Source organism: Polyodon spathula, chromosome 8, assembly GCF_017654505.1.
Source record: "Polyodon spathula isolate WHYD16114869_AA chromosome 8, ASM1765450v1, whole genome shotgun sequence".
In the NCBI taxonomy this organism is placed as follows: Eukaryota; Metazoa; Chordata; class Actinopteri; order Acipenseriformes; family Polyodontidae; genus Polyodon; species Polyodon spathula.
The window spans coordinates 3,782,535-3,854,623 of record NC_054541.1 but is presented as its reverse complement, the minus strand read 5'-3'; the positions used below and the strand labels follow the sequence as shown (position 1 = coordinate 3,854,623).

The following is a 72,089-nucleotide window of genomic DNA, read 5'->3' as shown; positions in this document are numbered from 1 at the left end:
TAAAAACACCCCTGTGGCTTCAATAGAGCTCTAAAAATCAAATCTAACAAATTATGAAATTGAATAAATTCAGTGACAAAGGTCTTGAATGTCTTTGCTGAGCTTTTTGACTCCTTGCACAGGAGGTGCTGGAGCTCGCCTTTTCAATCCTTCATGATCCTGACGAGGCCCTGAATTTCGTGGCACCAAACAAATACGAGGTGAGAGAGCTGGCCAGAGCGGCTCGTGAACATGTATTGCAAATATCGTATGAGAATAAAATGTACTGCAAATATCAGACGAGAGTAAAATGTATTGCAAATATCAGAGGAGAGTAAAATGTTAAACCAGCTTACTGGAGGAGACTTGGCATAAGAGATAAAACATGTGCAGAAATGTATGTTATTAAATGTGATAAACAGTTAACCAGGGTAACCTTGTAAAGAGATTGGTTAGGGGTTGGTTGCACTTGACTGGAGTCAAGGGCTACATTCTATTGATAATTAGTATGATAATAAAAACAGACTGTAGTCACGTATGTCCTGAGCCCATATAGTATAAATACTGGGCATGCAGGCGACACAGACAGAGAAGCCTCTAATACCTCCAGGATCATCGTGGACCATCGGTGAATCAGTCTGAGAGATCTCTCCAGGGTTCAGGAAATCTGATCAATTGCCTCTCTATTAATATTAGTGGCACATATTCTAACTAAAAAGTAACATTCAGTGAAGAATGTTATGTTGGTATTTGGAACTAGTAAATGGTAATCATAATTCTTACAAGCTGGTCCCAGATACTGTCAAACCCAGCAGACTCACAGACCTGGGCTCATGTTGAAGCTGACAGGTCAGTGGAAAGCTACAGTAAAGCTTCCGTTTGATCTTCTGTACCTTCTTATGATTGTAATAATAGGAGATGATTCTTAATGCATTTACTCAAATACTCTTACTTTATGATCTGAGTTCCGCTGTTCTAATCGGCTGCCACAAACACATATACCGTAGGCTAGATCAGCCAATGTGTCTTTAAACAAGAGCTAGCGCCATCTAGTGCACAGCAGTGTATTGCCAGTAAAACAAGGAAACTGATCGATAGATGGCTATGGCTCTCACAGGAAGAAGCAGTCGGAATGATTGCAAACAGAAAAATGAGATGACAGTAAAGAGAAAAGGAGTTTATTTCAAAGACTGATTAGATTGTATTTTATTTTTCTTCTTTCATTTTTTTCTTTCTTTGTGCTGCCCCTTGTGGTGATTACATGGTTCTTGGTATATTTATTCTGGTGTCTCTGTCTGTGTTAAGATGGTTCAGGAGCTGCTCTTCAACTCCTGTTACCTCACTAGATATATATAACATTGGTAGATCAGCATTTGCCTTCCTATAAGTAGGATAAGTAGCAATACGGAATGTGGATAATAATGATTGATCCGTTTCCCTTTAATCATGCTTGCCCCCTGTCTCTGGCAGTACTGTGTCTGGACAGACGGCCTGAGCGCACTGATTGGACGGGAGATGGGCAGTGAGCTGACCCGCAGTGACCTAGACACTCTGCTCAGCATGGAGATGAAACTCCGCCTCCTCGACCTGGAGAACATCCAGATTCCAGAGGCCCCGCCCCCCATCCCCAAAGAGCCCAGCAGCTACAACTTTGTCTACCACTATGGCTGAGAGAGAGACAGCGCCCCCTAGGGCGGAGGGGACAGGCAGGGCTCAAGCTGGAAAGGGCACCCTCTTGTGGTGGGAACACCTTTTAACAGGCTCATTTTGAAAAAGGGAAACTCGCTATTAAGATCTCCTAATAAAAGGTGTTCTCAAAGTTAGACTACCAGGGTGTGAGGGGAGATTATGTGGACCCTTTTTAAAAGTGAAAAAGTTCTTGTATACATGTGTACACTTTGAGGGAATTTCAGCTCACTTGGCAGGGTCCCCTTTTTAAATTCAAATAGAAAGTAAAACCTTAATTTTTTTTCTTCCAAACTACAGTTTTTCGACTGGTCCTGTTGTGTGCAGATCTCTCTTGCCCTGTTGCCATGGAGACAGCAAGCTGGCCTCGCCCTGTGTGGGTACTATACGTTGTGTGTAATTAAATTGGGTTGTAATGTTTTTCAGGTGACATTCCATTTTTCATAACTTAAGTCAATCTTAGATTCTAAGGTAAAACTTCAAGACTAGCTGAAATATGAAGGCAGTAACCCAGTCAACTTGGCTCTTTATCTTGGGATAGCAGGTTGACATGTTTACAGTAATAATGGGATTTATCTGAAGAAATCGATTTTACAAACACCCTGATTACTTTAATAGAGACCTATAATTACTAGAAATATGATTCTGCTTTCAAATTAAATGACGTAAACCTTCATTCCTAATATAATCTTTTATTAATATGAACTGCCATTCATTACAAGTGCTTTTTAATGACATAATGAACTTCTTGAAAGATGCTGCTTATAACCTCCAACTGCTGCAGGTAGTAGCAGCAGTGTGCCTGTCTGGGGTGGACGTTTCTGTGCCTACACACAAAAAAAAAAACTTTGAGGAATGTAAACAAACTGGACTGTAAAGTGTAATAAAATCAGAAGGCTGAACGATGGATTAAAAAAAGTAGCCAGCACTGTTGCATTTTACTGTACGACTGGAAATGTGCAGTTTGAAGTGTGAGTAGCTTGGTTTAATGAAGGACCAACACAACTGACAGAGCAAGGAGATCACGTTGGCAGGACAGGATCAGTTGGTGCCCCTATTGCACAAGCGATGAACTTGCGTTGACAAATAAATACTTGGTGGATTTCTTGGAGCCAAATTGAAATGCAGTATTAATTTTCTTCAGTGTTTAGTTGCTGTTATAAGTGAGCTGATACAATGGCTCCAGATTAGGCCTCGGTGTTGCTTTAGTGTAGCTTGACTGCTATTGTACACAATAACCTGGAGCTGCTATGCACTACAATGATGCTATTTCAAAGGGGTATAAGAGATCTGGAAAGAAGAATACAAAACCGTGTTCCTATTTCTTATACCAGCCAGACAATTAATAATGCTAATTTTGTATGTTTATTGTTCAAATCTGAATTTTCTTACTACGTCTTAACATTGGCAGCATTACCCTATGCTGGTGCTGAAGATCTCTGGGCACTGCTTTGTTTTACTATAATGCTGGTTAAGTACAACACAACAGATTCAAAAGTTGCTTTGTACCTGGTAACCCAATGACTTCCTGTTCTGTAGGTCAGGTTTACTGTAACTGTCAGCACAGGATGTTATTAATTCAAATATCACAATGTATTTTAAAACATGCAATATCATATAAGGAGGATAAAGACTTCTATCCAATTGAACTGACCTGCAAGATCCCACTGTGCTTAACAATAACCATAGAATTCTTCCAAGTCCCATAAAAACAATACCTGATTCAAATGTCTATTTTCTCATTGACAATATGTGTCCTTAACCTGTAAACTATAGGTCCTGACCATATACAATACAAAAAATGCCTGCCATCTGTAGCACACACTTTAAATGGGCAGGGACAAGCAGATGCCACCCAAGAAGTATTCTATAATGCAAAGCTGGCGTCATGCGGTGGCTTATCTAGTTGATGTAGAGTGCGGGCACATAACAAGCCAGCGAGGTTCTGTGCAATAGCCTGGGGGTTCTCATTTTAAACTCCTTGTTGACTTTTAAAAAGAAAGAAAAGGAAACAATTAGCTCAATATTACAGACAGGTTTTGAATGACTGTCTTGGTCATGTGTGACACACCATACTGACCACCTTGGATAGAAACTAGAAGTCAAAACCCATTCCCTCCTCCGTGTCTTTAACATTGTTTCTGAAGTCCTCATGGCTGCATTCCTAAACTCACCGTTGAGAGCTAGTATGGCTGCATTCCTAAACTCACCGTTGAGAGCTTTAGGAATGCAACAAAGCGTTCTTAAATAACACAAATTGTTGTGACAATAGTGACGTTTTTGTTGAGTCAACGCTCAAGAGTACCATTGAATTTAGGTACGCACACCATGCCATGAAGTATTCATTGTGTTGTTGCTAATGAGAATATATTTTTGTAAAGGACTATACAGTTTGAATTTGGGGGCACAGGAGGTCTATCTGTGGTGCCAAGTCTTTAATGAACAATAATAAACATACAGGACAGGCTGGATAGCAATCAAATGGTTACTTAACAGCATCCTGCAGTTTTCACTTGTTTTTTTTTCCCTATTAATACAATCAGTAGGTTACACTAGTCTGCTGTAATTTGAGTTTAACCCCATATGGGTTCCATACATTACACCATTAAACTAACCTGCTATTAACAGTTTTTCCATAATATAACTGTCTCTAAGGGACAAGGGTTTATAAGATGGAAATTTTGATGACTAAAAATGACCTGCCAAGGGGTATAGTTACAGAAATGAACGTGTCCAGTTCCATTTTATTATTATTTGACCATGATTTGCAGAACAGGATACTAACGGGTTGTTTGTCTTTGAGATGGCAGTGGTACGGAGTGTGGATATTGTTTTATTGGTAACTTTGAGTTCTTATTTTAATTGTGTTACTGAGTAGACTCGAACATGTAACCCTAGTGATGATAGTGAGTGAACTGTTGTAATACAAATATATAAATATATAGAAATGATTCATATCTGTATAGTTTACGTTGCTTTACTGAGACTATTAAGAATTGTCTGAATAAATTCAGGGTTGATGAAGTGATGTAAAGTCTTGTGTCTTTCTTTGAAGTATAACTTGTTTTTAATAATATCTCTTCTGTCAATCGGTCAATCAATCTTTATTTTATATAGTGCCTTTCATAGTGGACCACCACCACAAAGCACTTTACAAGATGCAGTAAAAACAAGAAAATCCATAATACTTCAAATACAGAAAAATGCATAATACATGAACTAGTACATTAAATACAGCTGAAAGTGCATAATACATGATAGTAGCATAATACATGAAATAGTAGCAGCAGCTAATAGCAGATATCAGCATTAAAGAGCATGGAAAGCAAGAGAGAACAGGTGGGTCTTGAGAGTTTATTTAAAGCGAGCAACAGTGGGAGCATCACGGACCAAAGCTGGGAGAGAGTTCCAAAGAGTCGGAGCCATGAAGCTGAATGAGCGGTGTCCAAGTGTGTTTCATTTTTGATTGGGGATAACAAGCAGGCCAGAGTCAGAGGACCTCAGCTTGCGGGCAGGAACCTGTGTGATGAAGGGCATTGTAGGTGACCAGGAGAGTTTTGAACATAATCCTGAACTTTAGAGGTAGCCAGTGCAGCTGGGCAAGACGGGGGGTGATGTGATCACGTTTTTTACATCTGGTAAGGATCCTGGCAGCGGTATTCTGGACTAGCTGCAGTTGGTTTATGGTGCATGCCGGGAGACCACCATATAGAGAGTTGCAGCAGTCGAGTCGAGAGGAGACAAATGCATGACAAAGTATCTTCGCATCCGGGAGGGAAAGGTAGGAACGGACTTTGGAGATGTTTCGAAAATGGTAGAAGGAAGATTTGACCACGGAGGAGATAAGAACATAAGAACATAAGAAAGTTTACAAACGAGAGGAGGCCATTCGGCCCATCTTGCTCGTTTGGTTGTTAGTAGCTTATTGATCCCAAAATCTCATCAAGCAGCTTCTTGAAGGATCCCAGGGTGTCAGCTTCAACAACATTACTGGGGAGTTGATTCCAGACCCTCACAATTCTCTGTGTAAAAAAGTGTCTCCTATTTTCTGTTCTGAATGCCCCTTTTTCTAAACTCCATTTGTGACCCCTGGTCCTTGTTTCTTTTTTCAGGCTGAAAAAGTCCCTTGGGTCGACACTGTCAATACCTTTTAGAATTTTGAATGCTTGAATTAGGTCGCCACGTAGTCTTCTTTGTTCAAGACTGAACAGATTCAATTCTTTTAGCCTGTCTGCATATGACATGCCTTTTAAGCCCGGAATAATTCTGGTCGCTCTTCTTTGCACTCTTTCTAGAGCAGCAATATCTTTTTTATAGCGAGGTGACCAGAACTGCACACAATATTCAAGATGAGGTCTTACAAGTGCATTGTACAGTTTTAACATTACTTCCCTTGATTTAAATTCCACACTTTTCACAATGTATCCGAGCATCTTGTTAGCCTTTTTTATAGCTTCCCCACATTGCCTAGATGAAGACATTTCTGAGTCAACAAAAACTCCTAGGTCTTTTTCATAGATTCCTTCTCCAATTTCAATATCTCCCATATGATATTTATAATGTACATTTTTATTTCCTGCGTGCAGTACCTTACACTTTTCTCTATTAAATGTCATTTGCCATGTGTCTGCCCAGTTCTGAATCTTGTCTAGATCATTTTGAATGACCTTTGCTGCTGCAACAGTGTTTGCCACTCCTCCTACTTTTGTGTCGTCTGCAAATTTAACAAGTTTGCTTACTATACCAGAATCTAAATCATTAATGTAGATTAGGAATAGCAGAGGACCTAATACTGATCCCTGTGGTACACCGCTGGTTACCACACTCCATTCTGAGGTTTTTCCTCTAATCAGTACTTTCTGTTTTCTACATGTTAACCACTCCCTAATCCATGTACATGTGTTTCCTTGAATTCCAACTGCGTTCAGTTTGAGAATTAATCTTTTGTGCGGGACTTTGTCAAAAGCTTTCTGGAAATCTAAATAAACCATGTCATATGCTTTGCAATTATCCATTTTCGATGTTGCATCCTCAAAAAAATCAAGCAAGTTAGTTAGGCACGATCTCCCTTTCCTAAAACCATGTTGACTGTCTCCCAGTACCCTGTTACCATATAGGTAATTTTCCATTTTGGATCTTATTATAGTTTCCATAAGTTTGCATATAATAGAAGTCAGGCTTACTGGTCTGTAGTTACCTGGTTCAGTTTTGTTTCCCTTTTTGTGGATCGGTATTACGTTTGCAATTTTCCAGTCTGTCGGTACCACCCCTGTGTCAAGAGACTGCTGCATGATCTTGGTTAGCGGTTTGTAAATTACTTCTTTCATTTCTTTGAGTACTACTGGGAGGATCTCATCCGGCCCAGGGGATTTGTTTATTTTAATGTGGGCATGAAAGAAAAGGTTGCTGTCAAGAAGTACACCAAGGCATTGTACTGTGGGGGAAGGCAGCAGCAGACAGTTTCCGAGGTTCAGGGCAGCTATGTTGAGATTCTTAAGTTGAGTTTTAAATCCTACAAGAAGTTCAGATTTGTTAGTGTTCAGTTGAAGAAAATTGACAGACATCCAGGCCTCGATGTCTTGAATGCAAGCAGAGAGCTGGACCATGGCAAAGGGGCTACCTGGGTTGAGTTTTAAGTAGAGCTGGGTGCCATCAGCATAGGAGTGAAACATGAGGCTGTGTTGGCGGATAAGGTGACCCAAGGGAAGCATGTAGATATTGAAGAGAAGGGGCCCAAGAACAGATCCTTGGGAGACACCACAAGTGACTGGGTTTGCAACACCACTAAGTCCAGCATAAAAAACAGACTGAATGCGTCCGGACAGGTAAGAGGACATCCAGGAGAGACAGGTTCTAGAGATTCCAGCATACTTCTGAAGGCGGTCTATCTATGGTGTCAAAAGCAGCTGTTAGGTCAAGAAAGACAAGCACAGAGGGAGCACCAGCATCTCTATTGAGCAGGAGATCATTCACAATCGAAGCAGAGCAGTTTCGGTAGTGTGATGAGGCCAGAAACCAGGCTGTAGAGATTCAAGCAGATTGTTGTCAATGAGATGTTTCATCAGCTGACTGGCTACAGCCCTTTCAAGAGTTTTTGAGAGAAAAGGGAGATTGGAGATGGATGGAAATTAGACAAGTCAGCCAGGTCAAGGGAGGGTTTTTTGAGTGCTGGTGTAAATCTAGCAAGCTTGAGGGCAGCAGCAACTGAGCCAGAGTCCAAGGAGTGTGCATAATGGAGGGAGCAAGATCAGAAGCACAGAGACTGACAAGGTTAATCGGCCATGGGTCCAGGGGGCACGTGGCAGTAGTTGATTTCAACAGTAAGCTGGAAACTTCAGCAATGGAAAGAGGGGAGGAGGGATAACTGGAGGAGCGTCAAGGTGATCAAGTAGTAAACTGGGTTTGTGGTGGGAGAGTGGAAACATGTCATGCCATGATCAAATGAAATCTCTGAGGACCTCAGAAAAACAGTTAATGATGCGTATCAGTCTAGAAAGGGTTACAAAACCATTTTTAGTATTTGGGGCTCCACCAATCCACTGTTAGACAGATGGTCTACAAATGGAGAAAGTTCAAGACCACAGTCACCCAGGAGTGGTCATCCTACCAAAATCTTTCCAAGAACAAACTGGAAAATCATCATAGAAGTCACAAAAGAACCCCAGAGTAACATCCAAGGATCTGCAGGCCACTCTCGCCTTGGCTAATGTGAATGTTCATGACTCAACTATCAGAAAAAGATGAACAAGAATAGTGTTCATGGAAGGATAGCTAGGAAGAAACCACTGCTCTCTAAAAAGAACATTGCTGCCTGTCTGAGTTCGCCAAAGAGCTCATAGATAATCCATAAGACTTCTGAAACAATGTTCTCTGGACAGACGAGTCACAGGTAGAACTTTTTGGCCTCAATGAGAAATGTTATGTTTGGCAAAAACTAAACACTGCGTTCTAACAGAAGAAACCCAACCCAACCATCAAGCACGGTGGTGGGAGTGTGATGGTTTAGGGCTGCTTTGCTGCCTCAGGACCTTGCCATCATTGACACTGCCATGAATTCTGCATTTTAATGGAAGATTCTAGAGGAGAATGTCAGGCCACCCGTCCATGAGCTGAAGCTGAACCTCGAGTGGGTCATGCAGCAAGACAGTGATCCTAAACAAATAGCAGATCTACAAAAGAATGGCTGCAGAAGAAGAAATTCCGCATTTTAGAATGGCCTAGTCAAAGACCAGACCTAAACCCCATTGAAATGGTGTGGCAGGACCTGAAGCGAGCTGTCCATGCAAGGAAGCCCTCAAATGTCACTGAGTTAAAGCAGTTCTGTAAGGAGGAATGGGCCAAAATTCCTCAAAACTAATGCGAGAGACTGACCAGCAGTTACAGGAAACGCTTAGTTGAAGTCATTGCTGCTCAAGCGGGTGCCACCAGTTACTGAATCTAAAGGTTCACATACTTTTTCACACATGGATATTGAATGTTGAATCATTTGTGGATAAATAAATATAGAAAAAGTATCATGTTTTTCTGTCATTGGTTTAATCAGGTTATCTTTATCTATTATTAGGACTTAGATTAAGATCTAATAATATTTTAGGTTTGAAATATGTGAAATATGTGAAACTCCTAACGGGTTCACAAACTTTTTTTCTCGGCACTGTATGTAACTGGCTCGATCAAATTCAAAAATAAAAGCCAGCACTGTCAGTGATCAGCCACTTTGGATCAAGTTTCCTTTTGTGTTGCTGATACACTGCTGTGCACTAGAGTGCTGCCACTTACTAATCTAGAATGCATTATATAGGATTAATTTGAAAGACAAATGCTACAGCTTGAACTAATAAACTATGGATATTGAATATTTTGCTTCCTGTGTATAAATAGTGCTTTTGTTTTTTAACTAATGCAGAGATTGGTAAATTAATCCTAGGGGTTATAATGGCGTGTGCAGTAGAAGGTGTCGAATTCAAATGGACAATGAGCCTCAGGGTGAACCGCAACAAAGACAAATCGCCTTGGGCTCGGTCTGTGTGAGTGTGGAGAGTGGTTAATCACTGTCAGGGTGGGGGTGTTGACTCAGTATTTAGTGAATGCACCCTCAGGCCCAGAGTAATTTTGCTGAATTCTGCTTTAGGGCAATATTGACACGCAAACACATTATGTATGGCATGAGGTGATAAAGGCTAGTTGTTTTGAGCCAGCCTGGACACAGTATTTGAAAGTCCAGTCCTTCCAGAGCTCTGCTTCACTGTTAAGGGCAATGCAATGTGAATGGTGTTTTGAAGAGTGCTGCAGTATATGGTTGTGACTCGATTGCCTTGCGGTTTGAAGCATTCCAGCTTTATGGTGTGCTCAGTAACACCCCCCTTACCACAATTAGGAAATACGAAAAGAAACTCAGTAAATACTCCATTGACAAACACTTATAACTGAAATGTTTGTCACTGAATTTACTAAGTGTGTACCACTACCACTGTGTTTTGGGGGCCCACAGGATACCTGGAATGGCTCAAACTGCTACACAATGGAAATCTGAAAAGATTCCTTCTTTACAAATTAACAGCAACTGGTGTTTATATTGTACCTATTGGCCTGCAATAACGCCAGCAGTGCCCTCCGAGTGGGATTACATAGTTAAAATACCATACAAAATCGTCAACTATTTTTGCACTTTAAAAATTAAAGATATTTTAAATAGTCAATTCTTACATATGTTTTAAATAGAGAAATGTCCCTTTGATGTCCAATAGCAAGAAAAGACCACAAATGTAATATACCCCCTAGGTGCATGCACAGTAAAGCTTCAGACAATGCCATCTAATTATTGTTTTACTGGGATAACACTGACATCTAGTGGTCAAAGGCAAGTTTGCACAAGAACCTACATGTTTAAAACGAGAAACCTCCCAAATTTCATTTCATTCTTATTTTGACTGTACCGGCAGACACTTAGCTGCAGTGAGAACTTGGTAGCTAAGCCCGTTGAGCCTCTACACGTATCATATTTTATTTTACTATCGCACAGTGTAATGTTATATTCACCTAAAAACAAAAACTTGTATTTTATTCGAACTTTGTTTCAAACGTCATACAGACGACTCCCCGGCAAACAGCTTCCCGCTTCCCACTGCAACAGTCCCTCCGGAAACAAAGGACTTCCGTGCACTTTCCCCAAGTATAATAATAACAAATACAAATACAATATTGTTTTTATGGTATATACTGATGCTAACAGCTTTGATAGTATTTTTTAAATACGCCTGAGATGGTGATTTTGAAGTGTATTGAGGAGGGGGCGGTAGCGTGCGCGCTTTGTTTTGTGTCGACACTCTTTCTCAACACACCCTCTTCCGCTGACTCTCCCGCTATAAGAAGGTCCTGGCGGCGCGTTAGCTCCGCGGATCAATTTTTTTTGGTTGGCAGAATCCGTTTCGGATCGGCTACATCAGAACCGCAACCATGGTAAGAACCGCAGATATATATTTTTCTGAACGCCGGGCTCCCGGTTTCGATTGCTATTTGCGCTTCGGGGGGCGTAGATGAGCTCCGAGTCCCGTTTGCAGGACTGTGGAAACCGGCCCTGTATCGACCGGGGTCTGGAATGGCTAGAACAAGTCGGGGAATAAGACGATAGGAGGAATGGACAGTGGGGTACGAGGTCTGGGGGATTCCTACCCAGATATAAGAAAGCGTTTTGAGAGCGAAGCTTCCCTTTTTATCCGAGCCACAGTTCCCCCTGGGTGACAGCGGTTGCGTTGAGGCGGTTATTCATTCAAACCTGAGCACTGCTATTTCTGAAACATGTATGCAGGCCTGGCGCATGTGAAAATAATCTCCATGTCACAGTGCAGTTGCCATAACAACTTCACATTTTCCTGCAAAAACTGTTTTCTAGTTCAAAAGGGCGTTGTTTGGGATTGATCTGTGGAGCTGTTATAATTTTGTAGTTTAAGCTCGGGTACTTGATTTCACTACAAAGTGCATAGACCGCGTTTTTTAAATGCGCAGTGAATAATTCTCAAAGACCCGTATCACTGGAAGGTAACCTTTCCCTGTATTAGTTTTAGCTTTTTACATGCAGTTTGCAAAACACGCAATAACGTCCCACTTGTAAACACTTTGCGTACTGGTAGGTCGACTTTTGTCCTTTCCGCCGACTAAAATACCCAGATTTATTCTAGTACACATAGTGAAGTCTCGCCGCGTTGTTTAAACCGCCCCTGTGCACCATTGGACAATGAGACTCCAACACGCCGTCGTTAAATTATCATGCAGATCTTGTTACGCAGCGATTGTTTGCCTCTTAAAATGGCCACCTTTATGCAAAGTGTAATGCTAGCCCTAACCTTCCCTTCCGCTCTAAGAAAGGTGCTCCCTTGTTGGAGCACGTGCCCGTTTTTGCAAGGAATTTCGGAATACATGCATGTTTGACCAGCCGGTGTTTAATCATGGGTGTAGATGGCTTCTCTGAGGCCCACCTGGTGTACTAGTGACCTTTCAGTGATGGCTTTGCATTAATTAGGAACAACAATGGAGGTAAAGGGTATATCATTTGGAAAGTGAAGTACTTGGTGCACCATCACAACAAATAAGCTTTCTATATAATCCTCTAAGCATATCTGTAAACTTGCAATATACACCTGGTCATGTGATCCTGTACCATCACAATTGCAAGCCTGTAACATTTCTAACCATGGTATATGGTATTGTTACCTGCATACTGGATCAATGATGAAATCCAATAATGCTGATTCCTAATGCTGAACCTCATTATTAAGCAGGATTACTCTGAGATCCAGTCTCCTCTTGTTTGTGTAATCCATGGTCTTCCCAAGCAATTGAAGACTCTAGAACATGTTTTCAGTTACTTGGTGTGTCTTTCTTTTGCTGGACAGACTGTGGGGAAGAGCAGTAAGATGCTGCAGCACATCGACTTCCGGATGCGCTGCATTCTCCAGGATGGCAGAATCTTCATCGGCACCTTCAAAGCTTTCGACAAGCACATGAACCTCATCCTGTGTGACTGTGACGAGTTCAGGAAGATCAAGTAAGACCATAAACCCCACAACGCCACAGGCTACACTTGAAATGGTGATTTTAATGGTTAGCTCATCTCTTGTACAAATCTAGTTGCAAAAGAGTCTTGGATAACCCAGAGCTTATTCCTGTGCCAAAAAAAACAATTTAAATAGCATTCATTACAGTAAGCGTTCTGCTATTTAGTCTTGCGTTGGGCATTCCCTCCCAGTTAATTCAATGGATCTGAACCTGATGGTGAGTTCTGTTTGATGCAGGATTAATCTGAGATTCAGCTGCCCTCTAGCAGCATGGCTCCTCGCAGTTCCCCACAGTGGATCTGGGATTGTGAGACTGCTCCTGTTGCATTTGTGTTGACGCCGTTCCTTCACCCGCAGGCCCAAGAACTCGAAGCAGCCAGAGCGAGAGGAGAAGCGCGTGCTGGGCCTGGTGCTTCTGCGTGGAGAGAACCTGGTCTCCATGACTGTGGAGGGACCTCCCCCCAAAGATGTGAGTGCCTGGCTGCTTCATTCACTAGCAAACCTCTATCACTAAACATGGACACACCACATTCCCGTGTCTGAGTAAAACCCCTTTTTATGATCGGAGAACCTGGTTTTTCCCTTTCAAAGGGTGGCACCACTTTAATTCAAACAGCCCTAATTACAAAGTTTGGTCTGCTTTGATGGATTAAAGGTTCATGACCGTCTTGCTTTAACTACAGGCTGGGATTCATGACTAATACCGCCAATGGATTTTAAACATGAAATGAACTAGCTTTGTGCATAGGCCTTAGGCACAAAGGACTGTAATTTTTAAAATATGGGAAATCCTTAAACGTAGTATCAGTTTAAATATAATATATTGCTTTTGAAGTAGATAAGATTTAAACTTCAAGACAGAACATTCAGTTGCAAACTGAAATAGTTGACCCCAGAATCCCAATTACAAAGCTGCATTGCCCTTCATTGTGTGCAATCTGTGCAGAAGACACGGGAGTGGAGCTGGAGGGGCTTCTACCCTTCAGGTTGAAGTTATGTAAATATGTAAGCTGGTATACTTGGGTATTTAATTTATCTAGTAAACTGGTACATATTAGTTCAGTTCTATATTCTTTGTCAAAGCAACTTTTCTGGATATTGTGAAAGTCTTCTAACCCGTTCCTCTGTCCACAGACTGGCATTGCCCGAGTGCCCTTGGCTGGTGTTGCAGGAGGCCCTGGCATGGGCAGGGCTGCTGGCAGAGGAGTTCCGGCAGGAGCGCCCATGCCCCAGGCCCCAGCAGGACTGGCGGGTCCTGTGCGGGGAGTGGGTGGTCCTTCACAGCAGGTAAACTGGTCTGAACTTGAAACAATGTCTGATCTTGCTGAGAATACAGGTCATGGTGAGGTGCAGTGTCCTTTTTATCTGGCACTTGTGGGACTGGAACGAGTGGTGTCGGGGGTTGATGCAAGTAAGCAGGCCCCCTTTCTCATGGGTGTGTCTGCAACGATCACTGCCCGAGAGTAAAGCAGGAGGATTCTGTCCAACTTCAAAGAGAAAGGAGGCTGGTTCGTTCCCCTCCTTACAACTGATTAGGAATATCGTTTCTGAACTACTTTTACACTCTAGGGACAGTTTTTAGTTTATTGCAAGTTGAGTATCTGAATATGGAGCACTACAGAAGTGTCTGATATAGTTCTAGCAAACTGGGTATGTGGTTCATAAAAATTGGAAAGGACTTTCTTCAGCACAAGTTGAAAGTATCTGGAGGCACCTATCTGTTGCATGAAGTACTGTACTCTATTTCACTATCTCGACTTAGACAAAATTTACTAGCAACATGACCTAACTGGATTGCTCAAGTCTTAATTACTGAGTGTTGAAATATTGCGGTAGCACTGTACTACATAAATCTAGACAATTGCTTATCCAATTGTATTGGAACTTGCTAAGTGCATTGTGAAAGTAACACTGTTCGCTTCAACTTTAAATGTACAAATGGAGATATTTTAAGTTGAGGCTTCATGCTCTCGGTACCAGTGCTTGCACTCTGTCTTTAGTGTGTATACAATTGCAATCAAACAGTTGCCACAAAATGAAGAAATTGTCTGAAGACTAAGTTTCTCCTTTTACTGAATGCCTTGAAGCCTGTCTAAGGAGGGTTGGTGTAGGTGCTGTGTATCTGGGCTTGGTGTACTGACTCCTGGTTATCTTTCAGGTCATGACCCCACAGGGTCGGGGTGCAGCAGCGGCCGCAGCAGCAGGTGCCAGCATCGCTGGAGCCCCCACCCAGTACCCACCTGGAAGAGGGGGACCCCCACCCATGGGTAGAGGAGCGCCACCGCCAGGTACAATCTTGGATCACCCTTCATTGCAGTTAAACGGCTGATGTAGTTATGGCATGACTTTTGTTTGTTGATCACTAAAGACTCTGATCTGGGTAGTGCTACACTTGGATGTATTGGGATCTGTCTCCCCACAGGTAAGGGCATTGGTGTTGAGGAAAACAGCAGATTTGAATAGCTATTCCTGATGCAGGACTGTATTGTATCACTTGGCCAGTATGCTGTAAAGCTTCAGGGATTCCAGATTAGTCATGTTAAAATTAGGCTGTTAAGTACAATTTTTAAACTAGTACTGTGGCTACCAGCATTCCCTCTAAGCTTTGTAGATAGTGAGAGATTTGTTTTGACTGAAGGTAAATTATCTGTGAGAAACCATTGGCCACGCATTAACCCTTTTAATATTTGTTGCATAATACAATTTAGAAACCATGTTCCAACACAAGTCTCAATTTTACAATTCACTTTAAAATGACATTTATTGTGGCTGTGCCTCTAATTTTGAATCGTCCTCTGATCCTATGCACCCCTGTCCTATATCATAGATATAGACTGCATGCTTAACTGGTGGCCTGCATAAAATTGCTTTATACTACTGCATAAAACACTGGTATCTGCACTGCCTTCAATTGTAACCATCTTTTTAGGGCTACTAATTGTTCCATTCTGGGGAATACCAAATTCTGTTAAATGGGCAATTCCATTTCTTCCCACTTTTTATCAATGTATTAAATATGGCATTTAAGCATACATATAATGTTGGTAATTAAAGTAAATTGAATAAATTACCACAATTCTCTTTGTCAGCCTCTTGTTACTGTAACATAGTAAAGCAGCTGAAGACTCTTCAAACCTGTCATTTATAGCTATCACTTGACTCATTGCCGGTATTAATAAGCAGGAAAACCTAAATTGCAACAGTTCAGAAAACCAAATGTCCAGCACAGTTGTGAGAATCATTTATAGTCTTCAACGAACAGTAGCTCAGTCAACAAATAAAGGTGTTTTGAAAAGACCTATTTTAGCTTATTGCTGGCATTTACAACAATAAATATGAAAGTTTAGTAACAGTTCAGCAGTGTCATCTGAGAGTAATCCTATGTACCGTACTCAACAAATTAAATTAAGCGTTTTAATTGGCATTATAATAACCAGGATAAAATATGAAACGCTCGTTGCTCTAAAACTGGTTCACTGCTATGTATTCCCTGTCTCCAGATAGAATGTCTTTACGACTACATCCTTTCCACAGTGAAGTGAGCAATTTCCTTTAATGATTGTGTAGCTAGAAAAAGTTTGGAACGTGTTTCTTCAGAAAATAGAATTGCGTTAAACCGCCGTGGTTTAAAATTGCTAATTTATAGCAGCATTAAAGGCAGATAGCGTGGAAAGAAATAAACTAAATGATAGTAAAACATGCAGTTTAATTTTAGCTTGCTTTGGGAAAGCTCCTCCTTGAGCGCAGTACCTTAGGTCTTAGTTTTCAGCACAGAATGCAGTGCTTTGCTGTTTTTGCAGTCTTATTTGCTTTCTTTACATGTTTGAGTGAATTATGATATTTAACTTGTACATGATCGTGAATTCCAGCAAAACTTTTAAGAATACTATTGTACCATCCTCGTACATAATCAGATTTTTTTTTTAGCTCTGGCTTCTTGAAACATTGCTTTTTCTTCGTTGGTGCAGCCGCCATGTTTTAGCGGAGACCGAGAAGTCGCATGATGAATAAACTCGCCAAAAAAAAAAAAAAAAAAAAAAAAATTAGACATGGTACATCTTCAATTACTATACACTTAAGTGTGTATTTAACTAATGTACTGATTACATTTTTTTACCAGAGAATCAGCTGCAAGACACACATGCTTATTTTAATGCTTTGCAAGAATGTTCTCAGACTAGGATTACCCCGAGAGGCTGCAGTCTTGACTAAGGTTGATATTTATGAGAATAACTTGTGAAAGTTAGTAAACCTCAGTGTGAAGGTTTTTGCCAGATAACCGCACAGAACAGGTGCTGTATAAATCTGACCCGTGGTTGTGGCAGTGATGAATTCAATTGCGCCGATACTTAGTTCTGTTTGCAGGATTACTCTGCCTCTTGGTATAACGTGGTTGTACATCAAGGACCAGGTCCATTCCCTTGTTGTGCATGCTAGTTGTTAACCGCACTTTGCTGTCCCTCAGGAATGATGGGTCCACCCCCAGGAATGAGGCCGCCCATGGGCCCCCCGATGGGCATGCTTCCTGGCCGCGGTGCTCCCATGGGAATGCTCCCTCCTGGAATGAGACCCCCACCCCCTGGAATGAGAGGTAAGGAGCCATGGTGTGATTCTGCTGCAGCTGCATTTTACTCACTAGACTGCCCTTCAGATTGTGGAAAGTGGGTATAAGGCTGCCTTTGTGCAACTCTAGGGCTACTGATTTCTGTTCCGAGGAACAGCAAATTTTATTCCCCATTTCCCATGACTTGCATTTACTTAAACACGGCATTTGAACAAATGTTAGCTTATAAAGCCAAGATTTTCAATCAGACTTGTTGCTGCCATAGTAAAGCAGTTGTAGACACATTATGTTTATAAACATCACTTGGCTCATTTGCTGGCATTAAAATAAGCAGGGAAAACTGAATTTTATGTTTCCGTTCAGAAAACTGCTTTTTTCCAGCACTGTTGGGAGATTCATTGTCTTCCACCAACAATGTAGTTAAGTCTACAAATGAAGGAGTTTTGAAAGGATCTGTTTTAGCTTATTGCTGGCATTGCAATACAAATATGAGAAGGTGAAGTAACAGCAATGCCATGAAAGTAATCCTATGGTCAGTACTTGACGAGTTATGTTTAGCTGGCATTCCAATAACCAGGATAGAATATGAAACGCTGCAAGGCGTGTTAACTGACTCGTTGCTGAACAGGTTCACTGCTGTGTATTGCTTGCTTTTTTTTTTTTTTTTTTTTTGTAATTGTATTAGCGTCCCTTTTTTGTAAATGCATAATGAGTCCTCCCAATTTCTTTAATTCTGCCTTATTTGCAAAATTAAGCTGTCTCCAGACAATGTCTTTTTCTGAAACGGAGTAATGACCACATCCTTTACACTACGGGTGGCCAAAGTTAGCTTTTCCAGTCCTGGTTTTTGTTCCAACCTTGGTCTAGCTTATTTAATTGAACCTGTAAACCTGGAGTGGAATGAACCTCCAGGACTGGGATTGGAAACCCCGGCTTTACACAGTAAAGCGATCCATTTCCTTTTAAGGAATCGTATTGCTAGAAAATGGCTTTGAGCATTTCACAGTCGGATCATTTATATGGCTTTATTAAATGCAGATAGTGAAAAGAAATAAAACTAAACAATAATGAAATATGCAATTTAGCTTGCTTCAGGAAAGCCCTGTCGATTGCAGTGTCTTGAGTCTAAGTTTTGGCGTAGCTTTTGATTTTTTATTTATTTTTTTGACTGGTAATATGATCTTTTAAAGGCATTGACTTGTACATGATCTATTGAATGACGGCAACATTTACAGAATAGTAACCCACTACCCTCCTAGATAATCAGAATGTTTTAGCTCATTTTGCTGAAGGTGCAGTTGCCATGTTTCAGCAGACTCGAGTGAAGTCCTGTTATTAATTAACTTGGCTGGGTAACAAATTGAGTTGCGAGGAGAAAACCCAACACTGCAAAATTCCATTCCCAGAATGCCTAATGTCCTTTAGTCTGGCTTGTGTGGGATGGAATGAGCAGTGTTGGGGGTTGATGTGAGTAAGCAGACCCCCTTTCTCATGGGTGTGTCTTCAGCAATCATTGCCTGAGAGTAGAGGCTGGTTCGTTCCCCTCCTTAATTACAAGTGGGAAGTGTGTCTGCCATGTATAGCTCTAAAGTTTATCTGATTTCGATGGAACTTGGTAAGGACATTCTTAAGCGCAAGTTGAAAGTGTCTCTGTGGAGACATCTGTGTTTCACAAAGTATTTTGATCCATCTAATATTTTGCTATGTGACTTGTGTATCTCGCTGTCAATTGAAAACAATTTAATTATTGAAGGACAGTTAAGAATTTGCAAGCAACATGACCAAACTGAATTGCCCAGGTCTTAATTATTGTGTTGAAATAGAGGTAGCACTGTACTGCATATATCTAGGGAACTGCCTCTCCAATTGTATTGCAGATTAACAACTTAATAATGCATTTGGCAGACTGTGGTGGTCTATGCATGTCTAAAGTTTCACTTCATTTCCACATTTTGAGGTAGAACATGGTCAATATCTACCACATGCTGATGGTTATAATCTTGTATTCACGGTCCTTGCTGCAGATGCATGTTGCTAACACTCATACCTTTTTTATTCTTGTGTTTCTCAGGCCCCCCTCCCCCTGGTATGCGCCCCCCCAGACCCTGAACCCCAGGCGGCCTGTAGTGATGCACTGTTGAGCTGAACTGGGGGTAATGTCTCCCTTCACAAAGACTCTGGACTCAAACTCCTGCCTCTGCCTGGAGCTTGCTTCCCAGCCCCTGGGCTGCCCACATCCAGCTGTATAGTGACATTTTTACCTTGTACTTTTTTTGGTGTTTTTTTTTTAATTTCTTATTTTAAATAAAATTAACTTTTCAATTTGTGACTGGTTTGTAAATGTCCTGTATTGCACTATACTCTTGCCAGTTCTATTGCTTTTTCACTGGCTTGTGTGGTCCACTAATCACATTAAGCAGCAGGCTATATAGGGAAATGCATTTACCAAAGATTTCACTGCATTCGGACCACCTTCCTGCAGTAACCATGCCATGTAATACCTCATTTCACCAGGCACAATATAGTGTAGCACTAATCCTGGGCTACCTCATGTTAGTTTAGGTAACAGTTCTTGGTGCTAGTCTGAATTCAAGATGCCAAAAGAACATGCAATGCTGACCAAACAGGATATTATGAGTGCACTAATGAACACGCCACAGTATGCCTGCTTATTGATTCTGTTAGAGCCCCTTCTGTGTACTTTGCAGTGACAAGCAGGGTAAACTATCCCCCAAGGGGAGGCAGTGTAGACGTACTGCCAACATAAGGAAGCACTTTAGACGATAGCTTACTGATCAAGAATATTTAGCAGCTATCGGTAAGATCAAGTAGAAACTGGTTCTACTTTTATAACTTGGATCGAGTGCTTTTGGTTTGAATTGATACCAACATGTAGGGTTGATTTACATGCCACCTTATTTACAGTGAAGCCTTTAAGGCCAGTCAAGCTAAATTATTGAGATTTAGCAGGCTTTAGGACATTTATGGCTTTTTCTTTATGCTAGTCTTGTTTTCTTTCATGTAGATTATCAGTTTTAGTTTCTAATAGTCAACAGAAGGAAGTCCAGACGAGCAAGGTGTAGTGCTGCAGACACATGAACTCTGCTGTGAGGGTCTTGTAGACGATTGCGATGAAACTTGCAGAGGGTGTCAGAATCGAGTTGTATGGAGGCATATTGTCAGACAAACACTGCTCCATGTTACTGGTGGGGTGTGTCCCACCATGCATGTTTAATGCAGGGCTGTAATTGTAATAGACTCAGGTTTTTACTCTAACTAGGGACTATACATGCTGATAGTTGTTGGGAGAAGTTTAACATTTTGGCATGCAAGCCACTTATTTTTTATCCATACATCAATTAAACAAATCCATTTTAAACTCTACCTTTTTACTGTAGTTAATCTTTTTTTTTTTTTTTTTTAAATACAATTTATTTTACAATGTTTTAAGTCTGGAGAACAAATCCCAAGAACTGAGTGAAATGCCAAGAAATCGAGTTGTCCTTGCTGAACAATGAGCATCTCATACAGCTGGTAAATACTTATCTAAACAGTTGGTATAAAACACTAAACAGTCTGGTGTAGATCCGAGTTCAGAATTTTCTTTATCTGGTGTGGTTCAACATGTTAGTAGTCCATGTGTGTCTGTTGCTTTAAAATGTATTCTGTTGATTTATTTCCTCTTGAACCTTAAAACAAAAATGAGGGATTTAAATAGTCACAGAAGCATAAGCAGCATTTTATACAAAATTCTCTGAAATACAAACTAACTGAAGATCAGACAACATTGCATTTCAGTTACATTAAAGTGATGTTAAATAGTGAAATTCTACATCACGAGAAAGATATGGATTTAGAGAAGGGCAAATAAAACCAGTCTATCAAGAATGAAATGTTTTCTGCTTGGGTCACATTTTGTAAAGTATTTCCTTCAGTTGTTTTTGATGCATAAGCCAGGTGCGATTGAGAACGGCGCCAGGATATTTAGCTGATTTTCTTGGCTTGTTTAACATTGAATGCAGGCTTTTTTTTATTTAACTATTAAAATTTATAAAACACTACCGATTTAAAATTCCAATGACTACTTCCTACAGCTAGTCCTGTACTGTAACGCTGTGTCAGTAGTGAGTAATGAATATAGCTCTTCATGAAACATGTCAAATAGGACAGAATAAAAGCATCTTTTTAGTGACGATAAATTTTTAAAAAAGTACTATAATTTGGAATTCTCACTCTAATATATATATATATATTTGGGGGGGGATAGGTAGTATGCGTCCCCCTCTGCGGTCTCGACAGCAGGAGGAAACCGGAAGTCGGCCATCTTGGGGGAAGTGCGTTGGCTGCAAGGGCTAAATGAAGCTTTCTTTAAATTACCGTATATATGTCTATAAATAGGTCTTTCACATCAGCTTTTCTACTCTCCTTAAATGCAACTGAATAATCCTTTCGTGTATCCCAATCACAACTGAGAAACACGTTAGTAGTAAAATTAGTTTAAGCATGTTTTTTTTTTCTTCTGTGAAACCACTAAATGGCTTTTAAATCGTAAGTCAACAACTTCATTGAAATGCCGAAGCGATTCATCTTTATTAATTTAAATACAGTTACTCGTCATGATGATTGCAATGTGTCCATCTGAACAAGGTTTAGTTCTGTATTTTTTTTTTTTCTATATGATCTGTTCAACACTCACACTTAATGTAGTTTTCCAACAGTTGCTTGTTTTTGCAGTTTCTCTTGTTCCCTTATTTAATATATCAAACATACATTGCAACACAAACTGCATTTATGGTGAACAATCAATAAACATTATAATGGACCAGTAGAATGGGAGTGGGGGGGTGGTGGTGCAGGAGCAGAGTGGGAGCGGGGACCCTCACCATTACCCTCCGGGGAGGGGGGGTGCAGGAGCAGTAGAATGGGAGCGGAGCCGGTGCATTTTTCCATGCATTAGCCCTGGTGGCTAGTGGATGGAAAAGTTTGTTTCAAGGCCTGTAACAGTAACACAGCAATGCAATTATGAGCATTTCCTTGAAGCCCGCTGACTTACTTGGCTTGGGATTTGAAACGGCCTCCCTTTGTGCTGGCAGCCCCAGTCTCTTCTTATCTTCAAAAGAGGGGCTGTGGAGTATGGGGGGGGGGGGAACGAGGAACGACATTGAGAACAGAGTGTGGGTATGAACGGGCTTAGTGTACTGTAACTATTAAACACTCAATCGTAATTACACATGTGACTACAAAGTAATATTCACAGTTACTGTAAATGTCAAGTCATGATTCTATGCATTTATAGAAGTATCCAGTAAAGTTAATTAAGCTGCTTGAACAACTCCTTATAAAAATATTCAGACAGTCTCAGCTGAATGAATTGCCTATCTGCAAAGCAGATTGTTGGGCAAGTAAAACACACTATTAGATCTACACTCAGTGAGCTTTATTTTTAGAGAAATTGCCAGGTTTTATAAAAGAATTACAGGTATTTATTTTTTTCACCTAAAATCCGTTCCACTCAAGTAAATAATATTTACACAGAAAACTGGGAAATAAAACAAAACAACCTGGGTGAAAACCACTGCAGATAATTAAACCCAGGTAAATTCCTGGGATACTTCATATATTGTAACTGCTTCTAAACACTGCTGGAGTGTGTGCTGCTGATGTACATACCCTGCACGATACTGCTTGAGGGCCCGCTTGCTGATGTTGGTCAGCTCCTTATCAAACACAGACTTCTTCATCCCAGACTAGCCTCTCTTCAGTTTACCTGCGAGAGCAAAACAGCAGCATGTTCCATGAGCAGCGCCCCCCGGAGCAGGGTATAGGGAGCGCGAGTGACGGGTGAGCGATGAGCAGAGTTAGCTGAAATCCTGCTTTAACTCCCATGCATTGAAACTTACTTTCTGGCTAGTAGTTCATATTCTCACGCACACTTTTTTCTGTCGCTTGTTGGCTTTTTAAAAAGCCATACTCCTGTACTAGGGATGCAATGGCCATGATTTACCCAAACCTAACCAAAACTTGCCTAAAGTTCCAGACAGAACCCAAACCGAAGCAGAATGTCAGTACTTTCAGGAGCTCATTACACACTGCTGCATGTAGACCATGCAGCCACTGGAGCTCACAAATGTTGTCCCAGATTTTTAACAGTACAGCAATTATACTGCTTTCTTTTATTGAACATGGTTAAACGGAGAAGTTTGTTTTACGTGAAGTGACAGCATGTAAACATTGAAACTGCATTCTTTTCTATTGTCTGGCCCATTCTGCTAAGAGAACATACTGTTTTAGACCCATAATCTGCACTATAGGTCTAAAACACTGATCCATCTAAACCGATTGGTTGATACCAGATGTCCATTGGCTAATAGAGGGTATCGGATCAGTTCTAGTGTACTTCTGTGTTTTCTGATTGGGTGTTTAAAGCTGTGGTGTTTAATGATGGGTACCCCTCAACATCATCCTTCCCAGGACGCCCCCTCAATACCCACCCTTGGCCACTCGGGCATGGCGCGGGCTCGCTTGGGTTTGCGCCCCCTCTTAGCTGCTCGGTCAGCGTACATCTGAGACTTGAGCATTTCAAACTGGGCCCGGTCTTCCGCCTGGGAGAGGGAGACAACATTGACATCACTTCTAATACAACCAGCATCTCATTTACAATGCATTCTTCCCTACTTTACAAGGGGCTGGGAGGTAGGTAGTGTGAGCTAGTGGTTAGAGCAGAGGGACTAAGAAGGAGGGAAAGTGTGGGCTCGTGGTTAACGCTGAATAACTTGGTATAGAATGAGGGAGGGAAACAGTGTGGCCAAGTAGTTAGAGCTGTGTACTGGGTAGGGAAGGAGACAGGGTAGTGTGACCTAGTGGTAGAACAGGGACTGGGAGAGAGGGAAATACTGAGGCCTAGTGTTTAGGGCTGAGCAACTGGGAGGTAAGCAGTCAGGCCTAGTATTTAGGGCTGAGCGACTGGGAGGTAAGCAGTGAGGCCTAGTATTTAGGGCTGAGCGACTGGGAGGTAAGCAGTGAGGCCCAGCGATGGCAGTTGAAGAAATGAGAGGGAGGGAGAGTAGTGTTATCTCATGGTTAAAGCCACCATTAGTCTGCCAGACAGAAGCACCAGCACCCTTCACGTGGCTTAAATACTCAAAGTATCCGAATTATTAGAATAGTTTAGCCTGACTGGCCTTAGAAAGGCCATATAAAACACAGTCCCCTACACACTAGGATCAACACTGGAACCAAACCCATGTGATTACAGAAGTAGAAGCAGTTCCTACTTTATCATCTTTCCGACACCTGGTAAAAACAGAACATGGGATTTGCATGTTAATGTTTTTTTTACAGGGATGGCAATAATTTAAGGGTTCTATCTAATTAAACCATCCTATACATTTCATATTTGCAGTTTTGAAAGACTTTTCTTTTTCATTTAAAACAGATAGCTGAAGACGGTTCTGTTTGCATGCCTTATTTTAGTCTTGCACAGTAACAGACTACCTGAAAAGACACTGAGCTATCGCTAAGCTAGCATGGTCTCAGATATTATTTTTAAACAGAATACACAACTGACACGACTAGAAAGCAGTCATCAAGGACCCAAACCTGCTCCCTGCCTCTCACCGTTTTCACACCGTCGATATCCAGACCTCTGGCTGCCACGTCTGTGGCCACGAGAATGTCGATCTGTTCATCTTTGAATCGCCTGGGGAAGAAACAATTTACCTACAATGTGAAGTACAATGTTTCTTTACATTCGTCTTTCTACAGTACAAGGCTGGCTAGTCTATCAGCACTGAAGCCTGGATGTGTGTGTGTGTGTGGGGGGGGGGGGGCTGGGGTACGTGAGTGACTCGAGTCACTGATTCTGGGACAGGTTGCCATGGAGCTCCCCCACCTTCGACCCCATCAGCCCCAGCAGGATGTGCATGTGGCGGGCTTGCTTCTTGGTCTGAGTGGAGAGCATCACATGATCAGGGAAGGTGCGGGTGAGCAAAGCTGGGGAGGAACAGAGATGTTGGTGCATGCCAAATGGGGTCAATGACAAATTAATCACACGTCTAACGCATCCTCAGCAACCGCAAACAGGAAAGCAGAAGTAGTATTCATCTGGCCTAACCCTGCTGCTGCTTAGCTCACTGACAGCTGAGCAGATCACAATCCAAGAAGAGGTGCTGACCAGACCCGACCTTTCTGGGATCAAATCACAATGAAGAAGGAGTACTGACCAGACCTGACCTTTCTGAGATCAGATCATAATGATGAAAAAGTACTGACCAGACCTGATCTTTCTGAGATCAAATCACAATGACGAAGGAGTACTGACCACACCTTTCTGAGATCAGATCACAAAGCAGCCATGCCCCTTACCCGAGACAATGGCCTTGTGATCCCCCTCTCGGGCCGGCCTGACCCGCACAAACTCCTGTCGGAGGTACGGCGCCACGTCGGTGTTACTGTTCATAAAGATCCGCACCGGCTGCTTCAGCGACACCGAGGCCAGGTCTTTAACCTGCAGTGGTGAGGAGAGAGGGAAGAAGCGAGAGCCAGTAGCACAGGGCTTTACTTCCAAACCATTCAATAGCAGCAACTAACTTTGCAGGGCTGTTTATAGTAATCCGCAGTAAAACAGACAAGACAGGCTGGGATTAAATGTGAATCTTGCAGAATCTTTAATAGATAAATAAATATACAGAGAATATACACCCTGAACATTCCTGATGTGCTGTAGTTACTCCACAAAGGAGGAAGTACAACAAAAATATTCACTCACCACCAGATCTCTCGACACAATGGTTATTGCAAATGTTGTGCTGAAATGGCTTTTACGTTCTCTGTACTTATGTTCTCATGGCTGCAGCATGTCTTCCAGCTACAGTTGCAGAGAATTGCAAAGAGGTGGCAAACCTACAGAGACGTAGCTGCAACCATGGCACTAAAACAGGGTGGTACCATCAGAGGAAGGGGTGGTGACATCGTAACAACTGCAGCAGTATCAAGAAAAAAGAAAAAAAGGCAGGCGCATTATTTAGAAAACGTCTGACGGAAATGAAATAATTGTTTTTTGTTTTGGGAGGATAAAGCAAGGTTCTGGTGAATGGCGTAATATTTCCGAGTACTCGGGCCCCCCTCACCTCTTCACTCATGGTGGCGGAGTACAGCATGGTCTGTCTTTGGTGGGCACAGAGTCGGATGATCTCTTTCATCTGCTCCTCGAAATACTCATCCAGCATCCTGCAAAATGACACACGAAACCCAGCTCAGAGGGGACACAGCAGCTAGGACACTATCAGGTGAACAATATATCTTTCAATTCAGGGACACATCACCACTGCACACGAGATTGGACTGACTGACATTTTTATAAAGCCATAACTGTGGTTAATTTTTAATAAGTGAATTTGAACAGTTTTTCAAAATACAGCACCCACTATATATCGCGGGTGCCGGGGTTTAATATAAATGCTCTATATATTGAGGGATGCGATACAGTGAGAGAACAAATAGGCTAACAAATACTGTACAACCACTCCCTCGTTTTATTGGGGTCGTCACGGTCCAATATAAATCCTCTACGCATCCCGCTCATACTGCGGAGGGTAACTTCTTCTCATCAGCTTCAGTCTTCAATTAATTTCATGAGTCTTCCTCTCCTTTCTTTAATGCACAAACCCACTGCATTGAAAGAATCCATTGCCAACACAGGAAGCTTTTTGCTAGGGAGCGAACATCACTGCCCTGTGACTTTTGCTAGTGCACTTCTGCCACAAGTGAATACCTTGTTGGCTAAAATAAAAAACGTTTCAGCATAGATATTTAATTTGCTTTATGTTATTGTGGAATGCGTGTGTACATAACAGTATGATATGAATCCTTTGTATTTAATTGTTTGTGATGTGCAGTATCAAATAAAATTAACAGTAATTGTAAGTGAAATTGCCAAAGTATATTGCAGCAAAGGCATGCACAGTTAGACTGTAAAAATGGGGAGCCAACTCCAGGACCACGACATATCCAAATCCGCAATACAGAGGGGGGCGATATAATGAAGGATGGGTGTAGTTGAAATAGCAGATGCATCTAGAAAACTGTGATTAAAGTCAAAGTCTGAAAGAGGCTGCAAAAAATGTCAGTCAATAGGAAGCAGCTGGTTGGTAAAGACGGGAAAGAATGCATTACAGTATAATCGTACATCTCGAAAAACTACTCACTTCTAAATCTTTTGTAGTTATTTTTGTATTACTTTAGTATAAATACATGTTAATTTGGATTCATATGTTGTTGTTTTTCTGACTTTATGTGAACGAAGACACACATTTGCCCATTTTCCCACTGGAAATAGTGATATTTGAAATATCACTGTCCTGGTCACAAAAGCAAAGTTTGTGGGGAATAATAGCCATTTTCTATACTTTTGAGGCATAAGCAATTAGGAAATAACACTTACTAGTCAGGAACAAAAATTGTGTTACATAGTGTTTTTGATCCTCGATTCTTGCCAGGACCTCTATGAAATGCCTATACAGGGAAGCAGGGTTCCAGGTTGAAAAGCGAACCTCACTCACTTACTAGAGCAGCAGCACGCGATTACGCGGATGGAGCTCTCCCTGGAAATCAGGTGCTGGTCACTGGTGTTGATTGAACTCATTTTCAAAGTGAAACAGCTGGAGAAACAGCTGTGTGGATTGCTGTTCTCCACAGAGTCAAAGAAAAGCAGCAGTCCTCACAAATCCATGCAGCCATTTCTTCATTTGTCTCTCCTGTCATGGCATATCAGCCCGATGGACACCAGTGCCCCTCACCTGATTGTCGGCACTTGATTTCTGTAAAGCGCTCGATTGCAATAATTGGTTCGTGCAGCACTATCCCTTACCCTCTTTTTGAGCTGCGACAGGACATCTGCCATGGCCCAGTCCTCACTGCACAGCCCATCTCGCTCCCCGAACTCAAAATCTGTGTTGAACTCTTCACTGCGGCTTTTCAGCGCCCGCCGCTTCTTACCCAGCATGATCGGCTGCTCCTGGATTGAGAAGAAAACAGAGTTATCTTAGGAGGCGTTCATTCGTGTCATAGCCTTCACTGTCAAGCATGCAGAATCAGGTATTTCAAAGACAGGTGCAGTTAACCCTTTAAACTGAAAAGTTGCAGAGTTCCTGGTTCCTAATCACTGTCTGTATGTGTTTTACCTGTTGTGATGCTGGAATAATAAAAATAAGGTATTTCATGTTTTTACTTTAATGAGGGACATACATGTTTTCCATCTATACTGCAGATTTAGAAAGCTGCTAAATAATACTTCATAATCAATCAAACAAAAAGATCTTCAGTGCAAATTAAGGGAACCAATGATAATGAATTCTATTTAAAAAAAAAAAATGACAGTTAAGGCTTACAAGGTTGTATATCATGAAACCTGTTTTCAACTGTTTTAGACAGGATTAGAAATGTATTCTCATCTTTCAAACCACTGTTTAATCTAAACTACTGTTTAAAAAATGCATGCATGATGAATCGGGCCTTTGAATGAAGTGCGCTGGTTATCACATCACTTGATGCATTTACACTTACAACTCGGACCTGAGCTGGCGTAGAGTCGATCAGATTAAAAGATTCTTATCGTTTACACTTCTGTACAGACCTAACATGACTTTGCCACATATGGATGCAAAAATTTACCATCACTGGAAAATGGAGAAAAACAGAGGAGAGAATTTTCCATCATCATGACTAAGGCATGTTCAATGAATAGAACCTTACCTACTGACTTACATTGTTAGTACATGCAAGCTTGAAGTAGATAATATTGCACTGATAAATGTGGACAGTAAATTGTTGAAAAAAAGGAAACATTTAAATCTGAATTATATTTGACTGTTTTTTTCTATGAAAATGGGCCTTTAAAGTGTCTAAAAGAAAGTCATGACATGTCATAATAAACCTGACACTACCATACGTTATCTTTCGTGTGTGGTTTATGTACAATCCTGCAAAACCATTATTGCAACCTTAATTGCAACAAATAAAAGCCAGTCGCTATTGCTAGTTGATCGTATGTCCTATGACACGGTTTTCCATGTATGTTAACCTCAATACAGACCACAACATTTCTGACAGTCCGCATATGAGAACCGCCCTATTATTTATTTGAACCTCGGATTATTTTTAATTGTTTACAGGGACAAAAAAGTATTTGTATTATTATTATTATTACTAGGACATTCGTGTGTTAAATGTATTGAGCTTGACAATGCTGGTATAACTGACGCCGGTGAAGGCTATTATTTCATACAAAGTGCCTGTCCTGTTTTGATGAAGCTAAGGCAGCTTAACTTAAGATACCTTTCTTCAGGGATGCAGATCGTGGTGACTTACTATTTCATGGTAACAACACTTGTGGAATTCCTTCGTATATCAGCATTAAACATTACAAGGAAAAAACACACACTTTTTTTTTTATGTAACGAAGGTGTCACTACTGTTCACAAATTATGAGATTTTTGTCATTCAGTTTCATGCATGTTCTATGTTGATCATGGTTTTAATCAGTGTCGTTAAATACATACATCTTTTAACGTTACCTATCCTTTTTAATGTTTTGGTCCTACCTGCACAAGCTATTTTCACATTGTTACCAGAAAAAAACACGTATTTTGTTTGGATGTATAGCAGCCATTGCCTTAACATTCTGAACTGTTAATAGTTTTAACAAATGTTTATTTAATTATTATTTTGGAACAAAAATTGGTGCAAACTTAAAACTGCAGCGAAGCCTAATAATTCTGCAATATATTAACCAATGGTCCCGCAAAAAAATACAAGCGCGGAGCAAACCTACCGCCTCGTCATCCGACTCTGAATCAGGCTCCTCCGAAACTGCGTCCTCATCCCGGATAGTTCCGATAAGATCCAAATCAGAAAACATGATGTTTCTGGGCTGTGATACCACCCTCCTCTCTGCTTTTCAGCGCTTCTCTCTGGCTCAGCACAGCTGTCGTCCAGGTCTCAGATTCCACTCGATTCAGTCTACAGACTTGAGGATTCTCTACTTTTCCACAATGCTCGAGTTTCTGCAGCTCACTGACCCGGTTCTGTAGTGGCTCTCGCTTCAGTTCCACATACTTGGAATCCTCTGAGGAAAAACTTTGCATGCTTCTTGCTACACACGTGTGTACAACCATGTTATTCAACTTTGTGCTTATTAACTTAGAATAATGATGTTTTTGTGCAGTAATGTCTTAACACTTCAAAACGAAGGCGGGCAATTTAAACCTACATATAGACTTACAATGCATATAAACATATCTATCTATCTATCTATCTATATCTATATGATATCGATATCCTATATCTATATATATATATATATATATATATATATATATATTATATATAATTATATATATATAGTACCCTCTGGCGACGTCAATCAGGAAACTACAGTTCAGCTTATAGGGAACTTTTTCAACTTTATATCCCTGATTGAATCTCCGGTGATACAACATGCTTTGCAGTCTTTACCATTCATCTCTATGCTTTACAATGCTTACCTACCCACCACGCTTTTCACTGTGCTTTATTGTGTGCTTTACTGTAAACTCCTCCTGTGCTTCAGTTAAGCTTACGTTATATGTCATATGGCAAAGCTTGTTGAGGCTCTCAGAGTTGTTATCTCTCCAGGTTGTATATGAAATAGCTAACGGAATGATAAGCGAGTCTAAAAATCAACGTATCCGTCTTATTAGCACAAGCAACATCTGCTGCTTCAGCTCTAATGAAGATCTCTCATTTGATCGCTTTTTCTGTCTTTTTCTGTAAAGCTTATACTGCAGCCTGGTTCACCGGTACAGTACCTCATTGTGACGTAGCCTTTTGGACAGATTGTAGTTTTTTTTTTTTTGTGAATCAGACCTACAGTACAGGAAATGATTGCTGCCAGGAAACAACAACAACCTTTAATATCTGTTACACTTTTTTTTTTTTTTTTTTTTTTTTTTTTTTTTTAAATCAGCAAAATATGTGCAGGTATATGCTATTGCAGTGCAGATGCACGAAATTGATTTTATGTGCGCCACTTCTTTACAGCTCAAGTTCTGGAAAAAGGAATTCCAATTTTTATTTATTTTTAACTCGGAAATAAATTGAACAAGTCTACAATACCTTTACTGTATCATTTTCAATTGCTAACTATACCTTTGGTAAGTGCGATGGCTCTTTAAAACATGGATACGCGTGTGTATGTGTGTATGTGTGTGTGTGTCTCAATGCGTTACAGTTGACAAGGACAGAAACTTCTGAAATGTCCATGGGGACCGCTGGGATTTGCATGGAAAGCACTTGCGTCAGAGTGATCACAATTTGTGAACGCGCTCGCCATCTTGTGGTATTTATTTTATCCAAAACATGAAACTCCACAAATAACTATATTATTATTATTATTATTATTATTATTATTATTATTATTATGATGATGATAATAATAATAATAATAATAATAATAATAATAATAATAATAAAAATAAATTAATAAAAAAAATAAAAAAAAAAAATAATATAAAAAAAAAAAAAAAAAAAAAAAAAAAAAAAAAAATAATAATAATAAAAAAAAAAAAATATAAAAAAAAAATAATAAATCTAATAAAATAATCCGGCTAGAACAAATAGTTTATGCAACGTTTAAAACTGACACAATAATGTCTGTTACAATTACAGGCAGGCAAGCATACGATATCATGTTTTTCAGAATTTTTGAATTTATCGAGGGGTTAGTTTACGAGGCTCTTATTTAAATACCTTGTGATTTAGTAAGGTTTTTTTATTATTATTATTATTTTAATTTTGACAGTACTGTTTGAATTCCAGTTTCATTTCACAAAAGAGCGTGAAGTTTGTTTTAAAAACATGGATGTTTTTGACAGATTATAGCACAAAACAAAGTGGCGGTAATAATATTAAGACACCATGCAGATAAAAAAGAGAGCAACAAATAATAAATTCGGCAATTCGAAATGGAAAGCAACGGTATAGCTTAGTCTGACGTAATTCTTGAAAAAAAAAATTGAACTGACGAAGAGACATGTACAGTACAGTTTATTAAACAGGGTAAGATCGTGTTTTTATTTGAATTGTATTTTTGTAGTGGACGGGGTTCTGTGTTGTGTCATGCGGTGTTTGTCGTGTGTCACAGGTACACGGGCAGTGTTATGGGTTAATGTTATTTTCCGCGGAAGTGATCTGTATAATCACAAAGGCACCATCTGCTAAAGTTCCTACAAATGCTAGCCAATCATTCTCATTAATTAACTATTTTTTTGGTCAAGTTAAAACAATCTGACAATTCATCTTGGTGGTTATATAGAGAGTAGAAACAATTCTCAAACTAATATCAACAAAATGATTGGAATTCACACCAGAAAATACCTATAATAATAATAATAATAATAATGTCATAGCGTGTGAGTGTGCTCTTTATTATTTTGTTGTAGTTTAATACAGAACAAGTTAAGGCACTAAAAGAATATTTACTGTAACTAATGTTTTTAGTCATGCCTGCCTCGGGTGGTTATTACATTTAGGGTCTTACATATGTTTATAGGCCCTACCACTCATTTGGCAAAATTTCAGTTTTGTTATTTTTGATTTTATGGAAGGTTAGTGTATCCAATTTAAAATTTTTATATATATATATATATATATATAGAGAGAGAGAGAGAGAGAGAGAGAGAGAGAGAGAGAGAGAGAGAGACTCTTTGCACTTTTCACATTCGTTGCCCCTTTACACCCAGGACACAGAAATGGAATTGATTTAGTGCTGACGCGCACTTTTAATAAACACAAAATTAAACAAAACAAACAAAAACCTAACTCCGTTTTGGAGCTCTCACTAAACGCCAACATGGACCTAACTAACACGCAGGACAGCTAAGCCGTTTACCTGCTCACACAACACCTTACTCGACAGACAGACACACAGACACAGACACAGACACAGACACACACACACACACACACACACACACACACACACACACACACACACACACACACACACACACACACACACACACACACACACACACACACACACACACACACACACACACAGAGTCGGGCTCTTCTCTCAGCAGCAGCCTGGAACAGATTGGCTGCCTCTCTTAAATACTCTGCACCTGGCTCTAATTTACAAATACCACCAGGTGCAGGGGATTATCTAAACAATAAAACAATTAAACAATTAGCCCGTTCACCCAAAAGGGCATTCCCACATGTTTTTAGCAGGGAAGGATTTTAACCCCCTCCCTGCTATCTTACAATATATATATATATTATTTTTTTTCTAGTAATACACAAATGTAAACGAAACCAAAACCTATTGAATGCTTTATTTGCTGTTTCGTTACTGAGTAATAGCAGAGACTGAACCTCCATAGAGATCAATAGGAGAGCAGTATCCAGTTGTTGCAAATATGTGTAACAAAAAGCATGGTTCTGTTGTGCAGTGCTGCTGTAGGTTTGGTTAGTACCACGGACAGTTCGTATGGGTTCTTGAAGTCTGGATTCAGGGGCTTTTAACATTGTTCCTAGAATGTTCCATTGTTCCTAAATGGTGCATGATCGACTTTAGTGTTACACAATTAACAATTTAACAGTTTATTAATGGGAAAAGCCGTTCATACGAATACATCAGCTATGACTAATAAATTATATATTGGATGTGCAAACTGTAGGAGCAGTTTGAGATTCCTGTGCAGCGTTGTTGTTTTTATCATGCAGAATGCATGCACCATGGTTCTGTGGCATTACCTGATATGACTGTACAGACTAACAGAGCCCAGTTTGCATAATACATGGCATACTGTATGAAGCCGATTTGCATAAGCGTAGTATTTCCCCACAGGTTCAGGAGGACAGCAGCTGACTCACTGACACTTTGTTCTAAAAGGGATGTCATCTATGTCACTTTGCTTCTTCTTTCCCATGTCGAATATTGTTATATTCTTGGAACTGTATATATCACAAAACTTTTAAATATTTAAAAACTGTAAGGAAAGCATTGTGACTTGTGGTTGTGCTGATGGGGTGGAAGCAGTGTTGGTTACTAGTTAGAGCTAAGGGCCTGTGCCCAGTTTTATTACAAAATGTGAAAATTATATTTGTGACTTCTTCATCAAACTTGGGCAAATGGACCTGCAGTTATAGACTACATTACCCAAATTAATCATATGCTAAAGCTCTTTAAAAGTAAGTCACCATGAATTAATGTCTACCAATAAAAACATTATAACCAAAACCCTGGTTCCCTGAAAAAGAATGACAACCATTACTGAATGGAAAGAGCCCTCTCTGACCATCAATCACTGAGCATATATAAAAAAGCTGCCCTATCACAGCCCTGCTGTAAGGGGGAAGTCCCTCCCACCTCCTGTTGAAGAGGGATGTCCTCACAGTAACATCTCGCCATTTTCTTTCGAAATCAGAGGTCAGCTGGGGACATGACCTCGAAGGGTAATGGTTGTCATTCTCTTTCAGGGAACCAGGGTTATGGTAATAACCCAACACTCCCTTTCAATGGAATGACAACCATTACCAAATGGGAAGCAATACCAAAGCTGTCGTGGCTCCAGATTACTGACAGTACAGCCTCACAGCAATAGCCTCAGAGCCCTCATGATGCAAATGTCACAAATGTCTGACTACCTGTCCGTGTAGCAGCATTGTGTAATAGAAATGTTATAGAAAATAGGATTGGCTCGGCATGGAAAAGTACTTGCACTCCTATAATCTTGCTCGCATAACCTTGTATGCTTTGCTTAAGATAAAGTTTTGCCTACATTGCAGCTGCAGCTGTGAGACAATGGATAATAGGATGAACCAGACGTGTCTCTTTGCACATACACACAAAACAACCATTCTGTTTTTTGCTTTCTTAGCTATATGCCACGTATGCATAGTTATAAATTGTTTCCCTTATATGATAATATCTGAATCATCATTGGCTAACCCTCTGCCTTACTGACAGTTTTAAGGTATATAAGAAACTGATCCAACTCTGTATGTTGGAACACTACTCGATGATTATCTAGCACCCTCTGTGTTGAGAGTGTTCTCAGCTTGCAAACTTAAGAAATAAATGCTTGTGTGTTTGGAACTCGCAGTCTCTCTTCCTTTTATTAGAATTTCCATGTCAATTCTTGGCGACCCAGATGGGATGGCTAGCTCAGTTTTCTGATCATTCCCGGGGACTTCGAGGTTAACCGTCGAAGAGGGCTGCTTAGGAGTGGCTCAGGGAACCACACTCTGAAATAATTTCAGAGGAGAAGGACATGCCTTGAACCCGGCTGGGAGCATCGGTGGACGGATAGACCATCCCGAACAAAGACAAAGGCTGATGCTGGTTTTTCTCATACGTAAGATAGACCAATTGGTTCAGGTTCTGGGAATCTGATAAACCCCGTTCTGGGAACGGGCTGCGCAGAAAGATTTCTGGGAACTCTATTGTCTACAAGACAAAATTAAGAGAGACCACGTGGTTCAGGTTCTGGGAACCTGATAAAACCCGTTCTGGGAACGGGCTGCGTAGAAAAGTTCTGGGAACTTTGTTGTCTAATAGACATAGAAATCCTGATCCGGAAACAGGTAAATGAAGTGATTTGATTGATCTATGAATAATACTAATAAATAATTACAAATTAAATTAGTTAAAAAGACATTGTATGAAATAAATATTGAACCAAAAATAACAATCAAAAAAATTAAATGCACAGTTTAAAAAAAAAAAAAAAAAAATACTACTAGTGTAGTTGATTAATATACCTAGCACACTGTTGGATGATAATTAGGAAAAGTCATTTTTCTGTGCAAGTGGTATAAGTAAAAATAGGCAGTGATATAGTGTGGAAGACAGATAACCGTGTAAATGAGTGAGTGAACGAGTGTTATCTAATAATTGTGTGTGTGTGTGGACGTGGGTTTGATTACAATGGGGTCAAGTAATAGTAAAAAGAGGTCTGTCTCCCGGACCCGCTGGTTGGACCGGGACGAACTATGGCTGATAAATGGGGTCGCGGTGTTGTAGACCAGGTTGTTTTGTGGCACAAAATAGCTGATTTTCCACTAAAAGAAACCCTGAGTGAAAGGAAGTTACAAGAATGTAGAGAAAAGTTAGAAGAGTTTGAGAAGACAAAGAGAAAAAGAAAAAGAAAGTTGACTGGGATAGTTATAGGAAATGGGAATGAGAAGCAGAAAGACAAACAGCATTGCAGGCTAAAAACATAATGGTAAAAGCAAGTCAGAAGAGAAAAAAAAGGCAGAGAAATAGAGATTGCGATGAGGAAAGGGACTGCCCCCATCCACCCCGTATTGTGTTCCTGTTTCCACAGCCCCTGCTCCTCAGCCTGACTGGCCCGTCCAGGTCCGCCAACAGCCCCAGCCCGCGGCAGAGGGTCTGCCACCCGCGCCTCCGCCTCTGATATCCACCCCAAGCAACCCGGCTTTTTCCCGAAGGTTTCCAAGGTGGTTCCCGATGGACTTGGGCCCCTTGGTCGCCCCCTGGACTGAGCTTCTTATCATCGCCAGAATCCCCTGAGACATCAGGATCTTCAAGCACTCTCACTACACGGTCGGGACCAAAAGGCAATCCGAACAATATCATTATCATGGCCCCCCTGACAGCCTGCCCAAATCCACAGCCAAGACCAGCAGAAGGACAACCGGGACATGAAGACTGGCTGCCAGAGGTCCTGATTCAGCGCACTTGACAAGATGAGATTGAAGACATTGCTAAAGAATTTCCTGCCCCAACTAAGGATGCAGTTCAGTGAGCAGATTACCTGTCTTGTGCGCCAATACAAATCCTCTGCCACAGAAATAGGACACATTATGAGATGCAAATTAAAGCTTCGCTGGGAGGACATCGAAGAGAACTTTGACGAAAATCTGACATGGAAACCGGTGGGGGATGGAGAATATCGAGTGCAGTTTGAGCAGTTGCTGGACAGATTGAAATGGCAATACCCCGCTAAGACCGACTGGGACGCTATACATAGCTGCACACAGCACTCCAAAGAGTCTCTAGAGGAATATAGACAAAGATTGGAGATGTGCTTTCACAAACACAGCGGACTCCGACCAGGCACTGATGAATATAACAGTCTGCTAAAAGCAGTCATAATAAACGCACTCATACCTGCCCTGAATAAACAGGTACGGATGACATGCATTGGATGGGAGACGGCTCCCCCCATTCAGGTTATCGAACATTGCAAGCACACTGAAAGACAACAACAGAAGCAAGAGAGCAATCAAAAGACAAAAGCTGAAAAAGAAGGAGTCAAATTGCAAGCAGCTCAGCTGGCTTATTATCAGGGTGAAGGACCAACCCGAGGCGGATACCGACGCGGACGGGGAAGGCGTGGTGGGAGGGATCGAGGAGGGGGAAGCGGAGGCGGTGGCAACAGAAACTTTCAGAGCCAAAATAAAGACACTAGCTGCTACAATTGTGGCCAGGAAGGATATTTTGCTAGAGATTGTCAGAGACAGCAGCAACAACAGCAAAGCAATGGGAGTAACTGGCAGAGCGCTCCCCCACCGCAAGTATCACTATACAAACTGAAACCAGAATGAAACGAGACAGGGACAGCTGACACCAACACAGCGAACAAGTAGTACGTGCTAACTTATTCTAAACCACAAGAAGCCCCCACCGTTGATCTCTTCGGGAATGGTGAGTCATTTTAATTCTTAATTGATACTGGTGCTGCAATGTCTGTAATAAATGCTAGAACTGTGCCCAACCCAATGATATCAAATGAATCAGTAAAAACAGTGAGAGCCTCGGGGGTAGTATTGAGGTAGAAAATTATGATGCCTTTACCCGTACAATATGAAGGGAAAATGTTTATGCATCGGTTTATTTTCTCTGAGTGCTGCCCTTGTAACCTAGCGGGGCGAGACCTACTATGTAAATTGTGAAATTAAATGTGAGCAAAAAGGAGTTACCGTTTCATGTCCCTTGATGATGGCCCAGATGATTGAGACCCGTAGTTGGTTCTAGTCATGGGATATACAAAATGGAAGCAAACAAATTGAGGAATTATTTAAATTGGCTTGACAACATTGGGGTCATGAAACTGGGTTTATATCACCTTATGCCTTACATTGCGCTGCCCTGTACTCACCTTTATCAAGAGATTATGAATTTGAGAAAAAGTGGTTAGCACAACCTTCATTTAACGAAACAATTATTTGCACAGCCTTGTATATAGGTTTACGCTTTTGTGTTGCAGCCATTAAACTAAATAGCGATCAGTTTTTACTTTACCACACAACTGACTCTGTGCCACATATCAGCGTAGCAAAAACTGATGATGTAGAGTGGAAAGATACTGGTGTCTGGCTTAAGTCTGTGTTGCAGGTGACTGACAGGCAAAGTGAAGACGGGTTCAAATTCTCCCCCCCAGTGCTCACGCTGTTTGCGCTCCTTTCTTTTGGGTCGCGCCTGTCCAACGGGGAATCCATGGGGCAGAGAACCGAGATGCGCCCCCTGGGGAGGCACTGGGAGGCACGTTTTCACCCTTGCTGATCGGCCTCCCCGATTCTCTATGGGCAAAAGTATGATATTGGCCTTATGAAAGGGGCAGAGCCCCTAACAGTCGCACTGAAAAGCACACACCGGCCTAGCCGCACCCAGTATCCTCTCAGCAAGGAAGCAGAGGAATTGCTCCTGTGCACGCGTCTTTGGTCTCTAGAGGAGATATTGTGCCCTGCCCAGACTCGCCTTGCAACACCGGTCCGCAAAGCCTCGGGAGAATGGCACTTTGTTCAAGACCTCAGGTTAGTAAATGACACGATACGTGCAAGGACTCCTATTGTGCCAAACCCAGTTACTGTTTTGTCAGCTATTCCCCCAAGTGCAAAGTGGTTTACTGTTATTGATTTAGCAAATGCATTCTTCAGCATCCCTGTTGCAAGGGACTCACAGTTTTGGTTTGCTTTCACCTTTATGGGGAAGTGATGGACCTGGATAGTGTTTGCCTCAATGGTTCACCGAGTTGCCAGTTGTCTTTTCTGCCGCTTTGGTGCAGAATCTGGAAGGTTTTGTTCCCCCTGGTGGAAGCAAACTCATACAGTATGTGGATGATTTGCTTTTATGTTCTGAAACTCAGCATGCGTGCGAAACTGATGCAAGAGCTCTTTTAGAGTACCTAGCTTGCTTGAGAGCGGTGGCTGTCGCCACTGAAGCTGTGCTGGCTAGTGCTGACCTAGTTGCAATTTGCCCTCTAACTGTACATGTTCCTCATGTAGTACATGCTCTCATTTCACAGGCCAAGACAGCACATCTGACTCCAGCTCGTCTACTACATTACCAGAATGTATTAATGACCATGTCACATGTTGTGCTAAAACGCTGTACTGTGCTTAACCCTGCTACACTTCTTCCTACAGAAGCTGATGGAGAGCCTCACGATTGTACCTCCTTAGTAGAACAGGTCTGCAAGCCACGACCCGATCTTACTGATGTGCCCCTGTTGAACGCTGATTTAGAATTGTTTGTTGATGGCTCGGCACAGCGCCCTCCAGTGGGTGACCCACTAGTTGCGTATGCAGTAACTGCTGCGACTGCTGTACTAGAAAGCGCTAGACTACCTGGCAACCTCTCTGCTCAGGCCGCAGAACTGTTCATCTTAACCCGTGGTTGTATTTTGGCTCAAAGTCAAACTGTTACTATCTATACTGATAGCCGCTGCACCTTCGGGGTGGTACACGATTTTGGCACCCTCTGGCAACAGCTGGGTTTCTTCACTTCTGCGGGGAAGCCCATATGTCACTCTAAACTGGTGGCCAACTTGTTGGAAGCTATTCTGCTGCCAAAAGCTATTTCTGTATGTAAATGCCAGGCACACACTAACGCTTCTGATCCTTACAACACAGTGTGGGTCCTGTTGAGATAGCTCTGTGGAAAAACAAATGCTCTTATGATTCTACTTGTAAGATTTGGCGAGGACCCACTGGGTTGCCTGCCCTTCCCGTTCATGTTTCCCCTATGTAGCTAAGTTGGCACACGGCCAAGATTTTGTGTCAAAGGGAGGGTTGGTGAATGTCGTTAACAATTTTTGGTTTGCTCCAGGTTTTTCTACATATGCTAACCAATTTTGTGCTAAATGTGTGATTTGTATGACCAACAATGTAGGCCGCAGCACGCCCATGTCCGTGTCAGCTCATGCGAGGCCCGAGGGCCCCTTTGAACATGTTATGATGGATTTTATTGAATTGACGCCTTGCCAAGGTACTGCCTTGTGATAGTTGATGCCTTTTCTAAATGGATTGAAGCATTCCCCTGCAGACATGCTACAGCTATGGCAGTAGCAAAAAGCCTGATGAGAGAGATTATACCCCAGTGGGGTCTGCCATCTAAATTGACATCTGACAATGGTTACACCATGTAACACAATTGTTGTTCCTGGGTAGTAAGTGTTATTTTCTAATTGCTTATGCCTCAGAAGTATAGAAAATGGCTATTATTCCCCACAAACTTTGCTTTTGTGACCAGGACAGTGATATTTTGAAATTTACCTATTTCCAATGAGAAAACGGGCAAATTTGTGTCTTTTCGTTCACATAAAGTCAGAAAAAAACAACATATGAATCCAAATTAACATGTATTTATACTAAAGTAATACAAAAATGACTACAAAAGATTTAGAAGTGAGTAGTTTTTCGAGATTTATGATTATACTATAAATCACTTCCACGAATCAGCCCCCAAATGTAGTCTCCCATCATGTTCTCGTTATACTTTCCTTGGTAGCGGCGTTCAAAGTCCAGTATATCCTGGAGGAAGCGCTCGCCTTGCTCCTCCGAGTATGTTCCCATGTTCTCCTTGAATTTATCAAGATGAGCATCAAGGATATGGACTTTGAGGGACATCCTATAGCCCATTGTGCCGTAGTTCTTCACCAGAGTCTCAACCAGCTCCACATAGTTTTCGGCCTTGTGATTGCCCAGGAAGCCCCGAACCACTGCGACAAAGCTGTTCCAAGCCGCTTTCTCCTTACTAGTGAGCTTCTTGGGGAATTCATTGCACTCCAGGATCTTCTTTATCTGTGGTCCGACGAAGACACCGGCTTTGACCTTTGCCTCAGACAGCTTAGGGAAGAAGTCTTGAAGGTACTTGAAGGCTGCCGACTCCTTATCTAGAGCTCTGACAAATTGTTTCATAAGGCCCAATTTGATGTGCAGTGGTGGCATCAGCACCTTCCGGGGGTCCACCAGTGGCTCCCACTTGACGTTGTTCCTCCCCACAGAGAACTTGGTCCGCTGTGGCCAGTCCCGCCTGTGGTAGTGCGCCTTGGTGTCCCTGCTGTCCCAAAGGCAAAGATAGCAGGGAAACTTGGTAAAACTGCCTTGGAGACCCATCAGGAATGCTACCATTTTGAAGTCTCCTATGACCTCTCAGCCGTACTCATCATACTTCAAGGCGTCCAGCAAGGTCTTGATGCTGTCGTAATCCTCTTTGAGGTGCACCGAGTGAGCCAGGGAAGAGGCGGGTACTTGTTACCATTATGGAGCAGCACGGCTTTGAGGCTCCTGGATGAGCTGTCAATGAAGAGGTGCCACTCATTCTGGTTACAGGCGATTCCGATTGCCTCGAACAGACTGGTCACATTGTGGCAGAAGCAGAGCCCATCTTGACGGGTGAAGAAGCTGGAAAAAGGTTGGTGACGCTTCCTCTGATCTGCGACTTGCACACTTTCATCCAACAAGTTCCATTGCTTGAGCCTAGACGTCAAAAGCTCGGCATTGGACTTGGTGAGACAAAGATCTCTAATCAAGTCGTTGAGGTCTTTTTGGTTGGGGTAGTATGGGTTTTTCTCCTCAGCTGCACCTCTGAAATTGTCATCTGGATCTACAACCTCTCTGACTTGCTGCTCTCTTCTAAAGACGACTGCTCTCTCTCTGGAGGAGTGGGTACGGGGAGCTCATGGCAGTGTGGCACCGGGGCGATGGATGAAGGAAGGTCCGGATACGTGATAGCAGGTGCATTCTTGCCAGTCTGACGTTTGGAAGGGTCCACCATGCAGAAGTAGCAGTTGCTTGAGTGGTCAGTGGGTTCCCGCCAAATTCTTGGGATAGCAAACTTCATGGCTCTCTTTTTCCCTCTCTACCATCCTACAAAAATACATTTATTTCACCCATGACTAATGTGTAAGAGATTCTCGCAACATTTTTCATATATGATATATTTTTTCAATAACATTGAAAATTGTAAAACATTTTAAAAGTAAAAACTTTTACAATTTTAAAAATTTTAACAAATTTTATAACATAAAATTCCGAGCAACAATTGTCCATCTTACCTTCCAGAGTTTTTTTGCAGTGCTTGCAGGTGAAATAAGGTGCCCAGGGTTTGTCTTGATCCCCGACAGGCATGCCGAAATATGCCTTGTAGGCCTCACACATCTTAGCAGATGCTTCCACGGAGTACTTTTTTGCTCTTGTTTTGATAAATTGGCCGCAGACATAGCAAAATGCATCTGCCGGATGCTTGCAGCCATCTCAGAAAAATGCAGATATGTATCCACTTAGGCAGCTGGAACTAAACTGAACTGGTGGGCTTAAGGCCCCTGTATTTATGCTACTATTTATATTACTGGAAAGTTCTAGAAAGTTCTAGAAGTTACTCCAAGTTTACTCAGCACTGAATCTATCTGGAATGTTCTGGAAAATAGGTAAATTTCAAAATATCACTGTCCTGGTCACAAAAGCAAAGTTTGTGGGGAATAATAGCCATTTTCTATACTTTTGAGGCATAAGCAATTAGGAAATAACACTTACTACCCAGGAACCAAAAAAAAAAAAAAATGTTACACGTTGAGCTTGGTGGAGAGAGCGAACCAAACAATAAAAACTAAACTAACTAAGCTCATGGCTGAAACAGGGCTCTCCTGGGTTACGGTATTGCCATTGGCCCTGATGTACATGCGCAGACGCATGCACAGTACTACAGGGCTAGTACCCCATGAAGTATTGACGGGACGCCCAATGCGGATTCTGAACACACCTTTTCCTCAAAATAGGCTCACCCTAATGGGATGTGAGGATGAAATGGTAAAATATTGTGCTTCTCTTAACAATGTTCTGAAGTCTATTTTTCCCAGGATAAAAGCCGCCCTACCCGAACCGAAGGAAGGGTCGCTCCACAAGTTCCTGCCAGGGGACTGGGTAATCATCAGAGACCTCCGCTGGAAGCATTGGCATCAACAACGCTGGGCAGGTCCGTTCCAGGTGCTCCTGACAATGCAGACAGCAGTGAAAGTCGCTGAACGATCAACGTGGGTCCACGCCAGCCATTGCAGAAAAGTGCCCTACAGCCCGAAGGGAGATATATCGCCCCTGGAACAACATAGACGGCTCGGACGGCCTTGGGACAGTCACCTTTGGAACCCCAGAATCCTGACTGTTATTTATCTTGGCAGCATATTAACTGTGTCTCTCATCTGGCTCTTAACTGAACTTAAAGATAATAAAAAAAGAGCCAGATATTGCAAATCGTAGCCACGCTGAAAATTACACAGAACTCAGAACAAAAAATCTGCAAGCGGGATACGTTGGGTCGTCACTTTGTTTATATTACACTATATGTTAAACTTTGTAAATCTTGCTTAACTTATACTAATGTGTGCTTGCTTGGGTATAAAATGTGTTAAAAAACCAATGCAGTACTTATCTTACCACTCTTAACGTCTGTAGAAAACCATGATAATCCATTTTCTGAAATCATATTGTAATGTTGAGACATAGTCTCAAAAGGGAGGGAATGTAATAGAAATGTTATAGAAAATAGGATTGGCTCGGCATGGAAAAGTACTGGCATCTTGCACTCCTATAATCTTGCTTGCATAACCTTGTATGCTTTGCTTAAGATAAAGTTTTGCCTACATTGCAGCTGCAGCTGTGAGACAATGGATAATAGGATGATCCAGACGTGTCTCTTTGCACATACACACAAAACAGCCATTCTGTTTTTTGCTTGCTTAGCTATATGCCATGTATGCATAGTTATAAATTGTTTCCCTTATATGATAATATCTGAATCATCATTGGCTAACCCTCTGCCTTACTGACAGTTTTAAGGTATATAAGAAACTGATCTAACTCTGTATTTTGGAACACTACTCTGTGATTATCTAACACTTAACTGTAACGCCTACAACCAGGCCCAGGAAGAGGTGCAGTGTTCACCCCGTGCATCAGGGGCCACCCCACTACCTCCAGCACCTATGTGTTGAGAGTGTTCTTAGTTTGCAAACTTAAGAAATAAAGGCTTGTATGTTTGGAACTCGCAGTCTCTCTTCCTTTTATTAGAATTTCCACGACAACTGCATAGTTCATCTAGGGAGGCGCCATGAAGGAAAGCCAACGAAGTTGCCTGGCCCCTGGTAGAATGGGCCATAATGTCCCCCGGTAAGGGTGGGGGGGTCCGTCTGTTCATATGCCAAACGTATAGCATCTGCCACTCAGTGCACTAGATGTTGCTTCGATAGGGCCTGACCTCTAGAGCGGGACCCATAGCAGAAAAACAGATGGTTGAACTGTCTCCAGGACGTTGTCCTATCCAGGTAACAGCGCAGAGCCCGAACCGGGCATAGCATGTGCTGTCTAGGGTCCTCCTCTGACTTGTGCGGGCGAGGTCTGAAATTTCCAAAACCACTGGTTAGTTAATATGGAATGGAATATGGAATACCACCTTTGGCAAAAAGTCTGGATTTGTTCTTAATGTTACCATTTCCAGGGAAAGCCATACATGTGTCATTGATGGACAGAGCATGAAGCTCACTTACTCGTCTGGCAAACATAATGGTTATTAAAAAATGCCACCTTCAAGGAAACAGGGTGCAGTTCTGCTGACGCAATGGGTTCGAATGGAAGACTGTCACAAAGACGGCCGTAGTGGGTGACGTCAGACCAGAAGCAGGAAATAAACGACAGAGAGAGGTGGAGTTTGGTGGAGCTGAGTGAATGGTTTCGCTCAGTATTTAATAAGTAAACAGAACAGAAAATAAAAATGGTAAGAAAAAAAAACACCGGACATGGCACTCTTTGCCAAGACAAAAAGACAAACAAAACGAACTGTACAGACAAAACACGGTGAGCAGATATTTAACTAATTATTACTTTTACAATTATTACCTCCGTCTCCTATCCCTTTCTCCACTCACCGAACACACAACCCAGAGTGGGTGAAAACATACAGCTTTTATGCAGCTGTACCGTGACTTGATTGCTAATCAATCATTCAATTGGAGTTGCGGTACATCTACACGTGAATTAATAAAGTGCAATTCCCCGTGCTCATATGTTATTACTTTTTACTTGCACGTGAAGTGCTGTGCAATCCTCGTGCCTAAATACAAATATACATTTTAAACACTCGTGTTACACAGACCCGTTTATATCCCGTGTACCAATGACTATACACCAACATTAACACACAACACAAAATACACACAAAGTGCAGGGGTGTGCACTTTGCCACATATTTACCCCCCCTTGTGCAAAGCACACATGGTCTCAATGGCCATCTCCCCCCTTAAAATCCCCAAAGTCTCGCTCAAAGTTCTGGGCCAAGAACAGGGACTTTAAGGGGTTGATGGGTGGCAATGTTGTCAGTAGCCAGGCTGCTACTGTATATGCTGTCAGCAGACGTGCCGACAGTGGGGCGAATCTCTTCTCCCTCTGTACCACTGGCAGCGGAAATGCTGCCAATGGTGTGGCCGTCAGCAGACGTGCCAACAGCTCCCAGACTGACTCCTTCAGCCGGGGCAAGTCCAGCAGCAGAAAAGCTGCTGGGGTTGGTGGTGTCCAGACCTCCCCCAAGATTTCCTGCAGCAAAATTGCTGCGGAGAAAGGTGGTCTCCTGACCTCTCCCCCCTTTTTCATAGCCGGCAGCTCCCTCTGGTGGGGCTCCGGCCACACTGACCTCTGCAGCCAAGCAGAGCAGACTGCGACCCCTGGAGAAGCAGTTCCAGCGACCCCAGGCAATGCGGAGCTGCTGGCAACCCCAGGTGATGCGGAGCGGCTGGCAACCCCAGGCGATGTGGCGCAACAGGCAACGCCAGGCGATGCCAGACAGGCATCCTTGGGCGAAGTGAAGCAGGGAGTCAGGACAAGCTGGGGTGCGGATGTTGGCCCTCTTCTCGGCCACTGCAGCCGGACGGTTCTTCCCTGTGCTTCTCTCAGCAGCCTATGCAAGGGCTGCTGAGGACCGCCAGCATCTAGTCTTGGTCCTTCTGGTGCAGGGAGAGGCAGCTCCTGCTCCTCTCCCCCTGATGGTGATGGAGGCAGAGGCAGCTCCAGCTCCTCTCCTCGTGATAGTGGAGGAATTGATACCAGCAGACATTCATCCTCTGCTGGTGGGGGAAGTGATACCAGCAGGCATTCATCCTCTGCTGGTGGGGGAAGTGATACCAGCAGGCATTCATCCTCTACTGGTGGGGGAAGTGATACTAGCAGGTATACATCCTCTGCTAGTGGAAAGGGTCCCTGCAGGTATTCACCCTCTGCTGGTGGACGGGAACCCAGCAGGCATTTACCCTCTGCTGGTGGACAGGGACCCAGCAGGCATTCACCTTCTGCTGGTGGACAGGGACCCAGCAGGCATTCACCCTCTGCTGGTGGAGAATGCAGAAGCAGCTCCTGCTGCTCTGCTCCTGCCGGTGGAGGTGGAGGAGGCAGAGGCAGCTCCTGCTGCTCTGCTCCTACCGATGGAGGTGGCGGAGGCATGTAGTCTCCTGGCTGCGGAGGTGGGAGCGGCATGTAATCTCCTGGCGGCGGAGGTGGGAGCGCCGTGTAGTCTCCTGACGGCGGAGGTGGGAGCGACGTGTAGTCTACCCTTAGTACAGGGGACTGGTGAGGCTCTCCCTCATTTTCAGGGGACGGTGATGGAGGCAGAGGAAGCACCTGCTCCTCTCCTCCAGGTGGTGACGGTAGGGGAAGTGATACCAGCAGGCACTCACCCTCTGCTGGTGGAGATAGGAAGAGCTCCCTCTCAGGCTTTGGATCCCCGCGGTCCCCCCGTCTGGGCGCTGGACTCTCGTGGTCTCCCCTTCTGGGCGCTGGACTCTCGCAGTCCCACCGCCTGGGCGCTGGAGACCCTGCTACCTGGGCTGCTGTTCTGTTTACAAGATCGTGACCTTCGGCAATGCACCAGTCTTGGAAAACTGAGACACGCTGACACACACTGAGATACACTGAGACACGCTGACACACACTGAGATACACTGAGACACACTGAGATACACTGAGACACGCTGACACACACTGAGACACACTGAGACACACTGAGACACACTGAGACACACTGAGATACACTGAGACACACTGAGACACGCTGAGACACGCTGAGACACGCTGAGACACACTGAGACACACTGAGACACACTGAGACACACTGAGACACACTGAGACACACTGAGACACACTGAGACACACTGAGATACACTGAGACACGCTGAGACACACTGAGACACGCTGACACACACTGAGATACACAGACACACACTGAGATATACACTGAGATAAACTGAGATATATACTGAGATACACTGACACACATTGAGACACACTGAGATAAACACTGAGATACACTGACACACACTGAGACAGACTGACACACACTGAGACATGCTGAGACACTGAGACACACTGAGATACACTGAGACACACTTAAATACACTGAGATACGCTGAGACACACTGAGATATGCTGAGACACACTGAGATACACTGAGATACACTGACACACACTGAGATACACTGAGATACACTGACACACACTGAGACACACTGACACACACTGAGACACACTGACACACACTGAGATACACTGAGATACGCTGAGACACACAGACATGCTGAGACACTCTGAGATACACTGAGACACACTGAAATACACTGAGACACACTGAGATACACTGACACACACTGAGATACACTGAGATACACTCACTGAGACACACACAGAGATACACTGAGATACACACTGAGATATACACTGAGATACACTGACACACACTAAGATACACACTGAGACACTCTGAGATACACTTAGATACACTGAAACACACTGATACACTGACACACACTGAGATATACACTGAGTTATGCACTTAGATACAGTGAGACACACTGATACACTGACACACACTGAGATATACACTGAGATACACTGAGACACATTGAAATACACCTATACTCTGAGATACACTGACACACACTGAGATACAGAGATACACTGACACTGAGATATACACTGAGATAAACTGAGATATACAATGAGATACACTGAGATACACACTGAGATACACACTGATATGCTGAGACACACTGAGATACGCTGAGATATACTGAGAAACACACTGAGATACACACTGAGATATACACTGAGATACACACTGAGGTATGTTGAGACACACTGAGATACACTGAGACACACTGAGATACACTGACATACACTGAGACACGCTGAGATAAACTGACACACACTGAGATACACAGAGATATGCTGAGACACACTGAGACACACACTGAGATACACTGAGACACACTAAGACACACTGAGATACGTTGAGACACACTGAGATACACACTGAGACACACTGAGATACACAGAGATACACTGAGTTACACTGACACACTGAGATACACTGAAATACACTGTCAATGCTGAGGGGCAATGACTCCCAGACACGTCGATGTTGATGTTGACACACACACTGGCAGGGTCCAGTAATTGCAGCAGATGGTGTGCAGAGCAGTGGAATAGATGACGTGAGTAATGAGAGGCATCATTCCTGGTTTATTTAATGAAATGCCTTTCTAAGAAAATGCGCAGCCTTGTATAAAGCAGAGAGACACACAAGCGCAGTGCACGTATTACAACAACAAGACGAATACAATTACACCAGCGTGCATTCTGGGAGATAATGCAGTGCATCATCTGGGAAATCAACGCTGGAGATTCACAATTGCAGTAGCCTGAGATGTGAGCCATTTACTCTGAGTTGGCGTATGGATGTTTATCCCATTGTTATTCACATAACTAGAAAAAAATGGGAAATCGTTAAAGACGATTTAACAGAACCCACAGCTGCAAATTACAGTAGTTTTTATTGAGCTAATTCCTCATCAAAATAATTGATTTGGTACACCGATTTGTGTACTAAAAGCCTTGGACTTTTGTTTTAAAGGGATTATTTATCTTCTAAGAAATTTATTTTGTACCGAATTATAATTTGATTTTGTATGTTACGTATAGTTTCCCCTAACGCTTAAATCAGCATCAATTTGCCTCTAAACTTTTACCATAGACTCCTAGTCTCATGTAAACCTTTCACAATGCAATGGATTATAATCTGATAAACTTTTGATTTTGTGAAGCTCCGTCCCAGCGCCACAGTTTATGAGCTGGCCAAGAACTTTAACCTGGAAGTGTCCCTATTTGAGAGGCTGGTCAAAGTGGGCTTCCCCTACGTCAGGCTCAACTACCAGGTGAGTCCGAGCAAGTCCTTCCTGCTTGAAATACCAGCGGCAGCGAAAAGGTGAAAATAAAAAGATGTCTTGCTTTCAAAGCTTATGCTAAAGCAAAAAACACCAACTGTTTGGAAGCTATTTTCTGCATTGAATTGAAGCAGAAGCTACCACGACCCCAGGGTCAAATCAGTAACTGACTCATTCATCAACACTACATATGTTCCTGTCCACCATGAGGTGAGGATTTCTGACTGTTTTATGATTTCATTCTACAGGGGGTTTCGTCCAGCCTCTTCTTTGTTGAGCATGATGTCCTCGAACAGGAGATCCAGGATGGTCGAAGCCACCAGAACAAACACGAGGCCCAGCTTGTGGTGGCCCTTTGCCTCTACCTCATCTGCCAGGGCTACAAGCCCTCCCAGATTACCCTCCTCACCACCTACACCGGGCAGCTGTACTGCCTGCGAAAGCTTCTGCCCCAGCAGCAGTTCCAGGGGGTGAAGGTACACGTAGTCGATAAGTACCAAGGCGAGAAGAACGACATTATCCTGCTCTCCCTGGTCCACAGCAACAGCTATGGCAAAGTGGGCTTCCTTCAGCTCGCCAGCCGGGTCTGTGTAGCTATGTCCCGCGCAAAGAAGGGCCTCTACTGCATAGACAACATGGCTTTGTTTGGGAAAGTCCAGCTGTGGAGCAACATCCTGCACACTTTAAGGGAGAACGGCCAGGTTGGACGTGCCTTGATACTGAGCTGTCAGAACCATTCAAACACAAGGGCCTTGGTCTCCCAAGCCCAGGACTTCCAACATGCCCCTGAATGAGGCTGCAGGCGGCCCTATGAGTTCCGCTTGAGCTGTGGCCACGTTTTCACCCGAGCCTGTCACCCGTATGACAGCAACCACAAGGCCTTCCAGTGCCAGAAGCTCTGCCAGAAGGTGCTGTGCAATCAGGGCCACCGTTGCCTGGGGCTTTGCTTCAAGAAGTGCAAGGACTGCAAGGTGCTGGTGGAGAAAGAGATCCCCTATTGTGGGCACAAGCAGAAGGTTCCCTGCCACGTAGACCCCCTGGATTTCATCTGCCAGGAGCCCTGCCTTAAAATGCTGGGCTGCGGGCATCCGTGTGGCAATGTCTGTGGAGAGGCCTGTGCAGATCACTGCTTAGTTCGGGTCAGGATGACTTTACAGTGCGGGCATGTGCAAGAGGAGGAGTGCCAGTATAGAACAAGGCATCAGGCTTGGATGAACAACAGCCGGCGTGCAAGTTGAAGTGCGACACTTGGCTCCCGTGCAGTCACCCCTGCCCCGGCTCGTGCCACAGCTGCAGCCAGGGTCGCTTCCAAATGGGCTGCCGCCAGCCCTGCGGATGCTCACTCATCTGCTCCCACGAGTGCAAGGAGCCTTGCACCAGTGAATATCCGCCTTGCAGCCTGCCAGAACTGCTGCATGCACAGTGCTAGCAATAAAACCTGCGGCGAGCTCTACCCACCCTGCGTGGAGCCCTGCCAGTGTTGCTGCCGCCACCTGCACTGTGGGAAGCTGTGCCACGAACCCTGCGACAGACCCTCCAGGCAACCATCCCTGCGACAAGCCCTTGAAGATTGCACCTGTATCAGATTGTGTGGCGAGCCCTGCCCGACTAGGTGTCGTGTCTGCCACCAAGAGGAAGTCACTGAGACCTTCTTTGGCACCGAAGACGAGCCAGATGCCTGCTATATGCAGCGGGAGGAATGCAGACACCTGCTGGAGGTCACGGCCATGGGCCACTACATGAGCCTGGGAGGGAACGAGGATGAAGATGCAATGATCGAGCTTAAGGTCTGCCATAAGTGCCGGACACCCATCCGCAAAAACAAGCGATACGGGACCTCCATCAACCGCAGCCTGGATGAGATCGAGAAGGTGAAAGCCCAGATTTTGGGCTCCTCTCTGGAGATTGAGAAGAAGCAGAAAATGCTTAGATGGCAGCTGAAGGAGAAGGTGGCCATCCACCTGCACCTGCCCAAGGAGAACGAGAATCTGAAGTCATGGCTAAGGCACTCTGGGCTCTCGCTCGGGGCTTTAGGGATCCTTGAGAACAAGATGGTCTTCTACGAGGGCCTGGCAAAGCTGATAAGGGGCATGGAGGAGGAGGCCTATATGTGCTATATGTGCTTCAGGGTTTGGGTAGGGGAGGTCCTGGAGTGGCTTGACCAGCCTCATCTGAGGTTCTCTGAGCAGCAGTTGTCTGATCTTCAGAGTGAGATCCAGCGGCTGACCTTCTTGGCCGATTTCAACATGCGGTGCAAGCAAGCGTAATACAAGCGCTGGGCCCCGAGGTGAGGGCAGAGCTGGCAGGGCTCCAGGGCATCTATGAGATTCACAGAGTGGGATGAGCAGCAGGCCGGGGAGAAGCTGAAGGAGCTAGTGTCTGCACTGCCTCTCAGCGGGCTGGGAATTTCAGAATCCGAAAGAGTGATGATAGCCAGAGCAATGAACTTCCCAAAGGGGCACTGGTATAAATGCCTCAACAATCATGTGTACGCCATAGGAGATTGTGGAGGTGCAGCAGAGAGACGGCATTGCCCAGAATGCAATGAAGCCATAGGAGGTACGAAACTGTATGCTGGTCAGCGGTAATCAGGTGGCATCAGAAATGGATGGGGCACAACATGTACCCTGGTCTGAAGCCAACAACCTGAACTTCAGAGGCTTGGGGTTGGCTTGGGATGTGTAAATCAGGGATATAATACAAATATTAAAGTACAGAGCTAGAGAAATAATTCCACTAGAGCTGACCTAACAGGAATAACCATCAATTTGCTGGCACCGCATTTTCTGTAATATTCTGCAATTACTAAAAAAAATGAAATACTGAAAGGAATTATAATTGACAAAAGCTTTTGCATTTTAGTTTCTGTTAGTATAGTCAGCACTACTGAGTGATTAATAGTTATGGATGAATACAATAACAAAACACTCTGATATAATTGATTCATTGAGAAAAGTTTATTATTAAAAAGCGAGACAACAAAAACTTCTTCATGAAATCTTTCAAATACATAGTAATATAATATAATATAATATAAGCAGGTTAAGCTTTGTAAATCCCAAAGAGGTTTGGTAAAGCATGTGAAATATATTAAAGTAAGTTTATCATAATGTGTCTTTCATGTAGGAACATTTGAGACCTAATAACTGATAGTAATTGATATTAGTTAAGATTTTGTGGAATATTTCTGTAAGTGATGTGTCCACTAATAAAAATAAATGATACTGGTTATATTAGATCTCTCGGCCCAACCACTAATGAAGAAGAAATAACAAGAACATTTATACAAACACATTTTAATATATTTTGAGAAAGAGCCCTTTCTTGTTTTAACTTATTCAAAAGAAGATACAATAATTGCATTATTTAAACACACGGTTTTAGATAACGATTTTGCTTTTGTTTAAAATTAAACAGGAGTTTTTATTTGTGAATGAACTTGTGTGTTTCAGTTAATAACCAATGACACTTTCCTCCAATCGGATCACACTGTTGGGCTGCCCTGCCTACTTCTTATCTACAGAAAGCCAATCAGATGGCCCCTGTCTGAAAATTCTAAAATGCCGTGCACATGTGCAATGGTTTTTACAAGTGTAATGTGGATATCAGTCTATTTCTCATTGTCAGTGCCTGAACTGTGAGATTAATACTAGGGCTCTATTTCAGTGATCTATGCAGCAGTGAATTGAAATATCACTGCCCTTTAACTAGCTATCCTGCTGGGGTTTCCCCATTGCTAGTCTGATTCAAGCATGTTAGCAAATAATGATGTGCAGACAACAATACAGAATCACACAAAACACACCTAACAGGATAATGAGCAGATCATGCAATCAATATTAAAGATACAGCTTCAAATTGCTGTACCCTTACATCTGTGTGATGTTTGCAGTCTGAACTTCTGAACTTTGCAATTACTTACATATTTAGTTGACTTTGACTAGTCTTTGACTATAAGTTTAGGAGCTGCTTTTCAGTTGTAATTGCCTGCCATAGACATGTGTAACAGGCTAGTGCAAGGTGTCTTCTTAACAGAAGTAATAGCCAGCGGCATCTAGAACACTGCAGTGCCAGCAAAACAAAATGAAACTTGAGCCAAAGTGTCAGATCACTAGATGGCTGGCTCTTTGGCATGCATCTATAGCAGGCAAGGACTGGGGCAAGTGAGGAACAGTTCCTGAGCTAATCGTGAAAGAACCACAAGCTTAATAGCACAAGCACAGCGTGGGAGTCATTAAAACATATGACATTTCAACCTCTACAGCAATAACGCCATGGAAGAAGAGTTCAACGGTATTAAGATCTTTAGGTAACATTCTGAGATTCTGCCCTCTAGATAAGCAGGCTCCTAAGAGGGGTTATAGTGTTAGTGTTTCTGCAGTACCGTAGTCTGCTATTGGAATGCTCCGCCTGTGTGTGTGTGTGTGTATATATATATATATATATATAATATATATATATATATATATATATATATATATATATATATATATATTACCAAATAGTGTGTGTATAATATATAAATAGTTTAATCTCATTCAAATTATAAAAGAGTACTTTCTAATCGACACAGTACTTAAATAGTTCGTAGTGTAACTTAAGATACATGAATGTGTGAGAGAGAAATGTAACAATTTCAATAAAAATAAAAGTTGAACATTTACTTATAGAGTAACTTGATGTGGATGTGAAATATCTGTAACCAAAGTATTCCTTTTCCTAACTTACTATCATTTTCGTATTCAGTGAAATATACAGCTCTCAGCGTCATGTCTAATCTCCAAGTACATCTGAGCAGGATGCATTATAAAGAAGTGTTTAAACTTGGCACCCTGTGGTCTCCAACAGGCACTAAAACATGTCTACTCTCCAATGGATGTAAGAAGTACCATGCTGAACAAATGGGCTGTTTACACTATGGGCGGAGGGCAGATTAATGGTTACACCCTGGTGTACCAGATGTACTGGGAGGTTAGACATGATTCTGAGAGCTCTACTGAGGTCATAGGGTTGCTGTAAAAATGTCACTAGGGTATGAAGCCTGAAACAGAAAGTGGATCTATCAAGAAGAAGAACACATGAGCGTAGATGACTCTGTTCCCCTAGTGCTAATCTTGCAATGCCTGTTTAATGACCGCTAGTTGCAATGTACCATTAACCACACAATACTAGCTTTGCACACCGCTGCTTGCTTCCTTGATAAAATTAAACTTTGACATCCTTTAAAATAGTCTGCAGATAAAATGGGCTTTGCAGTTTTTAAACATTTCAATATCTGACCCGTTTAATATCCTGTTGTGTGTGCTCTGTGTGATTGTCTGCTGATACTGCTACTTCATTTGCCAAGCTTCCAAGCTATTCCTTCTGAAAAGACTCCTCATGGCTGATTGGGAGGAAGTGAGGCTCACTCTTATCCTGACACTTGGCTGATCTATCCTGCATTACATATGTCTATGGTAGGCATCTGCAGTTGAAAAGCAGCTCCTGAACTCCCAGTAAAAGCCCCTTAAACAGTAAAATAAAAAGCACTCGGAAGGATTGCAAATGTTAAGAAAATGTCTTTTGCATTTGGGAAAGGTGTATGAAATGGAATTCGAATTCAAATGTAAAGCTTCTGCTGTTTAATTGTTAAGAGTAAAAGAGAACACAGTTTTACCTGATTAAAAACTTTTTTTTTTAATTTTACATTATTTTAATCCAAAAATACAGAACCCCAAAATTACAAGTGATTTTGAGTTTTGTGCATTTGATATACTTACATGGTGCTTGGCTGCTATTCTCATTGCTTAACACTAGATGGCACTATTGGACAAGGAGAATGTAAAAACACTAGCCCAGAGGTGGCAGCAATCCTCAAAACAGCTAACCCCAGGACAGAGGATCCAAACTAATACATTTTATGGGGACATTTATGTTTTTTATATTGTGTTCAGAAATAATGCATCATGTACAATAAAAAAAAAAAAAAAAAAAAACAGAAACATTACCAACCCACCTCAACTGGATAAACTAGGACTCTCCATCCTCACTGTTCCTCTTCATCAGTTAGTTGAGCATACCAAAGTTTCTTCCTCTCATATGCCTCATCCACAGCATCTTCCCATGGCACTGTTAACTCTACCAGATGAACAAGGCGTGCTGATCCAGACCACAAGACAATGTCTAGTCAAAGGTTAGTGGCGGCAATTTCAGTTGGAAAAATAAGCCGTTGACCAACATCTGCCATCATCTCTAGCAGCTTCCAGTTGTCCTGGGTGAGTCTGGTCTTAACACCTTTTCTTGGTGGTTGCTCTCCTGAATGGAGGAATATTGTCTTTTGTGTGTAATGCTTTGATGGAACTGGTGGCAACTTATTGGTCAGGTTACGCTTGTCTTCTAATGCTACTGCCAAACATCACAGCACCTGGTCATGGCACCAAGTAAACCGTCCTTGGCTAAGGCCCACCTTACATCCTGTCAAAATGTGCCTTAATGTTGCAGGTGATGAACACAAAGGACATGAGGGATCCTCACCCACTCAAAGGTTTAGGTTCTGTGGTGATGGGAGAACATCATCTGTTGATCTGATGAGGAAACTGATCCTGCTCTGTTCCATTGTCCATAGGTCTTGCCAGCTGATCATGCATTGTTCCACACTCTCCCACCTCATCCATTCTCCCTGCTTGGCCTGGGAAACAGCTTTTACACACTTGATCCTCTCCTCCTGCTTTTTCGCCTCATTGACTACCAGCTTCCCCCGTTGAGCTGGGGTTGCCTTCTGCCATGTAGGAGGAGCTGAATTGAGACCAAAACCTCCTCTTCCATGCTAGACTTGCGCCGTAATATCTCTGATTCAAAGGGCAGCCTTAGCATCTTTTACAGTTTTCTTTGCTGCCCATTTTCTTCCAGTTTTCAACACAGGTGCTGCCTCCCTTACGCATTTGTCACGTGAATCTATTAATGTCATTTCCAGTCGGACTTTGGTGCACTTAAACTCCTTGGTTAAAGCAGATTGGTAGTTGCAGTATTCCTTTACCATTAAGTCCCACTCTGCTGAGGCAGCGTGGAACTCCCAACCATTTCCTGACGTATGAACTGATTAAAGCTTCCAGCATCCTGGGAAACCTGGAACGCCTGCTTTTTGTACTGAAGTGTCAATTAAGCAGTTCTTTAATAGGTAGGTTGGCAATAAGGCTGAAGAAAATCTTGCCTTCTACGTTTAATCCGGAAATAGGACGAAACTGACCGATGCTTTGTGGCAAAGTGGTTGGTAAGGGGAATAGATGTCGCGGTGATGCGGTGCAGGAGTGATGAACAGACAACAGTGATTCAGTGAATAAGTGCTTTATTGCTCTTTTCCAGGTCTGGCGACCGTCAAAAATAATAAATCCCCGGCAATACACAACAGTGTGTAAAGCACGGGGATAATGAAACCAAGGGCACAGTCCTGAACAAAAACAACGGTACGGTCACCAGTCCTGGGTGATCGAAAACGTGCAGGTGCTCAGTGCAGTGGTGCTCCGGATAGTGCTCTCCTTTCGACAGCTCCGGAGATGTGCGTTAACTGTCTAGTGCTGAATACAAAAACAGACAGTTACACGGACAGACACAACAATACAAAACACTAACACAATCCACTCTGAGAGCTCCTCTCTCAGTCCTTCTCTCTCTCCACTCGTTTAACCCAAACGAAGGAGAAGATCAGCGTTACCCTGGCCCCTATATGTAATCCCGCATGATATCGAGATAAACGGTTGCAGCTGCCTTATTACTTGCAGCTGCCTCTCGTTTACCTTTCAAATCAATACGGTCTTACAACAGAGTCGCACTTCCCTCCAGGCTGACCCACTTCCCTGACCCGGAAACGAACTGTCAGGCCAGCCCTTCCAGATACTTTTCCTCTCGTTCTTTAGTGCCCTCACAGGTTGGGAGGAAGATTCATCACCAGAACTCATCTTTCCGTCACATGCTTGTAGAATCTTTTTGGGTATAAAGACTCCACCTGCTCAGTACCATGCTCTTGGTAGAAGCTGTTTTTCCCATGATACTTTCATCAATTTCCACAGGATTTGTGGAACTCCAGAAGCACTCTTGTATACTCTGTATGGAACTCCATTAGGCCCTGGAGATGATGACGCCCTTGCTTTTTTCTCAGCTTGCTCTACTTCTTTCCACTTAGGTGCACAGTCGTCCATTTGGTATTCAGGTGGATTGATAGGTGGGATGTCTGAAGGAATTGACATAGGCTCCTGCCTTTTTGAATCTGTATGTGTTTCCTCCAAATATCTCTCCAGCTCAAACTTAGATGATTTTAGTGTGCCATTTTTCTCACTGGTAAATATCTGCTTTACAAATTTGAATGGATCTTTATAGAAGTTAGTTCTCGCACACTATTTCTTTTTGTAGCTTTTCTGTAGGCCAGGGCTTCCCCACCTTTCCTCAGCATGACCCCATTAACACATTGGAGAAATTTTTGTGACCCCAAAATGATGCAGACAAGATTAGCACTTGTCTGTCATAAATAAGGCATTAAAATACATATTATGTTTAAACTAATATTGTAATAATAAAACATTAAAAAACAGACACTCTAACAAAAAATAAATGCCATTAAATGCATTTATTTTAGGTTTTTCAATTGTGGATTATATTTATTGTGCTGCCATACCACTAAGCGCTCCTTGATGTCATGGTTACTAAATTCAGAATAGTATAATAAAGGAATTATACATGAGACTAGACTGCCATTACTGTTCACTGTTAATTTTGCTATGCTTGCTCAATACAACCATCTCTCTAAACTCCCACTAAAAATACAGCAAAACAAACCACACACACATAAAATGCATCATACTCAATGACAATATCTTTTAGCAAGTAAAACAATAAGTGCCATCATAGATTTAACAATGATATGCCAGTGAAAAATAGAAGTATACAGTTTATCAATGCAAGTTATTACACATTCTAACTATAGTTTTAAACCACATATAGAAAAAGTCCTGAATGTTAAACCTGCATTACAGTACCTATTTGCTATCGTCGCGACCCCAAATGGACAAGCTTATCTTTTATGACCCTTTGTAACAGATTGAGTCTCTCCTTCTGACTTTGCTCTGCCTTTCTCCATTGCTTTCTCTACTGCCTCCTTTCTCTAACTGGTGAGCAAGTCCACCCCGGACTTGCTCACGAGACTACAGTCCGACAAGTGTGTGCCAGGGTACCTGCGTCTACTTCTGACACCAATGGAGAAGAGTCAGAGCTGCCCCCACTGGAAAGATGGGGACTGCTGGCCGACCGGCAAGAGGGGTGTGAGCCATCACACCCTGGGAGCACTTCCAAAGGGGGACCGGCGCCAGCAATCCCAACACCGCATCATGGCAGGCAGAGTGGTGTAAAGACCCCCCGGTTCAATGGGAAGGTGAACTGGGACGCGTTCCATGCCCAGTTCAATCTGGTGGCCTACCTGGAAAGATGGACCGAGGAGGAGAAGGCGGCTCTCTAACCTGCCGGGTGTTTGGCGGAGAATGTGCTACCCTGTCTGCTCACTCTGGCCCTGGAGCAACAGGCGGACTTCGGGGCACTGAGTAAGGCAGTCCGGAGCCGGTTTGGCAGCAGCCAACAGCCAAGGCTGCTGCACAACGAGCTCTGGGGACGGACTCTGAAGCAGGGGGAGCCTCTGTGAGCTAGCCGCGGCGATAGAGGTCTTTACACGCCGTGCCTTTGCGCACATGCCCCCTGCAGTGCAGGAAGAGCTGCCCAGGGACCAATTTGTGGAGGCAATTGGGACCGGAGAACTGTGGGAGCAAGTGAGACTTCTTGGAGGGCCAGCCCTTACCCTGGTTGGACCCAGAACATCGGACTCATCGGCCAATGGAGTGCAGCCAGCGAAATGCCCCTCCCCGACTCGTCAACTGCGGCTGGTCCCAGTTACAGCTCCATTGGCTTGCAGTAAGAGGAAGCAGCCGCCCCAGCGATCATCCCAGGGAAAGGGTACCCCGATTTCTCAACCTCACCAGGAGTAGCTGCAGCCCTTTGACTTCACGGTGTAGCACCGTGCTGGGATCCGCCACACCAATGAGGATTCCCTGTCGCGACAGCCCTGTGCGGAGGAAGGTTGCCATCAGTGCCTGAAGAAGGAGGACTGGGAAAAAGACCTGCGGGGAGGAGACCCCGCTGTCTACTAACGACCCAGGACCTACCTGCAGGCAGCTGACCATCAATGGAATGGTGGCAGCGCCAGGAACAGGATCCCAATCTCATCCCCGTGTTGCAGTGGGTCGAGCAATGGCAGTGCCCTTCTTGGGGGGTCATTACCATGCAGTCCCTCGCCACCAAGGGGCTCTGGTCTCAGTAGCCCCGCAATGTGGTCCGAGATGAAGTGTTGCAGCGCCGATGGGAGGCTCTGACAGGACAGCGGTCTCACTGAGAGGTGATCGTGCCCCGGGGCCTTCAGTCCTCCACGCTGCAGGCGCACCATGGCACCCCTGGTACAGGCCACTTTGGAGTCAACAAGACATTGCGGTGACTCCAGCAGGGCTTTTACTGGGGGCGATGCCACTGCGATGTGGAGGACTACTGCCGCTGTTGCGACAGCTGCACTGCTAAGAAGGGACTGGCAGACCAATCCCGTGCTCCCCTCGAGCAGTTTCCCATCGGCAGCTCTATGGAGAGGGTAGTCGACATCCTGGGCCCCTTTCCCTGCTCCGAGAGAGGAAACCGCTTCTTGTTAGTCGCCATGGACTATTTCACGAAGTGGCCCAAGGCGTACGCCCTGCCAAACCAGGAGGCGGTGACCGTAGCAGAGGCACTCTGGAGGGGTTTGTCTTCCGGTTTGGGGTTTCCCTTGAGATCCACTTGGACTAGGGGCAGAATTTTGAGTGGCGAAGCTATGTCTACGGCTGGAAATCAACAAAACCAGGACCACTCCACTACACCCACAAAGCGATGGATTGGTGGAGAGGTTCAAAACGGACTTTGGTGACCCAGTTGGCCATCCCCACTGCCAAGCACCAGCTGGATTGGGATTCGCAGCTAACCCTGGTCCTTCTGGCCTGGTCCTGGTCCACCAACTGCACCCTGGCCTTGATGAAGGGTAGGGAGCTGCGGACTACGGCTAAGTTGGTGTTCGGCCGGCCACCCAAGACGGAGGTACTTCACCCTGGACCTGAGTATGCCCGGATGCTCCAGGACCAGATGGACACTGCCCACGACTTTGTCCGAGTTCAACTGCGGAAGCGGAACTACAACACTTTGGGGGGGGGGGGGGGGGGGGCGTTTCGGGCAAGGGAGCGAGTTTGGGTGTTCCAGCCTCAATGAAAGTGGAGCCGTTGCCTGAAACTGTACAGTGCCTTGATGAGGTGTTGGAGCATCTGGGAGAGGCGATTTACCAGGTTCAGATTCTCCACAGTGGCCGAAGGGTGGTACTCCATCGTAACCGACTCGCTCCCTACCGTGGACCAGCCTGTGACGTGCAGAGGACTGTGAATGCACCTACTGGACAGCCCGGTAGACCGCCTGCAAGAGCCACCACACCAAAGGACTTTCCCATCTCAACAGCCACCCCGCAATGAGCTGTTGCACCAAGGCCACGGAGGGTGTGCACCAGACCCCGCCGTTTCCTGGATTGAAGAGCCTCTCGGGACGACGAGGACTAGAGGGGGGGCTGTGTAACGACGGGAGCCACAGCTGCCAGACAAGGACTTTCCCCCGGATCCCTGTGCTGGGGGAATTCACCCTACAGCTGCCAGACAGGGTCTTTCCCCTGGATCTCTGGGCTGGGGGAATTCCCCCCACAGCTGCCAGGCAGGGACCTTCCCGGATCCCTGGGCTGGGGAGTTTCCCCACAGCTGCCGGGCAGGGACTTTCCTGGCTGGTGAAGTGTCCATTCTGGATTGGCTGAAGCGGGCACTGCCTCCCTCTGGCTCCCCTATAAAAGGGGCTGGGAGCTGGACATTGGGGTTAGCCTGGAGAAAAGGAACCGAGACCTGGAAATTGTTTAAACTTGTTGTTTTGGTCAGTGTTTTGTGTGTGAAATAAAGCCAAGTGGTGTGCTTTGAGAAGCTCTGTTTTGTCTCCTTCTTGACATCGCTACAATATAAATACTGGAAAATCGATTCAATAATTACATTTTTGTAACGCGCATAGTCATTAACATTTAAGTCATTAACATTTAAGTTTACCAACGGAACTGGATCGAATGCCCTGCCTTGGTATTTATAGTATTTCTGCCACAGACAAGCAGTGGGCATGATTCGCCAGCTCGTGTTAACTATCATCTGATTTGCTGGTCCCATCCTACCAGCAAATCAGTTTTGTTTTGTATTGCTTGTATTCCTGGCAAACAGCCTGCAAATAAATTGTGCACATTGAAAAAAAAATCTTACTGTATATAGTATGCACTGCTTTGGAGTTTCAAAATGCACTGTTATAATGAATATTTAACAATAATCAATAACGCTAAAAATAAATGAACAGTAATGTTAAATGAAATTTTGGAGTAAGGATCAACTGGCGGGTATACATTTTTTGTAAACTTGTGTCTAGTTTATATAGTTTACATTCTACAGTACTGTAGTCTGTTTGGAATACATATTGTTGCAGGGAGACTGGTTAATGGTTAACTTGCAGTTGTGATTTACAACTATAACCATGCTAATAATTCCGAAGCAGTTACTGCTTATGCACTGAGGAGATCCAGGGATTGCTTGTGCATTGACACAAGCACATGTTGTAGTATACTAGGTTATGGGACTCCAGGGAGTGTTCCAGCCTGACACCCCTGCAGAGGGAATGCTCTGAGGCTCACGGGCATCTCAGTATCCCAGTTGGACTGGTTCTCTGTATCAACTTTATCACATATCTTCCGGTTATTTGCTTGTATGTTACACTTCCGTTTGGAATACACAGACAAATAAACAGGAAAAAGCACATTTAGAGAAAAATGATAAGAAGTATTGGAACAACAGCGAACCCAGGAAAGAGCAAGGTAAACAAGCCATTGAAACCAGCACACACATAATGAGAGGTCCCTCATAGTCACGTCATAATCGCACAGGATCTGGTAGGTTAGAAATATTTGTATAAAATCAAGTTTATCAGATAGATTTTAGCCAAATAAAACCCGAAATGTCTGCAGGCTAGGCTTGTGTGATAAAGTTGGGTTAAGATCGGTGCAAAATCTCTCCATGCAGAGTGTGACAGACAGGTGGACAAACAGCTTCTAAGGTTTCAATTTTTAGGGTTCTTATTTAAAAAATGGGGACCCTCATGCACCGATCGTGTCCGTCTGTCTGACCAAAAGCATTACACCATCACTTTAACTTACAAAGCTTTTTATTTTCTATATACAGTCAATACTCATAACAGACAACTTTCCATAGAAAAATGCCAGGGGGAAGCTAGTTAGGGGCCATTTGATTGTCTTTTCAAACAGGTAAAACCAAAACAACATCAACATGCACAGATCATCTGAGAGGGTGTCGACAACATCAGCTTTCTGTTCTCATGAATGCACAACACGATTGCAACGCTGATAATAGAACTGGTGACTGAGGGAACAATAATAAATCCATAAAGCCTTACGCTAGTGGTGTAAATAGAGAACAATATGATATGAGAATTAATGCACATCCAAGGGATAGGATGCTAAATACATGCATCCAAGCATCCCACGTGTGGGCATTCATTTCTCATTTCTTATGCACTACCCCATGCAGTATTTTTATAATCTCTGGTGAGCAATGTTTTTCCTGACGGAGTTCTAAAGTTCAGTCTGTACTAGTAGGTGTTATAACGTGAGTGTAACCAAAGTGAACAGTTTGAACTTGTAACTTTAAAGCAGCTAGTTTTTCAGGGAATCAGGTATTGAGCTGAATTTTTCTTCTGTGCTTTACCAGTTCTGTTTTTTTTGGGGGGTTTTTTGCGGTCAGGTTTTCCTGGGAATTTTTTTTTTTCGAGAAGGATGAAAAGGTTTTGGGAGCATGTTTTTTTTTTAGGTTATGGGAGCATGTTTTTATTTTTTTATATACTGTGCCGTTTTTGTGTTCACTAGTTTACTCGGGGGGTGTTTGTGTTTGCTAACATTTCTGTGTACCTTTTTGTGTGAAGTATTTTACCTTCAGTCAGAATCAGAGTGTATTAAAGCATGTTTGTTTTTGCATGGGAGACTTTTCGGGCAGCAGATTAGATGTGGCTGCCTCGTGGAAAATACAGTTCGGAATTGGCCGAAGAGAATGTAGAACCTGTTTGCAGAGGTAGTTTTAGGGTTGGAAAAGTTAGTTTACCTACCGTAAACTTGGTTCCCTGAAAGATGGCCACCAAAACATTGCTATGGGATATATGCCTGCCTATTGTTAGGTGTTACGGAGCTCTTTCTATCAAAAGAGTCTTGCCTTCCGAGGGTACTTAACCGTCATGCAGGGGAGACTCACTCTCTTTTCGTGATGAAACTGTGATGTCGACTGATGCGACCTCGCCGTTGGTGGCCATCTTCTCTTTCAGGGAACCAGGTTTATGGTAGGTAAACAAACTAACGTTCCCTTTCAATTCGAAGGCATATGAGGGACGCCTAGCCCTGCCTGACCAAGGTCAGTGGTGCGAGCGTTCAAACTTTCGAGGACCCTCGTGCCCACAGAGGACAATGAGGGATCTACCACATTCAGGCGATAGAACCTGGAAAATGTATGTGGGTTAGCTCAGCTAGCCGCATCACAAATCTCAGCCATGGAGGCACCTCGAAAGAGGGCCCATGACGTAGCTACACCGCTTGTGGAATGTATGGCTACCCGCCCAGGAGGGGGTAAGCCAGCACCATCACACGCAGTCAAGACTGTGTCCGCAATCCAATGCGACAGTCGCTGCTTTGAAAGGGGCTGTCCCAGGGTCCGTGTTCCATGGCAGATGAAGAGCTGGTCAGATTGACACAGCGCTCTCGTTCTATCCACATACCATCTCAATGCCCGTACCGGGCAGAGAAGGTTCAACTTCTAATACTCCTACGTAGCAAACGGTGGAGGATGAAAGGACTCCAGTTCCACAGACTGATTCATGTGGAAGACTGTAACCTCCTTGGGGAGAAAAGCAAGGTTTGCACTCAGTGACACTGCTACCATCATCCCAAATACGCATACAGGAGCTATGCACAGACAGCGCCTGCAGCTCACTAACCAGCTTTGCGGAGGTGATAGCCAAGAGGAAGGCTGTCTTCGTGGACAGGTGCTTCAATTCGATGGAGTATATAGGCTCAAACGGGGCCTGCGTGAGAGCCTCCAGTACAATCTCAAAGCTCCATTTGGGGAGAGTAGCCCTCCTAGGAGGGTGCAATTGCCGAGCACCTCGGAGAAACCGGAAAGCCAGAAAATATGCGCCCGGCGACACTGAATAAACAGGGGCATGGCAAGTAGAAATAGCCGCTAGGTAAACCTTCAGTGTGGATCTACATCTATCTACATACACCGATCTACATACACCATTAGGAAGTGCTGGAGGGCAGCTCTAGCATATTGATATGCTGGGGTGTTCAACGGCCCGACCAGGGCCCGCTGACTCCTTTGCCTCTGCAGACCGCGTCCCATCCTGAGTTGGAGGCATCCGGTTGGAAACTACTCCCATTTGGATTCCTTGGCGCTGGGGGGAGGTAGCCCTCCACCAGTGCAGGGCCAGCGACCAAGCAAGACACACTGTCAGCCGACGGTGTCTGTCTTGCTTGGGATGCAGATGGAACGCATTGAGCCACGCCTGCAGCGGGCGCATGCACGGTAAGCCCATATAGGTAGGAGTGTGTCCCATAACGATGTTTTGGTGGCCATCTTCGAATTGAAAGGGAACATGCGTTTCTCTTTATATGTTAGCCTGCACAGTTCAGAGGGTGTGGAACTGGGGGCATGTAATTAATTAGTAGCCATTTTCTATTTCACTGCTAATCTATTGCCTTTTGCTGCAGGTCACTTCTCTGCGCAGCGCTCCCAAGATATTATTAATTATTTTCTACCTGCTCCGGTGATTCTTCTCATCATTCAGCTTTTCTATTCGCCTCCAGGAGCTCCAACGTTAGTCTTTCCTGCTCTACCCCATCTCCAGCCCAGCAACAGCGCCGTCCACAGCTTGTCAGTGTCCTTATCAGAAAGTAGGGTGGTCAGTTTTTACTTAACTTAAACATCTAAAATTAAAATAGAAAAAAAAGAAATGAGTTAAATGTGTAAAAATGCTTTTTGCACACCATAGTTTTTTCCGGGCGACCATCTTGGATTTAAGTCTAGCACTCTACTGACTTTAGCTTTTCGAATTAAAATAAATAATTAAATAAATAAATAAATAAATACAATAAAATATTTAAACTTTTCAAAGAAAAGGTTTACTCCAAGCTTGGTTGTGTTTTTAAATTGAAAGTCAGTTGTTCTTTTAATGCAACAGCTTGCTCCTAAATACGCATCTCTTCCCTCCGTTAGCATTGTCTGATTTAAACATATTATAGCATGTTTAAAAACATTTTTATTTGTCTGTTAAGAATTTATAACTATTCCAGTTTTGCACTATGTGTTATAGTATTTGTTTAGGGGTCAAAAGTCACCATAACAATATTTTACATGTTAATAATTTGTTAAGAACACGATTGGCTAAGTGCATTTACCACTGAAAGAAGATACTGTGATTATTTATAATACATATAAGCTTTTTTTTTTTTAAGTATTAATCTAATTTAAACTTGTGTAAATTGTACACAATTGCAACTCTGTAAAGATATATTTAACATAATATTTAGACTTTGGTATCATGCTATTTTTAAAATAGTAGTTTAAAACAATGATGGTTTAAAATAAGTATTTAATTAATATGCAATTGGCCATTTGCTGAAGCTTAGTTACATGTTAAAACTACCAAGTCTAAAAAGAAATATTCAACATACAGAGGAAATATGAGCCCAAACAGCAGTCTAATGACACACACACGCTTCAATGGTCAATTGCATATTTATTTATTTATTTATTTATTTATTTTTTTATTTTAAATTAAGGATGAAGTTATGATTTTAAATATCACAAAACACATTTCAGGGGTCAGCGGCAAATACATATATTTTGTGCATAAATCCATTTGTCAAAATCTGTACATCTAACCAATCATTTATATTTTATAGCAGAATGAATAACTAACTCTATTCCTAATTCCGTACAATAACTACTGATCTTCTGCTCCACCTTACTCTTCTCTGTCAGAATGCTGGTGTCTGCCTGGAATCTTTCTTAGCCGCTCATCACCACTGTATCGCAGCTAACTTTGTGACAAAAATGACAAGCTCGTCGTCAGCAAGCGCGTATGATGTTAACGCCCCAATATGTAAAATGTCGACCATGATCAGCTCTTGGTTTAAATTCAGTTTTATTATAGACACCTTCAACAACCAATAGTGTAAATCTTAGCTCGGCCCCGGTTGGTTTAGGTTTTGAAATCTTCGAGTACAGGAAATAATAAGAAAGAAAACACCCTTTTGTATGTCGTACATCTAAGGGCCTACAATGACAGAAAGCTTATGCTGTCTAGATTTAATTTATTACACAAACATGAATGAAAATCGAGAAGGACTCATCAACCGTGAGTTTAAAAAAGTATAAAAAAAATAAAACTCGCTGCCGCGGACCCGCTGGAGACTTGAATGTTGCACTGTCAGAAAGATCACTACGAGATAGTACCTGTTGGAAAACATGGAATGAGAGTTGATTAGCAGTTTGCTATGCATGTGGAATGGTAGAGCTATACTGGTGTTCTTTTCTGAAAAGAGACTAATATTGCAGACAGCAGACTGTTTGGTTCAAATTGCATGTACTGCTAACAATTGATAAAGCCCTTGTGTCTACAAGCTTCTTGCCCAGCATTGACTGCAAGCTAACAAGATAACAATGCTGTGGACCAGAAGGGACCAGGCTCTAAGACTTTTGGAATGCAAAGCATAAAGGGGCTAAAAGGCTCCCAGGGACTGCCATTGGATCCAAAGGTTCTCAGGGAGAATAAAAGATAATGCTACTGGACTCAAAGGGTCCCAAGCAATACGGAGAAATAGGAACAAGGAAGATGACAAAAACTAGATGTATGGACCTTTTGGGGCACCAGGGGTCTGAAGAGGAATGCACTGAGTTCAGAGGTCATCACACTAGACTACACACACAGACGTGCACACACACTTTTATTAAATACATATAGTATATGGTAACAGAATAATGTGTTGTACCTTTGCTATTGGTTAAGTGTCAGAGAAAGAGGAGGTGGACCATCTATACAGAGGGGTATTTAATGTCATGCAAAAATTGTAAGAATGAGTATTGTGTCTGCCCTGTACCTGGGACCAGACTCCTTGCATATTTCAATAAACCTGGCAACTGATTGAAGAAAAGGACTCTGTGCATTTTCTTGAATCTACTTACTCACCATCATTTTTTTTAAGTTACATCAGTACCGCAAGCAAAAATAAATTACATTGCACATGTTATGTCTTCTTCAATTACTGTACTATACTTAAAATGTGTGTTCTAGATTTTAATGTAATATTTTTATTCGTTTTATCTTCTTCAATATGCTTGAGACTGATTTTTTCAGAAATGGCAGTTTTTAAGAGGGAAATAAAACAAAACTGTCAATGTATGAGTATTGTAATTGTTATTTATGTTTACCAGAGGATTTATACTTCTACAAAATACAGACAGATAGAGCTTCACTGTTTTGTATTTAATTATACAACGAGTTGAAAACTGCAAAGTCTATGAGTACCACAGAGTGCTGAGTTGAGTTCTCCATAGAGGAAAAATCGCCAGACGCCTGCTTCACCCACCCTACAGAAAGACTGGCCTCCACTAAAACTTTCAAAGCTCCTTTGACAAGACATCAACATTCCTGTCGGCAGTGATTGCCTTGCCGTAGCTCTATTTAAATCCACCACAAAGCTTTGTCTTCAGAATCTTTCTTTACTCCTGTCACACGGCTGAGTTTTGACATCAGGCCCGGAACAGTAACACACAGGACAGACAGAGACACAGAGTTTGGTGAAGTTGAGTGCTTGCTGGCGCTTATCGTTTAATAAACAAAGGCTCTAAACAGAAAAACAGCACACCAAAACAGGATACGGCACTTGCGACCCAAATAAAAAAGTAAACAAAATGGACAACACTAAACAAGACAGTGGACTAACAGACAAACAAATATGGCGAGTCAAAACAGTAGTTCTGTTTTATTTTCACTTCGTTTTACTCTCCTCTCCACACCCGTTCTTCCACTCACCGAACACACAACCCCGAGTGAGTGAAAGCATGCTGCTTTTATGCAGCTGTACCAAGACTCGATTGCTAATCAACCATTCAGTTGGAGTCTCGGTACAACTGTACGTGAATTAATAAAATGCAATTCTCTGTGCTCACATATTATTACATTTTACCTGCACGTGAAGTGTTGCGCAATCCTTGTGCCTAAATACAAACATACATTTTAAACACTCGTGCTCGTGACCCATATTTATATCCCATGTATTTTATACATAAACACCAACATTAACACACTACATACAACATAAAACACTAATAAACATAAAGGGGCTGGACACTCCGCCACTACTCATTGGCAATCAGGCGTCCCTCTCCCGCTCCCACAGAGACAGCACAACTTACTGCTCCATCAGAAGATCCTGCTCTGGATTTCCATCAACTATGTTCAGTGTTTTAAAAGACCCATTATCCAGCTCATTATAAACTCCATTTCAGTCTGTGACGGCTCGTGATTTTGACTGGTCACATCATGCTCCAAGGACACTGCTGTACTATAACTTTTCCACCGGGCACCTCAGACCATGGTTACCATGGCAATGCCCTCATTGAGTGACTGTGGGGAGTGATAGGTTGCCATGTTGACGATGCAGCTTCATCAGGCACTGCGAGCTCCGTGCCTCAGTACTGCAGACTTCTGGCTTCCTGTTGCTGCGCTTTCACAACCTGTTCAACTCGTCGAATTGTGACATCTAAATACTGCATTAACTTCTGCATTTACATGATTAACTGTCCTAAAATATGTATTGAATGTAATAATTATGTTCTACATAGACAAGGATTTTTATCACAATAACCAAATATTCTGCCCTGCTTCACTCAAGCCAGCTTTTTAATTCCAATCATAAACTCTAGATGGCGGTATAACACCACAAATTCTATATACAGTCCTGTTTGCTATTGCTGTGATGCTTGCACACTTCAACTTTTCTATCCATTCCGGCAGTTTGTTGTCATTCTGAGGGATTCTCAGGAGTTCCCCCTCCTGCTTCAACCTTTTGCCTACCTATATCAACTGACACCCTTCAATTTTAACTCTTTCCCTCTTCGAAGACCTGGCCGTGAAGCAATGTTCTCAGCTGCTTTTTGAGATGCTCAGAATCTAACTTCCAGCTTCCCTGCATCAGGCGTCCATTCCTGCAACCTCTTCCTGTTCTCAGATTCGTACTTCCTCATCTAGCTCCGCTCCTCCAAACCAACCAACTTCATCAAGGCACTTTATTCAGCTTTTTCAAAGTCATCATTTCATCAACGTGAGCCGCCAGTCAGGAACCATGTCCTATCATTATCATCGTTTCAGTCAGTGTCCTCCAACCCTCCCAGTAGACAATGCACTCAGACTGCTCCCGACCAAATCAATAGGTTTTGCAGGAGCCTCAGAACAACGCATTCTTCATCCTCTCAGGTTGTGCAGCAGCCTCAAAACTATGCATTCTTCATCTCTGCCCAAAGGCAACCCCATCTCTAGCTCCATCTAAAACTGCTTTAACACTCAAAGACCAATATATCCCCCCCCGCACACCCCCCCCCACCGAATTCCCAGCTTCTCCATCTGCTATTCAACTGAATCCTACTCTCAGTAACCTCCATCAATCTTCTCAGCATTACATGTCTGCAGCCCTTGCCCCTTCTTCAAGAGCTTCCTATTCTACAGCCCGGTCAGTGTTTTCAACCTTCTGCACCCAGAATCGGATAATCATATTCCTTCAATCAAAGTCGGATGCTGACATTCATGATCTATGCTAGGGATCCTCTCCATCTCCCTCCATTCTCTCCATACCAACAGTTCGCCTGACCCTCCATGGGATTCTTAAGAGCTTCCCGCCACCTCACCTTTCCGCCTGTCTATATCAATGGACATTCTCCATTTGCTCATTTCTACTCTTTGGAAAGGCTGCTCTAAGATGGATCAATTTCAGCATATGGTCTGTTCATTCAGCTGTCATGTATCAAGTCCCCTATCCCTCCTTTCTTATCAACATCAAGGTATCTCTCCATCAGGAAACCCTTGCCCCCCCCCCCCCCACCAGAACCTCTGTTCATTGATTCCTCTTGTGCTACTATCATCACTCGTTACTGGTTCTCAACCTCCAGAGCAGGCCTCACTCGTTATTGGTTCTTCCTCCAGAGCAGGCCTCCCTCCTTGACCCCCCCCCCCCCCCATTATTTTGTTTAGGTGCAGCCACTGCCTCCGCGAGGGCCATCATCAATCACAGCCTGATCAAGAATGTGGGGAGCTGGTCCTTTTCTGCAGTGGATTCTTACATTCATTCATCCTCCTCTGATAGTTGTTGCTCATTTTTAAATTGCTAGTATGCAAGGAGTGGGGGCTGCCTGTCTGCCGGGGCCACCAGAGGTTTTCCCCCTAATCCGCCTCAGGGGTTTTTCCTCTCCACTGAGCGGCAGGCATACACATAGTCAGATTCTACTAAATCACTAACCATCCCTCAGTTTGTCCCGTTTGTCTTTCTGATTTTGTATCTATGTTATGCGTCAGCATGTGCAGTCTTTCTTTGTCTTCCAATGTGGGTGATTTTGAGAGGAGCCGCGGGTCCATCCTTTGGGGGGTCAAGTGAGTCTCACTTCCCCAACTTCAGGGCTAGGTATCAACCACCCTTACCTTCAGGGGACTTCTCACCATATGAGTCAGAGGGGACCCCTGGCCACCCACTGTCCTTTTGCAGCACCTGTGCTTATCTTGCCTCACCTTGAGGCTCTTTTCTTTATTCTGCCTTTCTTTTGGGACATGGCTGCTCTCCGCACTGGAGACCCATACTAACCTCCATGCTTTATCTTTATTTCAGGTCCCAGGTAGCATGAAGTCTCTGCTAATCAGGGGTTAACCAGTGCCCCTTTACAGGAGTCTCAGATGCTGGGTTTTCTCTCTCTCTCTCTCTCTTTCTGTCTCTCTCTCTCTCTCTCTCTCTCTCTCTCTATCTCTCTATCTCTCTCTTAGGATTGTGGGTTGTGGGAG

At 43.0% G+C, this 72,089-nt stretch overlaps 2 protein-coding genes and 2 pseudogenes across 3 annotated transcripts in view; 3 read left to right on the top strand and 1 right to left on the bottom strand.

Annotated features, from left to right (window-relative positions):
* Positions 1-4,689, top strand: part of LOC121319200 (engulfment and cell motility protein 2) — a 57,819-nt gene extending 53,130 nt beyond the window's left edge. For both annotated transcript variants that reach the window (XM_041256399.1, XM_041256398.1), the window contains 2 exons: positions 123-200; positions 1,450-4,689. In XM_041256399.1, coding sequence (XP_041112333.1) covers positions 123-200; positions 1,450-1,650 — 279 coding nt within the window. In that variant the 3' untranslated portion in view covers positions 1,651-4,689. The remainder of the gene's footprint in view (positions 1-122; positions 201-1,449) is intronic.
* A 6,311-nt stretch (positions 4,690-11,000) lies between these two features.
* On the top strand, positions 11,001-19,605 carry LOC121319199 (small nuclear ribonucleoprotein-associated protein B'-like). The gene is made up of 7 exons (XM_041256397.1): positions 11,001-11,124; positions 12,558-12,709; positions 13,077-13,188; positions 13,854-14,006; positions 14,878-15,007; positions 17,185-17,310; positions 19,355-19,605. The coding sequence occupies exons 1-7, from the start codon at positions 11,122-11,124 to the stop codon at positions 19,390-19,392; spliced, it is 714 nt and encodes a 237-aa protein (XP_041112331.1). The 5' UTR covers positions 11,001-11,121; the 3' UTR covers positions 19,393-19,605.
* A 2,727-nt stretch (positions 19,606-22,332) lies between these two features.
* LOC121320158 lies at positions 22,333-30,242 on the bottom strand (annotated as a pseudogene).
* Positions 30,243-36,190: 5,948 nt separating this feature from the next.
* LOC121320157 lies at positions 36,191-52,514 on the top strand (annotated as a pseudogene).
* The last annotated feature ends 19,575 nt before the right edge of the window (positions 52,515-72,089 follow it).

What these genes read in the sequence shown, in the direction of transcription:
- LOC121319199 (XM_041256397.1), top strand. An exon ending in AGGGACCTCCCCCCAAAGAT is followed by an intron (nt 13,189 to 13,853) that starts GTGAGTGCCTGG and finishes CTCTGTCCACAG; the next exon opens with ACTGGCATTGCCCGAGTGCC. An exon ending in TAGAGGAGCGCCACCGCCAG is followed by an intron (nt 15,008 to 17,184) that starts GTACAATCTTGG and finishes GCTGTCCCTCAG; the next exon opens with GAATGATGGGTCCACCCCCA.